At 29.2% G+C, this 72,089-nt stretch overlaps 2 protein-coding genes across 3 annotated transcripts; one reads left to right on the top strand and one right to left on the bottom strand.

The window, feature by feature from the left end:
- The first annotated feature begins 26,683 nt into the window (after nucleotides 1-26,683).
- Nucleotides 26,684-35,641, top strand: LOC129309168 (mannose/glucose-specific lectin-like). Its single transcript, XM_054950610.1, is given in 14 exon segments — nucleotides 26,684-26,864; nucleotides 27,316-27,425; nucleotides 27,543-27,672; nucleotides 28,281-28,344; nucleotides 32,230-32,358; nucleotides 32,487-32,541; nucleotides 32,788-32,994; nucleotides 33,077-33,153; nucleotides 33,155-33,311; nucleotides 33,851-33,952; nucleotides 33,954-34,053; nucleotides 34,174-34,409; nucleotides 34,571-34,777; nucleotides 35,393-35,641. Coding segments are annotated over 14 exon segments (2,004 nt in total).
- A 1,299-nt stretch (nucleotides 35,642-36,940) lies between these two features.
- LOC129295741 (amino acid transporter AVT6A-like) lies at nucleotides 36,941-41,673 on the bottom strand. Of its 2 annotated transcripts, none has more exons than XM_054934299.1 (6): nucleotides 41,600-41,673; nucleotides 40,443-40,917; nucleotides 40,150-40,302; nucleotides 39,369-39,572; nucleotides 38,335-38,800; nucleotides 36,941-37,537 (listed from the first exon to the last, which is right to left on the bottom strand). In XM_054934299.1, the coding sequence occupies exons 2-6, from the start codon at nucleotides 40,870-40,872 to the stop codon at nucleotides 37,399-37,401; spliced, it is 1,392 nt and encodes a 463-aa protein (XP_054790274.1). In that variant the 5' UTR covers nucleotides 40,873-40,917; nucleotides 41,600-41,673; the 3' UTR covers nucleotides 36,941-37,398. The 2 variants fall into 2 exon arrangements, with proteins under 2 accessions (XP_054790274.1, XP_054790281.1); XM_054934306.1 differs by having other exon boundaries at nucleotides 41,569-41,619.
- Nucleotides 41,674-72,089: the final 30,416 nt, after the last annotated feature.

The following is a 72,089-nucleotide window of genomic DNA, read 5'->3' as shown; positions in this document are numbered from 1 at the left end:
GTAAAAATCTCATATTTCGGAGCAACTAACAACATCTAAGAGTTGGAATATATCAAATTCTAAGTTTCAATTTTCAGGTGCAAGTAGGTTGATCACAAAAGTAGCTTAAAGTTTGATGATGTATATGGGTTCATACAGGTAACTCTTAATAAAGAGGGATCTAAAAATGAGCCTTTCATTTTGGCATCATAGGCTCAACAAGTATTCTATATCCCTAATCTTGCCAAAACAGGTTGGTCTATTATTTTATTGATAAATAACAAAATTAGGAAGATGAATGATGCTACAGATACCATTGTCGAGAGTAATCCATTTATAAGAACATCACTTGAAAGTAATTTGATTGAAGATGGCGCTAACTATATAAGACATAATCACAATAAAAGTATTTGGATTTTAAAGAGGAGAAAAGAATTTGAGAAAAGATTGAGAGAGTCACTACCAAGGTGAAAAAGATAAAGAAAAGAAAAGGATCAACTTATAAATGTGTGCTTTTTCATTTACTTAATTTGTAATCATGACTTATGCTTTTTTATTTACTTAATTTGTAGTTGTAACTTGTATGTTTTTTTATTTACTTAATTTGTAGTTGTGACTTTTGTGTCTTTTAATTTACTTAATTATTTTGTAATTGTGACTTATGCATTTTTTTAATATCTATTATGTAGTTGTAAATTGTGTGTTCTTGTATATAACAGGTGAATGGCTCCAAAAATAAAAATGTAAAAGCGTGACTAATGCCCATGTTGTGGTCAATGCCACTACTGTACTCAATGAGCCTAACCCTACTGTTGACTTCTTTGTTGATCCCCCTTCTCTTACTAGTGTTGATCATATCATACCCAAAGCTCTTATAAGTGAAGGTGCCCAACAAGTTGAGGCTAGAGCAATCAAAAAAGGATTAGTACTTATGGAGAAGGTGACAAGAAAGAGGTTGGTGAAAAGAAATGTGAGCTTTAATGGAATGTTAAAGGGAAATCGATTAAACCCAATAAAAATAAGTTCACAATCTATATTGGTGACATGGCTAGAGCGAATATAGAATTATCAATTAGTATTTGGCTCGATGCAAATAAAGCGTCAAAGAATTTTATTTGGAAACAAGTAAAGGTAATATATATGTATATGTATATTTGGTTATTAATGAATTATATTATAATTCATATCAATGATAAGTTGATTGTATTGTTGTGCAAGCAACATTTGAGATTGACAGCAAGCATTTTGTCATGAATGGAGCTATGAGGGCATTACAATCTTTTCAGTATTTCGTAGGAATAAAATACACACGAAAGGCTAAGGGGAACATTAACTATGTGGTCCCAAATTTAATAAGACCATTGGTTAAACAACAACACTAGGATGATTTTGTTGCCACATGACTTCAAAAAGAATTTTAAACAAGAATTACTCTTATTTAATAACTTTATTATTTAATAAGTTTATTGATATGAATTATATGTTTTTTTTTAAGGATTTAAGCTAAAAGAATAAAGAATTGAGGTCGAAAAATCCCTACCCCTTCTTGAAAGGGCGATTAGGATATTCTACCATTGAGAAACAAACAGTATGGATTAAAATTATTTAAATTTTTTATTTAATAAGTTTATTAATATGTGTTTTGCTACTTATGCCTATATATAGCTAAAGCAAGAAGGCACAGGAGAAAGTACTAAACCCCATCATAGACTTTTTGTATTAGGTCGGACTAAGAAATCTAGAAATATTGTTCATGAATCGATTTGAGAACTTGCCAAAAAAGCTATAAGTGTTTCAATAATTAAATTATCAAATAATTTTATTCATATGCATATACTTCGTTATATAACGTTATTGCTGCTTAAGTTGCAATTTCAGAAGAAGTCTATAGAGGTGAGATTCTAGAGACTTAAGATATAGTGGAAAGGGCATTAGGTAACAAAGATCACCTTGGTCATGTTTAAGACGTTGGTCGTGGCGTCACTAGAAAATAAATACTAGGGTTACTACCAAAGAAAAAGGTCATGGCTAATATAGAAGAGGTCGATGAACTGAGACAAGAGGTAAGAAGACAAGCAAAATTGATTAAGAAATTCAAGGAATTTTTTAATTCCCAAGGAGCTAGGAAGCCTTCTCCTGCCAGCAAGTAAGACAATTTGCATTATGACCCAGCTTTCTCATCCTCTTAAAAATATCCCTGAGGTAGTATTCTATCTTTTAATTAACTTTATTCATAATATTTTTTGATTTGATGCTTTTATGTATATAAGGCGAGTCTAACTATATTTTTCCTTAGCAAACAACTTAGATTTACTCAACGTCGCAACAAAGAAAGTACATGATGTCCCAAAAAAGACTATTATACCTAGTGTGCCAATGCCTACAGATTATTTGGGAGAGTTGATTAATAAACCTCTTGATGCCAACTATCCATTACTTATGCCTACAATTGAGGTAGTGACCGCAGGAGAAGTGGTAAACTCCTCTATTACATGGTCCAAGAATCTCAGCTCTCGTTTGGTTTAAAGAATCAAAGGGAATGTAATGGATTGTAATAACATGTAATGTAGTGATGATTAGAAGGCATCTATTTAGTATGATATTAAGCATTAATGGTGAGATAAAATTCATTTTTGACAATTAGTTAAATATAATTAAAACAAAAAAGACCAAAATATCCTTTTGAATAAGGAAACCGCCTCTTCCTTCTCTACCATTGTCTATCATCCTTCTTTCATCAACAATGATAAAAATTGTTCATCTAATCAAATAATTTGTCGAGTTTGGTACGTACTTTTTAAGCTAAGAAGAGATAAAAACACAAATCAAATCTTTCCATCTCTTGTTTACAAATTATGAGGTTAATTTTCACAGACACAATAAAGAAGGGGATGACCATAATCAATTAGTAGCAGGGAATAAAAATGGAGTTTGAGCTTAGATCTGGTGGCGAAGTAACAAATAAGAGGAAGGTCATGAGTAGTGAGCTAGGGTCGAACAAGGAAAGGGGAGCTGAGTTGAATAGATCTAACAATGAGTATAGTTTTGCGACTTAAAGGTTGCTGTCGGTGAGATTGAGAATGAAGAACACAACAAAGGTGAACAAGATTAAGGACAAGGATAGTGCATGGCTACCGATAATAAGGAAAAGGTTGCTTGTTGGCTTTGAGGATGGTGGCGGGTTGAAGGTAGCTGTCGATAAAGAATGAAGGAGGTTAAAGATTAGGGTAGACATGTCAAAAGGAGGTAGGAATGAGGATTACATAGTTTTTATAATTTAATTCTCATTCATGCGTTTAAGGGAATTAGGACTACAAAGCAAATCCCCATTACATTACAGGGGTCCAACCAAACACCATGAATCATTACAATGCATCATGATTACCTGTAATGCTTATGCATGAAATTGAACCAAACGTGCTATCATACTACTAGTAGACGAAGAATAAAAGATAGAAAGGTATCATAGTTGGCATTGTTTCATATAAAGTATATACATAATTTTGTTTCATCCATAACTGACACTATTGGTTTATAGTTCAAGGGACAGGACCACCCTAAAAACTCGACACATGAATCCAAGGTTGCTAGACTATCCTTAATGAGTGTGTCTCAACTATCAACAAGATGGCGAGATGCACTGAAAGCATATGCTCTTGTGTTTAAGACTACAAATCTTATAACATGGGTCCCATTTGATCACGGCATGTACAACAAAGATCAAGGAAACATGCTCAGGATTGAAGTGATTGATGAAGTTCTCAAGCATGAGGAGATTAGCTAAACCATTATTCACTTTCATATGAGGTATATATTTTTCACATGATTAATTTCTATTCCATAACAAATATATTTACATATTTGATTTCTTTATTTAGGTACCTTTATAAAAATTTCATCGTCCTTGTTAGCCTTGCTTTGAAATTCATTCTTGTTAGCCTTGCCTTGAAATTGATTTTCATATGTCCTTATGACATCATTGTCCATTGCGACCAATTTGTCGAGAGTCATGAAGTTCAATCAATTACTTTGTCTAAGTACTTTGACAAGGAATAATAATCTTTCAAAGGAACTATTATATTGGCACCTTACGTGTAAGGGTGAAAGTTAATTATTTGAACTTGTCAAATTAATTTTGCTTCAAGAATTTTATTTTATAACATTTTTAAATTCTCTTAGAAACCATTGGATGTTAATTGCCATCCAGCTAGTTGGTACAGGCCTAAGTTTCACTACTTGGATTCTACTAACAGTCTACCAAGTAATTGACAAGATATGATGAAGATGTTTAATAAGTAAGCTTTTAAATTAACTTATATATTTTTAGTTGTTTCAAATTTCTAAACATCAATATTTTTGTTTGTTTATTAGGACTGTGGTGTTGTATCACACCCAAATACAACTCAATATTCCAAGAGCCAAGAAATATGATTGGGCTTACAGTTGGAACATAATTAAGGTATAATCTTTGAATATTGTCTTTATTATATGTTTATTAGCTTTAATTCATTAATATCCTTTTATTGGTTTTTTTAAAGTGCCCTTGATTAAAGGATAATAGCCTAAACTGTGGATATTGCCTTATGAGATATCTTAAAGATATCATCACTTACCAGCAAACTATCATTCCTCCGACGATATGTGTCTGTCATTCAAGTTCAATTATTTTACAATATTAAAAAACTACCAATTAACTTTTCTTCAGTTATTTATAATACAGTACTATCTAGACAAGTATTGTGAAACATTCGAGAATGTTAGCATCAAAGAAGTTATCGAGAAGTGGTGTCAAGATTCATTACAGTGTCTAGCTCAATATGCAACAAATTTATGGGGTAACTTCAATTTATATTATGGAGGGATTCAATAATATTATATATGAAAATAATTGTTGTAAATATTTTTGATCGATTAGTTTTAATTTATGTATGAGAAGTATTCTGAACTGGAATAATATTTGAATTTATTTTACATGTTTGTATGTTCTAGTTTATAATGCAGGGGGTTGTGAGATATGCAACCGCCCAATTTAAAAAAGAAGAAGAAAAAGAAGAAGAAGGACATATTTGATGGTTATAGTATATAACCATCAAATATGAATTATCTTATTTGATAGTTATGGCCATAGCCATCAAATAAGAACATGCATATTTGATGGTTATGGAACCATCAAATATACCCTCATAACTAATATTAGTGGCCAAATATGAGCACCATATATGACAATCGGTAACAACTGTCAAATATTAATGCCTAATATTTGACAATTCCGTAACTGTCAAATAGCCACCTCCAATATATGATAGGAGCTTACTTTATGATTGTTGATTGTCAAATATGAGCAACAATAATCATCAAATATAACCAATTCTGTAATAGTGTATAATCAACTCCACCCCTTTCTCATTCCTCTTGAAGATCAAAACCTGAAAGCACTAGGTAGTTTTTCCTTGCCTGTGTTCTTTTTTATTGTATTTTGTCTGATGATTGTATGATATACCAGCTTCACCATTTGATTTTCAATTAATATATTCCTTTTCATTTCTAATTTCTTAGTTATGTTTTCAATTAGATTGAACTTATACATGTATTGATTTCAATATTGTTACTGTATTGTTGTATTCAGGGGTGAAACCAAGAGTGATAGTGTGGGGGGCAAAATTTCAACCTTGTAATTTATGTCATAATTTTTTAATATTTAAAATAAAAACTTTATTAAATACTTTTATAATATAAAAATCATAAGATAAGAATAATTTAGAATTGTATAATATTTTAAGAAATTATAAAACATCTAAAGTTAATTCATACTCCATCCTTTTAGTATTATAAGGCATTTTTTTTAAACATGTTTAAAAACATAAGGCACTTTGAGTCCTAATTAATATGATTTTTTGACAAATGTCCTTAATTATGGATATAATTAGTAAGGTTTTCTTATTAAGACAAACTATTAAATAAGGATAAACATGAACATGTAATTTAAAATGCCAATAACTCACTTAGTTGTGATATAAATTAGTTAAAGGTATCTTACAATATTAAATGGAGAAAGTATATTTTTTACATATAATATAAACTCTAAAAAAACAAATACTAATAAAAAGTTAATATTCTTATCATGCATCAATAGTATACAAATAAAAAATTAAAACTCTGTGGGTTGGGTGGGGGAGGGGATGAGGGGAGAGAGTAGATTGTTTTTTTTTTTCAAAAAAAAAAAAGTGGGGAACAAGTCAACCACATTGGTATCCAAATTTATGTGGAGGTAGTAGTGGGGTTGGGGTTTGGGGGCCATGGCTCCTCTCACCGTACACGTAGGTTCGCCCTTAGCATTGTAGTTTTATAAGTTCTTTAGCATATTGTGTATTTTAGTTGGTGAATCAGTATATATATCAATTTCAATAATCATAAATCTTACATGAGACTTTTTAAAGCATATTATATAAACGTAATTAAAAAGCATATTTTTAAAGAAGATTTAAATAAACTTTTAAATTAAGTCAGATTTTAAAGAAGCACAAGTTTAAAATCATGACAAAAGCTTTGTATAAATTTTAAGTTAGACTCAAACTTTTGACAAGATCAAATTTATTTGATCTAAATCTAACTTAACTCAGCCTATGCTCATCCTTATTAGAGCCTAAAAACCCAGGGCCAAGTTCTGCAAATAGGGTTTTAAAGGGTAAACAAACTTTTTAAGTTTGAGCCTATCAAGGACTATATTGTATTTTCAGCTCTCAAACACCTTCAAAAATCAAAATCTTATTATTTGGCACAGGAATAGTATTATTTAAATGTTTTCAAAAACTTGACTTTCAATCTTAAACTTTATTTGATTTAAGGAAAGGGAAAAGGATGGAAGGAAAGGAATGTGAGAAAAAGGAGAATCCTCCTAAATTTAAGCAGAGAGGTTTTGGAAGGGAGGGACACCTTACCAAACAAGGAGAAAGAAATTTGGCAAGGCATGGCCCTTCCTCTCTCCTCAACCAAACACAAGTTTTAAATCAAACAAAGCATTCAGATATTATAATCAAATCAAATTAAACGTTTTTCCATGACAGCAGAATCTCAAATCAAATGAAAAATCACTAAATACGATAAGGGACAAAAAACAATTTAAAATATCAACCCAATATGCTCTAAAAAGGCATGATTAATATCCCATCTCAAACCACACAGTAAATTCGAAGTTAGGAATAGGAACAAAGACTCAAAGAGACTCACAGTCACAGTACGCGAGCTTGAACCTTGAAGTCACGTATCTGGAGTATGGACTTGGAGAAATAAATGGAAGATGGGAATGGAGCTTGAAATCAGATCCTCACTATGTGGAGTCCAGATGCCCGTGATTCACAGAAGACGGAGTCGGAGACGAGGCAAGCTTCGAAGCTTGGAGGGGAGGACGTCGGCCGGAAGCAGCACAGGGAGAGGATCTCGGCGACGTCTCGGACGCAGCCTGTGTCACAGCTCACGGACCGAACTGACGAAGAAGAAGAAGAAGAAGAAGAAGAAGAAGAAGAAGATATAATGCGAGACTGGGAGTAACACGCCGACTAAATTTTAGGATTTAGAAAAAAGGAAAATTTCATTCGAGATTCCCAAAATGATAAAGAAAGCTATCTAGAATATAAAATCTCACTGTAAATCATGAGTAATTAAAATAAATTTAAAATACAAACAAAATTTATTTTATTATTTTTAGTAATTTAAGCAACAAAAGACACATAAAAAGTTTTTATATTAAAATTATTTATTTCTTATATTAAAGTAGTTAATTTTTTTATTAAAGTTATTTGTACATATAAATTCACTTGATTTTATTATTAGTAGTATTATTATGATAAAAAGAGTTACAAATTCATCATATTATAATTGCTCATTGGCCATATTAAAATTGTTATTTTTTTTACTTGAGTTATTTGTGCACATAGTTTCACTTGATTTTATAATTAGTGTTATGATCATGATAAAAATCATTACAAATTCTTCATATTAAAGTTGTTCATTTTCCCAAACTGAAGTAATTAATTTTCTTAAAAAAATTGTTACTATGCATACCTTTACTTATTTTTATTCAAGTTGTTGTTATCATAAAAAATAAAAATTTTAAGTTTTTTATATTAAAATTGTTCACTTTTATATTAAAATGTTTAATTTTTTTTATCAAAATTTTTTGTACACATAGTTAATTTTCACTATAGATAATAAAATAATTTTAGTTTGCGTTTTAACTTTACTTCTTTTTGTAAAAAGGTCTTGAAATTTCATCCTTTAAAAAAGGCTGAGTTAAAGTAAAGTGTCTAAAGCGGCCAAACTGTCCCGCACATATGTAGTTTTCTTTTCTTAATTAAAAGGAGACGGTAGGGGATCCTTTTCAAAACAAGTTCATAATTCTTAAATCATTAAATGAATTAATGTTATGTTTAGATGCATATAAATTTCATTTTGGATTTAATTTTAAGCTAAATTTATTATTTAGATAATAAAAATGTGTGAATTTAAATTTGACCCAAATCTAAATCAAAATCCTATCTCAATCTCTTTGTAATTTTAAATCCTTTTCAAACCTATATTATTTCAAACTTCAAAGAAAACTCCTCTCTTCCTTCGCATTTGTTCATCAACTTTGTTACTTTCTCGAGACCGGATTGCCTACATCGATAGGGACTGGATTGCAAGTGACAACCAAGATCAAAATGCTAGTGCCACCCAGTGATCAGATAGCCAACGCTGATCGAGTCTTAACATTTGGCGCTAACAAGGATCAAACTATAAATATAATTTTTGGGTATTTATTACCCTATAACTATCAAAAATCATAAAGCTATAAATGTTAGATTTAAACAACCTAAATAACTTTCATTAACTTTATTTAAGTCAGTAGGTTTAGATCATAGCCTCATAAGGTCAAAATCAACTTTCCTCTTCAAACCCTAACTCAAAATCTAGAGAAAAGCAGAAGATAAAGGAATACTAACGCTAGGTAAGCTTACCTTTAGGTTTAGAAGCTTTAATTTACTCCCAATATTTCAAAATCTCAAGCCCTAGCAAAGCTCTCTTTGTTCTCTTATCCTTCTCGTTCAAACTTTTCTATTTTCTTTCCTCTTTTGTGTCAAACTCGTGTCTAATAAATCCAGTTTTCTAGCTATGCATCATGACACATGACACACACACAACAGCATGTAATATAGAGAGGCATATTTCACATTTTAATGACTCATGCGCCGTGGCATCTCATGCACGATGTAAAGTCTCCCTTATTAATCATCAACCAACACTAAAATTCAAAGTAATCAAAGAATTAACCTCAAAGTATGATTACCAAGTTGGTAGAATTATAATTTTAGAATCCCAAGTTTTCAATATGTAAAACTCACCAAAATATCTTTGTAAGTAAGAAATTAAAGTTTAACTAGTATGCGGAAGCATGAGATTTCAAAAGAAACCAAAACATTTGCATAAAAGTTAAAAACAATAAATCAATACAGAATAGAGGCGTGTGCTGCGATTTGTCAAACTGTGCTATGGCTCATAAGCTTCTGTGCAGCCATACGCCACAGCATATTGCACATTTTTTATAGCAATGTTGCAGTCATTTGACAGCAACAGAGGTGAACTTCTAATAAGCCCCATTTCTCTGTCTGATATTTGATTGAGGTGATTTAGGTGTCTACAGAGATCTTTCTCCTAACTCTAACTAATGGTACTACTTTCACAATCATAACATTTCCCAATTAAAATTTGGACACCCATTTTAAAAACTCAATCCTTTTCAATCTTACTACACAACTTAGATGCACAATTCACATATCAAGCGCCAAAAGTCAAACTCACACTATAGACCACACTCAAAAGACCAAAATGAACCTATGTAATATATCATATTCCATAAATAGCAATTTTAACACATTTTCAATGCTCAACCCTTAATTTCAAAAACAAAAGAGGGAGCCACAATCTCATAAATCATTATACCATAGCAAAATAAATGGCATGCTTAATTAGTTCTGACTTGTACTAGTATTTTGGCTCTTCTCTAAAATTCACAACAAATACATATATAATCCTAAGGCCCAAAATACTTAATATAGTACCACAATCTCATAGTACAAGTATGCTAAAAAAATATAGATTTCCCTAGTTAGTAATATCATACAAGATTATACACATTTATAATCAAAAAGAAGATAAAGCCTACAGATAAGATAGAAATCCTATGCCTCAATTGTTTTCCTCTGTCTTGTCCCATTAAGCTAACTCTTGTAATGTTGAAGATAATGAAATGAGTATAACCATTTAGTAACTAAAGTCTATCTAACTCATATAATGCACATTACTTAATTTATATCCAAGTGGCAATTATTGTCATTCATAAAACATGTTCAAGCACATATTTGTATTTTACAACATAAACATATAATCACAAAATGACAATGCACTATCTTATTTTCATATAGTTATAACACTAATCACTTGTGTTCTTCATAAGAGTCACAATATAGACAACTATCTACCCTTTTTATTATGAGATGCATGTTCATACCTTCCTTATATCCTTCTTATATCTCTGACATGAAACTATAGGCTATACAGAATAGGATCATCTATGAACTGAGACTACCCTAGCCATTCATGTATAGGGGGTCACCTAGCTAAGGTTTTTTATCTCAATTGTGGTTTATAGTTTCCCTCGTCTCATGCACTATGGGGTGTCATTCTTTTTAGATTAGCTTCCTTATTGAACAAGTAAAAAACTAGCTAGGTTCAAGTCTCTTATTAAACAAGTAGGATAGTCTCTCATTGAACAAGTAAGACAATTTGAATACTAAATTTAGATTAATCATCGAGCTCTAGTAGTAGCCTTATCGTGTGAATTTTAATTCTCTACCCTTCTTTTTAAGTGAACTCCCACCTCTCATGATCATGCAGTGCATCAAAAATGCGATTTCTCATAGCATGCAAAATTTTCACTATACAGGCATGCATAACATCATCATTATGCTCAAGTCATCATTAGAAATCATATAATAAATATTTCATTGCACTCCAATTCACTCCACAATCATTCACATCGTTAAACTACACAAACAATCACATCATTAAAATCCACATATCATATCATTGAATTCCAAACAATCACATATACTCATTGAACTTCATTAACACATGCTTATTGTACTCCACATGACACAAAATCATTGAAATCTATTAATAAATCACCTTATTGAACTTTAAAGGAAAACATGTCATCAAACTTTACAAGACCATTAAATGGATTTTCAAGTAAATCATGTCACACTTGCATTTTATTCAATTTCACACATTTCAATTTCCAAGTATAACTCAATAAATAAATTAATATACAAAAGCATAAGAAAGAATTCATCCAGTTACCTTAAACCTTTAAGAGGTCAAAGGTTTACTTAAATTCACACTTTCAAAGCTTCATAAAGCTTGAATGGTGCCCAAAGTGATCTTTCTACATTTAACCACAATATTAACCATCAATATCCCTTTTTAGATAGTTTTCACTATCTAACTTAACACTTCTTCACTCTTAAAATTTAAATCCTTCACATATAAAGGTATCAATATAGTTTCTTAACTTCCTCTAACTCCCATTAACTTCATTGAATTCCTAAATCACCATTAATGAAGCCACATTTCTCCAACCACTTCATTAATGATGGATTTTCAGTTATTATGGCTTCCAACAACCAAAAACACATTGAGTCATAAATGTTAGGCTTACATGACTCAATCAATTACCGTTAACTCTATTTAAGTCAATAGATCCAGACCTATAGTCTCTGTGGATCGGAAATCATCTTCCTCAACTAACCCTTAACTCTTAACATCAAGAAAATGGAAGAGAAAGAGAAATTCATGCTTAAGGAACTTACATCTATTGTTTAGAAGTTCTAAAACACTCCCAGTGCTTTAATTCTTCAAACCCCAGTGTTTAGAAGCCGACAACCCATTTTCTTAAAAAAAATTTAAACCCCATAACCTAGACCCAAAGGAAATCGGTGCAGATGCAAAGATTGAAAGAGGGACAAACAAATCAAAGAGGAAATAGAGATTAGAGGAGGGAACTCACCGGCGGACAAGGAGCTGAAAAAGGAACAACAATGAGAAGGATGAAGAGACTCACCATTGAAGCCTTAGACAAGACCAATAATATGGTGGACAGGGTAGGTGGTCAAGCAACTGAAGGGACTCAGCCTTAAAGCCGTGGAAAGAGCCGACGGTTAGGGAGCTAAAGTGAGATCCACCGGTCACTTCAAGTTTATCGTTCATATGAACTTGAAGCCTCTTACTGATGTTGAAAATTCTTCCTAAATCATACTTCTCACTTGAAGTTGGCAGCGAAGGGGCAGAGAGGAGGAGACGATGAGATCAGTGCATAAAGGAAAGAGATGGGGTGTGATGAATCAAATGCTAAGGCAGAGAGAGAGAGAGAGAGAGAGAGAGAGAGAGAGAGAGAGAGGTGGTGATCGAGATGATGAGATGGAAGCACGATGTCGCCAACTCCACGAATTTTTAGGCCTCACTTGCTCACTTAACATTGGTTAGCATAAACTTAATGGTAGGATACTAGATGATTTATTTTTAAAAGTTAAGGGTTGATTGGACAGGAGAAGGATATAGGATACTGAATGATTTTACACATATAATTTAAGGGTAAAATTAGACTGTAGCCCTCATATAAATTGTTGTTGCTTTTATTTTCTAAACACTAAAGATATGCACAGGGAATAAAATTAAAGTTATTCCAAAATCAAATAGAGTAGCGAGACAATTTAGGACACTGGATGTGGGCTATTGATCAACATTAACCATATGACTTTTCTTCTTTTTTGAAAATATTTATACTTAATTTTTTTTAAAATTCTTTTATACTTTTTTTTCCAAAGTTTATATGGTAAAAGAGAAATAAAGGGGCATAATAAAAAGGTAGGTGTTGGACCTACAATATTGAAAAGAGTGTGCGTGAAACCTGTAAAAAACTATAAATTAAATTAAATTAATGTGTACTCCCTCCTATCCTTATTAAGTGGTACTTATTCCTTAATATAAGGCACATTATAACATATTAATTACATTTTATCAATATTATTTTCATTTAAACTAATTAATTATGAGAAAGAATGTAATACAAATTTAATTTTTTTAAATAGGGGTAAAATTAATATTTTCTTTTCTTTTCAGATAAAATTAATAATTTAACTAATTCTCTTTTGTCCAGGTGAGGTATTTGAAGGTATCTTATAATAAAAATTGAAGATAATATTTGAATAAAATTTTTTAAAATAAAACAAGTAGTTGTTTATATTTTTACATGCATATACGATATAAAAAATTATTTTTTATCATTTTAATATGCACTTGCAACAGATTTTGAAATAATTGTATCAGAATAAAATAATTATTTTTAAAAATAAATGATGATAACAAATTCTAAAATAAAATAAATTTTTGTTTATTGGGAAAATATATCTATATGTCCTCATAGTTTATCTCAATTTTGAATTAGGCTTCTAAAATTTATTTTATTTTAATCTAACCTTGTAATTTGATTCATTAAATTTTCTAATCCCTGAAAGTTAAAATCTTTCAATTTTTCTTTTAAAAGATAAAATTAAAAACTTTTATATTTTCATTAAGAGATTATATAGTTTTAGAATTAGTTACTTAATTTCGATAACTCAAACTTTATATAATGGGGTTGTCTTCTAAATATTTTTATACACACAAAATTTTCATAAAAAGTAAATAAAAATGTAAATATTATATTAAATTAACTTTTATTTTTTATTTTTGACCAAAAATATTAGATCAAATTTTCTAAAAACTCCAAAAAGGTTTTTTTGTCTTAGGAAAGTTAATAATTCATTATTAATTTTAAATATTAGGGATTATTATATTTAATAGGACAAACTATAAGAATCTGATTAAAATAAAATAAATTTTATGAACCTAATTTAAAATTGAAGGAAACAATAGCGACTTGAAAATTAAACTTTTCTTTTTTTTTTCATTTTTTAAACACTATGCGTATGGAATAAAATTATAGTTATTCTTTTTTGGTACAAAAATTATAGTCATTCTAAAGTCACGAGTAAAGTAGCAAGACAACAACTGGAGGATCTATCTATAGATCTCAATTAATTGCTATCGGATGATTATTACTTTTCCAGTCTTCTTTTCTTTTCTTTAATTTTTATACTTTACTTTTTCAGTTTTTATATTTTTTTCAAAATTTTATATGATAAAAGAAAAATAAAGGGCCATAATAAAATGATAAGTATAGGACCAACAATAAAAAATGAATAATAAATAAGAAACCTATAACAAAAAAGGCATGTGTGAAACCTGACAAGAAATTAGAAGTTGAATTAAATTAATTAATATGTATAGGAATACTATATTTTTTTTTTACATGCATACATTATTGGAATATTTATATATATTATGAATTTATATTAATTAGATATTGAGCCTAGAATAGATTGGTTTTTATAATTTTGTGTGGGTCATAATAAATAAACCATACAAGTGAACTCAATGGACAAAGGCCAAACCTATAACCTTATAACTGTCAGTTGTTTCCTATCTCTTAATCAACTAAGTCTAAGATAATATGAGATTAATTAATTAGTTAATTAATGAAGGCAATTATTGATATGATCCATATAAGGAGATCAGTCGATAACCAAAAGATACAATATTTTTCATTCTCTCCATTATCTTTGCATTCATTGAAAAAACTATGAAGTCTGATGGGTTATGAGTTTACCTACATTTGAGGTAATCGAGGAGTCATAACTTGTAATGAGTTCTTTAGATATATATATTACTTGACTTAGTGGTATGAACTGACATACTAAAATTAACACGTGACATCAAAGCTAGATCACAGGTAATAAATTTAAAGTATCTCAATTATATATATATATATATATATATATGTATTTCACGCGTTCGATGAAAAACTGATAACTGCAATTTTTAGTATGATGAGCGTTAATTGTGTAGTCACAGACATGTTCCTTGATGTTTTGAATTTGATGATCTAGACTTCTATTTACATTTTCTTGAATTTTCATATCTTTATGGTTTATATTAATGTGATTATGAACACTGTATTTTATCTAGGCATGTTTTATATTTAATAAAAATAATAATAAATTCAACCAAAAAATATAAAAATATAAAAATAAAATTTAATTCTTTTTAGGATTATATTTTTAAAATTAAAAAATTCTTAATTAATAGGTTTAATTTTATTTTGACCTAGATGATTTTTTTTTGGTTAGGATCTTATTGCTTTTAATTCATTAAAAAAATCACCAAAAGAATATAAAAAATATAAAAATAAAATTTAATCCTTTTTAGGATTATATTTTCAAAAAAAATTCTTGCTTGAATCTTTGAAAAATTTCTTTCAATTATTCCAATCATTCAAAATATTGAGAGTTAACTTTTGAAAGTTAACTTTTTTCTCCTTAAATTTTATTTTTTATTAAAATATGTGTGTGTGTTAATCTAATTTTTTAAAAAAATATTAATTAAAAAAAACAAACAAATATATTTAGGCTGGACGAAACATTGATAGAATCAACGTTTCATCACAGCCTTAAGAGGCAGAGAAGCACCGAAACACACAAAAAGAGAGCAGCTTTGGGAGGTGACTCAGCTAGGCGCAAAAGAAGCACACGCGAGTAGAAGAGCAGAGCAAAAAGCTTTTGCTCAGCACAGCAGGAGGAAAGAAGAAAATGAGAGAGAGAGTAGACTCGTTGGGAGAGCAGAGCACAGCAGACACAAAACAAAAAGAAGAGACGCATGAACACGTCAAATGCGCGCAGACGACAAAGATGAAGGCGCAACGGAAAGGAAGGAAAAAGCAAAAGATAGAGACGGCGATCCAAGGCTGAAAAGAAAAAATCGATGAGTAATTGTTCTTCCTTCCTACTCTCCATATAAAGTTTGAAACCGAAGACGGGAGGGAGGAAAAAATTTTTCTAAAAAAAAGAGAGAGAGGATTTCTGGTGGGAGGAAGAACAGAGGAGACCGAAATCAGAGGGCTTAGACCGAGAGTTCAAGAAGGGAAGAGAAAAGGAAATCTAGGTTCGAGAGAAAGAGGGAACTGAGATAACGGAGAGCTTGAAAAAGTCTGAAAGGGTTGGAAGGAAATCTAGAGGTTGGAGATAATTTGAGTTCATCGAGTGTGATCCAGGCAGGAACAGAGAGGCAAGCTAAGGATATCAAGAGAAGGAAGAGGCACTACTCAAGTTCCCCAATCTGCTTGCTTTTGAATTTGGAATGTTTTACATTTAGTTTTGATTTGTCATTTCCAAACAAATTTTATGTTTAAATATCCATAAACTTTGATCATGGGGACCATGAAAAATTTCTAAACAAAGAGGTTGACATATTCCTCTTTGATCATTTAGATGTTTGCATTTCGTTAGAATTCTTGAATATGGAATTTGGCTTTGTTTGGTGTTTCTGAAAGCATTCTTGCATATGAACACTGCAAAAATTTTACATATATTCTTGTATGGCTTAATGGATGCGATCATGTTTCTTTAAGCCATTCAAAAATTGTTGTAGTTTCTATTCTGATGTGGTGCAATCTCCTTATCCTTCTTCTTTTACTCTTTGATGTAGATGGATAAGCTTGCCTATCCCTTATTTTTTGGTTCTTAAATGAAAATTAACGTGATTGTTGTTTTTTTTAAAAGAATAAAAAAAGAGAGTGTGAAGAAGAAGGATAAGGAGATTGCAAGTAAAAATTTTTGCTTGCTATCGTAACTAGCCTAATTTGATTTTAGACATAATCTCATTATAATTTTATTTCAAATAATGAAAGAATTAGTGCGATTGTTAGACAGAATTTTTGAATATGTTTTTAGCCTAAAAGGATATGTGGATAGGTGGTGGCTTGACCTTGATCCTTATACTAATAGAGCCCCTTTATCTATTTGTAATGTTTCAACATGATTCTCTTCCCTCTTTATTTATTTGCATACGCATTATGTCATCACCAGAAGGGAGTTTCCATTTTTGATGAATTTTGAATTTTGTAACTAATATTTAATAAAAATAAGAGAGTATATATTTGTTTGTTATTTATTTGCCGTGTGAGACTTTGAAAATTTCTACAGACATCTAAAATGATCTCATACATTGTAAATTAATAAGATTTTACAGGTATGAAGATTCAACTGGTACATATTAATATGAATTTCAAAGGCCCATTATTAAAATTAACTCTCTTTTTATAATTTAAATCAATAAAATATTTAAGTCTTATGTGAGATTTCAAAAATTTTCATAAAGACTTAAATGAATCACATCATCGTGTGGGATAATAAGTCCTCTCAGATGTTGTCATTATTAATTTGTACCTATTAAATAAATAAATGATTTTTTAAATAAAATAATAAATATTTTTTATATAAAATTAAATTAATATATTTAAATTATAATCACATTTACTAATGAAATTTTTAAGTCATGTGAGATTTTTGAATCTCCGTAAACTCCTAAAATAATCGCATTATCACGTGAGTTAATAAAGCTCCATAGGTATAACGATCAAGATTTCATATAAAAATATACATTGCAGGCATAATAAATCTAGTAAATAAATAAAAATATATTAAATAAATTTAATTTTTTTATCACGTGAGATTTTGAAATCTTCACAGATATTTAGAATAATTATATTATCACATGAGTCAACAAGGTTTTGCAGGTATGATAATTAAGATTTTTAAAAAAGTTTATATGCATATATGCTTAAAATATATATATATATATATATATTAAGTTGCTAAATTCTTTTATCGTGTAAAATTTCAAAATTTTCGCAAATGTTTAGAACAATTACATTATGACATGAGCTAATAAGATTTTGCATATATAGTGATTAAATTTTCAATCATAAAATATAAAAAATAATAATTATAAAGTCTTTTCTTTTCTTATTTTAGAATTTCAAATTTTTAAAAAATAATTAAAATTAAATTATTATTTTTTGCAATTTAAAACACTCATATTAAATTTTAAAAAATTGTTTTACCTTTAAAATGGTGAATTATTTTTAATTAATTTTTCTTCAAAAAATATTTTCACCCACAACTTTTAAGCCTGAACTATATGGACTTTAATCTCTATCATAGGTTACGTAGGCCTCAAAGTCTAATTTTGAGTAAAGTCCTCTTTTGTAAATAAATAAGTCTTTTTCACTTAATTCTTATCATTTTTATAACAAACACATGAATACAAAAAGGATAATTAAAATAACTTTAAAATTATATTAATATAGCACAACAAACTTCAGGTAATCGTTCTTCTGAATTGGTGTTGTGAGGTGTCTAATACCTTTCTCACACGACTCTCTAACCTATTTTCTAATTTCGCAGACCATCTTTATTCTCTTTTAATTAATTTTTAAAGATTTTTTTAAAATTTTAGTAACAATTCTCATTTAAACCGTTTTTTGTCCCGAAGATCAGAACCTCTTGAGTGCTATTTGTGTCGTATTTTCTGGGTGCGACAACGACTATGTCTTTGATGCCAATAATATTTTGTCCCCCATCGTCATGTTTCTAATCGCAGCCATGTGTTAAAAAAAAAAAAAAAAGTCTAAGAGTATCTTTTTATTTTCATGATTTGAAGCTACATTTTTGTGAATCATGACTAACTGAAAGAATATTATAATCATAAGATGGTGACGTCATCTAAGTATTTAGTTGCCAATATCGTCGGAAAATACATTCAATTATCAGAATTGCCAATTAGAACCTTGATTCATAGCATCACAACCGTTGTCGCTGTTCCTTGTCGAGAATGCCAAAGAAGGGTGCAGATTCGCCTGATACGGCTGTTGTTGTTGTGTCGTCAAATAGAGTTTTCTGCTGAGACTGCTGGTGTTGAGTCGATGGAGACGGCCTCTGGTGTGTTCTTTAGAAGCTGCTATCGTTGCCACAGCTGTTAGTCGCCAGAAATCGTCCCTGTTCACATTGCCTTCGTCTCTGTTTTTGCGGCCGCTTGAAGACCCACCAAGTCAAGTCAAGAAGCTAGTTGGGTTAGGTCCTAGGGATCCGACTAGTGTGTATCAGTGATGTGGGCCAACGTTTTAGGCCATGGTCTTAGCTTCTACAAATTGCAGAGAACACCCCATGTTTTATTCACTGTTAATTTCCAAAAAAATTTTAAATTACGTTGTGCCCAGGAAAGTGTTACAAATTACATGTTCATCCCTAAAATTCCACAATTGCTTTTTCAACCCAAACCTCTTCCAGATTTACTATATGGCCCCAAAATACTTCAAAATTTTTTATTAAGTCCCAAATATGTCCCTAATCCCTGGAGACCCTAACACTATCTTTGAGAGATTTTTTTAGGGAGGAATAGAATATAATGAGATAGTTAAAAGACATAAACCATTGCTTGAGAGTTTTTTTTTTTTCTTTAAAGAAGGATGGAATGGCAAGGTATGGCCTTTAAAGCCTTTTTTTATCATCCATAGCTCAGTATGTTTTGTTCGCCTAAATTGAGAGGTCAAGGATGAAGTGATATAATATAATTATTTTATTTATAAAATTATCCCCAACCTCCTATCCTAATAAAAAAAAATCTCATCTGTTATTTTCATTTACCGACCATCTCTCTCACTTTCTGCTAGGGTTGTGCATAAATAGCGCCAAGCATCACCCCAACTCGATGCCCAACCCAATATACACTTAGGCACCAGACTAACTCGATTGACCTGAAAATATTTTTACAAGTATATTTTAAAAGATATATTAAAAAAAGTTTTCCTTAAAAATTATTATTATTATTATTATTTAAAATATATTCTTCATAAAACTAATATTAGAATCAAAAGTAATTTTTTAAATTTTAAATGAACAACAATTGCCAATTATTTTTACATGATAATAAGTTAAAAAAATTTAAAATATTGAAACAGTTTAAAAATTATAATAATAAAATATGTCTAAAATATCATAACAATAATATAATTCATGATAACTTCCAATAAGAAATAATGCCATAAGATAAATATTATTCACATAAAAATTTTAAAAATAAAAAAACTTAAATATGTTCAAGCAATGCAAGGTTTGACTCCTATCAATGCCTGGCCTCATATGCCCAAATGCTTTAGGCAAGGCCAAGCTAACCGGGCATTTAGACATAGTATATAACCATAACTCCTACCATATCTCTCTCACTCTTGCCATTTCTCTTTATCACGCCTTTCAACGCTACAATTCTATTGTGTTTTCCTCTTGTACAATAGGATTATTTACATAAATAGCTTTGTTACTTATTTACTCTTTTTATTCTTAATTCTTGAATATCTTATTTAATCTTTAATTTTAATTATTATTATTATTATTATTATTATTATTATTATTATTTGTTGCATAAATATTATAATTATTTAATGGGCATTATTATTTTCTTTAAATTTAGCCATAAGGGTAATATTGAAAGAAAAAAATTTAAACCATTCCATTCCATTCATTTTATAATAACTCCCAAATAATAGAAAATTTTGCTTTATTCCACTCTACTCCATTTCATTAATGATCATTCATTTCCATTTAACTATAAACTCTCAAACACATTCTAAGGACTTTTAAAATTATTTTGTCTTTTCCTAATGTCATAAAAGTTATGATTTTGTGAATTGTTGATGACACTTAAGATCTCATAGCATTGGTAATGAACATACCCATAGGTGTGACATTATCAATGTTATGTTAATGGCTAGCTTTGAGGATAGGCAAATAGCACTTTTGATGTATTAGATATTTGTTATACTTATAGGCATGAAAATATTTAATACATTTTTGAGTACAAACTTTTGTGTGAGCCAAATCTATGTGGTATGAGAGCCTCCTTGGTATGATAATAGTTGTATAACTAAAATTTGCTTATTGGGAAACTCTGTACTATAATTATGTTGTACACACATAATTATTATTTTTTATATTTTGTTTTGCAATTCCAGTTTCTATGTTTTAAGCAACTATATTTTGTTAAGGCTCTTTATGGGACTTCTTGGTGCATGATAATAATTGCATAATTGAAATTCACTTGTTGAGAATTTTATACTATAATAATGTTATGCATGCCTAATTATTATTTCTCGTTTTCTATTTTATGATTTTTTTTGAGTAACTATCTTTTGTTAAGGCTCTTTATGGGACTAGTTATGATTATTTGTGAGAGTCCCTAAGTATATAATGTAACTTACCATTTTGAAAATTATTTGACTTTGAGAGAACCCAAACTAATAGTTCTCTCTTTCTAGACTACGATCCAATTCTTTTGACAAGCCCTATCATAAATATTGGTATAAGCCCAACCATATATCTTTGGTGGTGATTGAAATCACCGTTGATGAAAGGAATTAGGAACAACACTTTTGAAGATATATATTATTTAATACTTGATAGCACTTAGTTATAATGAGACTTTTGGTTTTAAGGGGGGCTATTTTGAATTTGTATAGGGTTGATCTAGGAGTATTTCCTAGTCTATAAAATTACCACAACCTAAGTATGAATTCTCAACGTCATCTTACTTCACGTAAGAAAGGGGAGATATTTATGGACCATATAATATTAATAGTAACCCTTAATAACCTCTAATCCATAAGAACTTTATTTTGAGGGATGAAGCGTTTCAAGTTTGAAATAATTTTGAAAGCTTAGGCTCATTTAAGTGGGAGTTGTTAAACTAAAAAAAAATTACCTTTTATAATCTCATTTGGTCTCTTAGTTTCCATTTGTTTGTTTGATAAAATACAAATATTTAGATCTTCTAGCTCCATTCATAAGCTAAGTGCATTTACAAATAAGTTAGTTATAAATTTTTGTGTGATATTACAAGAGTCATTTACACTTAATAATTGTATACTCACTTATAGTGAGTCAAATCATAACAGTGTATTATTTAAAATTATATTTCAAATATTATGTTGACAATGAATTTTACCCATAGGTATGTCAGTGTTAATATAATTTGTGTTTAAAATTTTGAAATTATTTATAAATATCATATTGAGAAAGGACACTTTTTGTAAATTAGATATTACTATTGTTAATAGTTTGGCATTTATTTTGGCAAGTTTGCAAATAAAAGTTTTAATGTTTTGATATTTCTTATTCCTTATAGGTATGGTAACATTAAATATATTTTGTTATAACCCTTTTGATAAAGTCCTTAATCTATTTTTGAATTTGATGGCCAATAATCTAGTGTCTGAAATAATGTAAGATAAATTATTTGTATTGGACTAGAAATTATAAGTGATACCTTTAGTTGAAGAAGCTTAATCTTAAAATTTATTAAGGGACTTATAGTTTACTATTGCATAAAATCAAGGTTCTAATTTTGTTACCCACTATTAAGTTAATCAAACTTGAATATTACTTTCAAATAAATAGTGAGAGTTATAGGTTTAGATTATTGGCCTACTTGTTAAGAGCACCACCTTTACCTAAGCATGTTTGTTGATAAGTTTCATTTGATAAGGATGACGTTGCTAGGAATTCACTCGTTAAAATAAACAATTTATGATATATATTGAGGAGTTGATTTTATTAAGATGATCTCATAGAGTTGGTATGCCTGTAATACCTTATTAGAAGTACTCATTTATGATTAACCATATGAATAATGGTGAAAGTTATAAGGTATAGACCTTTCTTATTTTACATGGTGAGGACATTATCATACTACTTATGAATGTTATAATAATTTGACATTAAATTATCTCACACAAATGGAGACTTGAAGGAAGGAATTGGCATACCTTAATAAGTTGGTTTTGTCACATTTAGTTAAAAACATTTAATGTGTAAATATCTAAAACCATCTATGGGAATAAGCAAGTCTTTAGGTAGTGATATTTAAAGTTTGATAAAGCCATTAACTTCCTTTAATTTTACTTGAAATACTTCAAATTTGTATATATTTGTTAAAAGCTGAGAAGAGCAGTCTTTTGCCTTTTATGCTTCATGTTAGTAACTAGTTATTAGCTAATAATTAAGTAAATGAGATAAAGTACTTGTGGTCCTGCCACATTGATATTAAAATATTATGTTAAAAATATTTTGTTGAAGGATTATTATCCATTTTAATAAGTCTATTAACATCCTTGCTTTGTCTCAGGTAATTTATTTTCAATTGAGTGTTCAAAATCTAATGCACACTCCTAGTTTGATACCTGTGTTAAAAGGTATAAGGTTACTTAAGTTTCAATGTCCTCAGAATAAATATTAAGGAGGATCATTTTTTACATATAAAGAATTTTGTATGCTTTCACTACGAATGACTCTGAGGATGTTAAAATATGTGCTAGCCTTTGATTTAGATTTTGCATCACGTATCCCTTGGTAAATACTTGCAAAATCCTCACAAGAAATTACTGAATAATCATTTTTGAAAATTCTAGTTTACCAAAAGGCACATAGCACCTTAATGGTGGGGTTCTAGAAATTTGATAATATCCTGTGTTAAAATTATGGTTATGAGGATATAGAAGTTGCATCTCGTGTGTTTCATGGTAACTAGAAAAGAAGTTTACCTTGGAAAAGAAGTATATCACAGACACTTATAACTACATTAATTTATTATGTGAAATATATATATATATATATATATAAAACACTCATTGTAAAGCCTTTCATTAGGTTATATAATTGAAGAAAATATTGTTGGACATACATTTTGTTATTTCCTCTATCTATTAATATGATATTTTTTCTACTTTGAGCTTCTCTCAAAGATTTGTTGGAGAACATTATAGATACTCAGACTTATTTGATTTACTTCTGTGGTGAATACATGCTTATATGTCTGTGAGACCAAAGGTTTACTCATGAGGGTTTAACTGATATATTGAGATAGCCTTGTTTCAGTGGGAATCTAAGTTATATTTTTAAAAGGACATTTAATGGTTTAAGATCATTTTGCTAGAAATAATGAGATGCTTTATATCATTTGTTTTCCTATAGAATTCAATGATTCATGTTTATATGTATCTTGTATCACTTGTTTCCAATACGTGCTTATATATCTATATGATTAAAGGTCTACCCATGAGGGTTTAATTGATCTTTGAAATAACCTTAGTTCAATGAAAGTCTGAGTTATATCCTTTTAAGGACATTTGATGGTTTAAGGTGATTTTGCTAGAAACAATGAGATGCTTTATATTATTTGTTTTCCCATAAGATTCAATAATTCCTATTCATATGCATCTTATATCACTTGTTTCCTCTTGGGATTTAGTGATATTGTGTTTTTTTATTGAGTTTCATTTTGGTTTAGAAATATTATGGTGCTTTATATTATTTGTTTTCCTATAAGATTCAATAATTTGTGTTAATGCACCTAATGCCACTAGTTTTCTTATAGGATTTAGTGACTTTGTGTTTTCTCTCTACTGAGTTGTGGTAAGAAGACCCATTATATGTTTAGTTTAATTAGATGCATTATATCATTTGTTTTTCCATGGGATTCAATGATTTTGTTATAGTATGCTCTATACATGTCACTTGTTTCCCAATAGAAATAAGTGATCTTATGTTGTTATCCTGTTAAACTATGTTTGGAATAAAATTTTATATCCTATTTTGTTCAGATTATAAAACATTACTTTTCTGTCTAATTATCATTTGCTTCTCTATAGGATTTAGTGATTTGTAAAGTTTCATTTTTTAAATTTTGTCGATGGCTCGATGTTGTTTAATTAATGTAATACAAGTAGAAAATTGTGAGAATATGTATATCTTACTCTCTTCGTGTTTATTTGTAGGAGAAACCATCACTTTTTATTTATTTTTTTATATAAGCAAAATCACCTATTTTAACAAACATTTATTACACATTTTCTAAATCACCGCTCATAATTTACATTAATAAGAAATAATTAATGCATGCTTATGTTGATTAACATAGGGTATTTTAATCTTGTTTTTTATCTTTAGACATAATTATTATAGTTAAACAACTTTCTTAAAATGTGTGATACAGTTTTTTCTCTTATATATAGAAAAGAAGGGAGTATGGATTTGCCTTAATTAGACATTGAACCTAAAACAAATTGATCTTTATGATATTGTGTAGATTATAAGCATAGGCCCAACCTACAATAGGCTCAACCTACAACCTTATAGCCATTAATTATTCGTATCTCTTAACTGACTGACTCAAGGATAATGTAAAATTAATTAATTAATTTATAAAGGTAATTATTGATTTGGCCCATATAAGGTGATCAGTCAATAACCAAAATATACAACACTTTTTCATTCTCTCTATTATCTCTGCACTCACTGAAAAAATTATAAGAGTCTAGCGGGTTATGAGTTTGCCTATATTCGAAGTAATCAAGGAGTCATAACTTGCTATGGATTCTTCAGGTACACATATTATTTGACTTAGTGATATGAATTGAGATATTAAAGTTAACATATATATTTTGACCAAATTTTCACATGCATATAGGATAATAAATTTTAAAACACATTTTGAAATAACAAATTATTTTTTATCATTTTAATATACATATGCTACAAATTTTAAAATAATTCATGTTTGAATAAAATAATTTTTTATCACCATTGCTTATAAACAGTGCAAGTTTATAGACACATTTAGATATACACATAGATTTCAAATTAAGGATACAGATCATGTGCTGTGGGAAACCATGCAGTGGCTGGAATAGTAGAAAATCCTAATCATAATTTTTTATATAATAGCTAGCAAGCAATAGGTGTATAAAAATTTCTTCATTTGCAAACATACAATCACATTTTATCTAAAATAAAAATTTATAAAAATATAATATTTTTAATAGGTCTGACTAATTTGGATAATACAAATTTTATCTGGATGGTCCATTTTGATATGAATTTTTTTATTTTTATTCTAAACAATTTATATTTGATTTTGGTTCATATTTAAAATTTTTATCTTGTAATTTTTTGAAAAAAATATTTTTTGGAAAGTTCTAGAAATATTATCTTTATTTTTAATATTGTATTTATTAAAATAAAAAATTATAAGAATTATAAACAAATTTAATATTAACTATAAACAGTTAGAGTAAATCTAAATAATCAATCTATAAAAAATTAAAAAAATTAATATTAAACTGGACCATCTAGATAAAATCTTTATTGTCCAAATTAATTATTAACAGATTTATTAAAAATATTATATTTTTTTATAAATTTTTATTTTGAATAAAACAAGATTGTGTATTTATAAATGAGTAACTTTTTTATATACCTATTTTTTACTAGTGAGTATACAAAAATTCACGGCCAGAAATTTCTACTTTCCATCCACTACACGATTTTTCACTGCATATCATCCGTATCCTCACATTAGTCACAAGTTAAACCGTACTAATGTATTCAATGTTCTGGCAAGTGGGTAATCTGACTGTTTAAACTGTCACTCAGTGAAGAAAGCCTTCGGTTCAACTAGTTAACACATTCTAATTGTTGGCCCGAGGCAGATCGCTTTGAAATGGGCAGTTTTTGTAAACCCGGCAAAAACCCGGAACTAGGGGGACTTCAATGGGGTAAAATCGGCATTCAAAAGATTATAGACCCCTCAACCTCAGTCACTCGCTCAAAAGTCAAAACACTTGATGCGCGGCTGCTCTTGTCATTTTCTGTTCTGTGATCTGTCGATCTTCATTGATTCGTCGGCGGATGTTCTTCGTCTTCGTCTTCACTCTTCAGCACATCAGAGCGTAGTTCCAGTCTTCCTCTTCCACACTCCATCTTCGCCTTCTTCAGCTCAGTGGCCCCGGCGGCAGACTTCAACTAGTTTGTTTAGCTTTATCATAACTGTTGCTTTCCCTTCTTCAGTTCTTTGTTATGCTTTCTTCTTCTTCTCTGCTATTTGAAGAACTACTAAAAAATCTGGTGTAAAGGATGACATTATAACTCATTTAAAGGATATTCCAAGCATCTGCAGTTGCCTTGGCACTGATTCAGTTTTATATTGTGCATCCCTGTTGACTTTCATTCTGGTAAATAAAGTTGAAAAAGTTTCTTAAAAATTTCCTCCCCTGCAAAATTTGGAACTGATTGATAACAGTACCTGAAGGAGTTATAATCATCCACCACATACATTCAGAGCTGCATATGATATCAACATTCAACACAATATTCTTCTGTACGTAGTCAAAGCGAATGGTACTATGACACGAATTCTAAGGTATTAATTTTTTCACATTAACATGCTCATGTAATATTGATATTGGTTTGTGTTCAGGGATCTTGGAGGGAATGATTTCCTTAGGTCCATGGGGAGGTCCAGGTGGTGACCATTGGAGTTTCAAGGCGAACAATGGTGGAATAACTGAGATAGTCATCCCTGACCAAGTCAATATTTTCTTTCAAAGAGAGACTCATCACTTATGCACGCTAGATGCAGTCATGCAGACAGACCACATGCTCCATAGCTAAGCTCTCAGCCTCTTGGCTCTCACCCCTCACTAGTCCCAGTCAACAGTAGCCAGTCTCCTCCTTCTCTCTTCTCGGCGCACGACAGTTGATAGTCCACTTGAGCTCTCGGCCTCTCGCCCCTCGGCTCTCCAGTCTCCTCCTTCTCCTCCTCTCTTCTCGACTGGTGACGTCTGCAAAGTGTAGACTCGCCTCTCATCTCTCCTCCTTCCCTCGCCTCTCATCTCTCCTTCCCTCTCATCACAGATCTTAAGTAGTGTTATTATTTCCCCTCCCCTCCCTTCCAACCAAACACTACTTAAGGTTATATGATTCAGGTTGCTATATCACCTATTATATTTACCAAATATTAAAGCTCACTTTCTCTTTGATTCAAGTCTGTTTTTGTTGTTCAAATTTGATCCATTGATTCAATCATGGCATGTTTTGTTTAAATTTGATCCATTGTTGTGTTTTAAATTTAATTCAAGTCTCCTTGTTGCTGCAATCATGACTTGTGTTGTTTAAATTTGTTCCAGTGTTTTGTTTAAATTTGATTCAAGTCCCTTGTTGTTGCGGGTAGGATTAATTTTATTTTTTATTTTGAATTTTTAAAATATTTTTAATTAATTCATAATGTTTTATTTTATTTTAATTTTTTTGAAACAAAGCTTGTGGGCATAATCTGAGCTAGTCAAATAAAGGTCAAACTTAAAAAAATAAAAATTAAAAAATTAAACTTAAGGGCTCAAGCTTATAATGACTGAGCCCGCTAATTTTCTAACTTTGTTGAAGTGTTCTGTGTTCACAAGTCAAGCCACAAAGCCGGCACCCCTCAATCTCATGCACCCACAAAAAGGTATGTGTGAAACTTGAAAAGAAATTATAAACTATATATATATATATATATATAATTTTAAAATATAACGGGCTACAGATTTTGAAATAATTTGTTAGAATAAAATAATTTTTTTATAAAATAAAATATTTGAGTATAAATTTTTTTTACCAGAAAAAATTTTAGTATAAATGATGATAACCAATTCTAAAATCATATAAATTGTTGTTTCTTTTATTTTCTAAACACTAAAGATTTGCATAGGAAATAAAATTATAGTTATTGCAAAATCAAATAAAGTAGCGGACCATAGCCGGAAGATCTATCTGTAGATCTTAAGTAATTGTTGTAAGATGTGGATATTGATCAACATTAACCATATGACTTTTCTTCTTCTTCTTCTTATTTTTTTTAAAATTTCTATGCTTTATTTTTTTAATTCTTTTCAGCTTTCTTTTTTACAAAATTTTATATGATAAAAGAAAAATAAAGGGATGACATGGGGCCATAATAAAAAGGTTGGTGTTGGACCTACAGCATTGAAAAGGGGACGCGTGAAACACTGAAATCTGAAAAAAAATATTATGAATTAAATTAAATTAATATGCACTCCCTTGTGTCCTTATTAAATGACACTTTCTGAAAGTATTTCTTAGTTTTTAAATATAAGGCACATTATAGGATAGTAATTATATTTTTTTAATATTATTTTTATTTAAACTCATTAATTATGATAGAGAATGTAATGCCAAATAAAAAAATTCATTTAAGTAGTGATAAAATTAAAATTTTGTTTTATTCTCAGACAAAATTAATAACTTAACTTCTTTTCCTTCATCCCAATGAAATAATTGGAGGTATTTTATAATAGGTACCAAAGGAAGTATATTAATAAAAAAATTTAAAATAAAAGAAGTAGTTGTTTATATTTTACAGGCACAGACGATAATAAATTTTAGAATCATTTTCAAATAACAGATTATTTTTTATCGTTTTAATATACACACGCTACAGGTTGGTCAAAAAAAAAAAACACACGCTACAGATTTTGAAATAATTTGTATCAGAATAAAATAATTTTTTTAAAAAAATAAATGATGATAACAAATTCTAAAATTAAATAAATGTTGTTTCTTGAGAAAATATATATACTGGCCCTCATAATTTTTTTTTAATTTTAAATTAGGTCCCTATAATTTATTTTATTTTAATTAAATTTTATAATTTGATTCATTAAATTTTCTAATCCGTTAAAATATTTAAATTTTTCCTTTAAAAAATAAAATTAAATTTTTTTATTTTTATTAAAAATTATATAATTTTAGAATTAATTATATAATTTTTATAACTCAAAATTTATATAATGAGGTTGTGTTTTAAATATCTTTCAGCACATAAAATTTCATAAAAAGTTAATAAAAATGTAAATATTGTATTAAATTAAATTTTATTTTTTTATTTTTGAGAAAATATTAAATTAAATTTTCTATAAACTCTTAAAGAGTTTTTGTTTTTGAAAAATTTAATAATTCATTATTAATTTTAACTTTTAAGGATTAATATATTTAATGGATCAATCTATATAAGGATTTACTTAAAATAAAATAAATTATAGGAATCTATAAGGACGTTCAGATTAATTTTTTTCTTTTTTTTTTATTTTCTAAATGAATAAAATTGTAGTTATTCTAAAACCAAATAAAGTAGCAAGACAACAGCCGGAGGATCTATCTGTCTATAAATCTTAAGTAATTGCTGCCGGATGATTATCACTTTTCTAGTCTTTTTTTTCTTTTCTTTAATTTTTATACTTTATTTTTTTTAGTGTTTTATATTTTCTTCAAAATTTTATATGATAAAGAAAAATAAAGGTATAACATTGGGCCATAATAAAAAGGTAGGTATACGACCTACGACAAAACAGTAATAAATAAAAAAAGCATATTCATTTAAACATTTAAACATTTAAAATATTTTAATTAAATTTCATCATAAAGTAATTTATTTAATAAAGGTATTTAAAAAAAAGAGAGATAATAATTACACATTAAAAGGTTACATTAATTAATACCTTCAAAATGTCTTTTAAATATCTAACCCCTCAAAAAATATCTTATATTTTTAAATGAAAAGAGTATGTGTGAAACCTGAAAAGAAATTATAAATTAAATTAATTAATATGTACTCCTTCCATTCAAATATGTAAGGTATTTTTAATCGAATCTCACCCCCTAATAAAGTAATTACTTACTTTTCAACTAATCGTATCTTTTCATATTTACTTCTATAAAACACCTTATAATAAATATAAAGTCATTATCAATAGGAGCATTTTTGAAAAAAAAACAATGATTACACATCAAAAAATTAAAAATGCCTTATATTTTGAACATCTAACTCTTCAAAAAATATCTTATATTTTTAAACGAAAGGAGTATATTTTTTGACCAAGTTTAATTAACATGTATATCAATAATTTTTTTAATAAAACGAGTTGTTGTGTATATTTTTACATGCACACACACATGTGTGTGTGTATAGGATGACAAATCCTTAAACCTTTATTTTTACATGCATATAGGATAATAAATTTAAAACACGCTTTGAAATAACTTTTTTTTTTTACATTTTAATATGCACGTGCTACATATTTTGAAATGTGTTGGAATAAAATAATTTTTTATCACCATGGCATATCAATAGTGCAAGTTTATATACTCACATTCTAATAATTGACCTGAGTTAACCCGTTTTAAAATGGGTGGTTTTTTGCAAAACTGGCAGAACCCATAACTCGAAGCAGGAGTGTATGGCTCGGGCAGGTCTTTAAAGGGATAAAATTGGCGTTCAAAAGATTATCAACCCTTCAACTCCGCGTTCGCATTCGATGAGCACTGAACGCTCATTAGGACGTGGCAAATCGTGGCATTTCATTTATATTAAAATGATCTTTATCATTCATTTTAAATTAATATTTAAATATTTAAATATTATATTTATTAATATAAAAATTATAAAAAAAATTTTGATATTAAATTTGAATTGTTTTCTGCCAAAAATAAGAACCATGATACTCATAATCTTTGATGAAATTAGGACCATTTAAATTTAAAATATTTTGTTTTTAATTACATTTATTAAGATAAAAAATTTAAAAAAATATAAATATTTTTATTGATTTATTAATTATCAATCTAATCAATACAGATTTAATTTAAATCTAATTTAATATTAAATTTTTTTTAATTTTTATAATTTGACTATTTAAATATATTTTAAACAGTTTAGATATAGCTTAAATGAGTCAATTTAATATTAAATTTTTTTATAATTTCTATTTATTATTTACATGTACTTTAGATAGTCTAAATTTAATATCATAATTTTTTATAATTTTTATATTGATAAATACTCCCTTCATCTCAAATTATAGGGCACTTTAAAAGAGTTTTTTTTTTGTTTTAAAATATAAAACACTTTGAATAGATTAAGGTTTCATTAAATGCGTCAATTTCAATATTACATTTTCTTTCTTTATAATTAATTTTCATCATTTCTCTTTTTAATATATTAAATAATGAGTATTTTGAAAAGTTTATATTTTTATTTTAAAAAAATAAGGTTATCAAGTATATTTAATGAGATTTATTAATATGTGAGATTTTATTTAAAAGTATCTTATAATTTGAGATGGAGAGAATATATTTAAAATATTTAAAAAAACTTAAAATGAACAGCACATCATTTCAGAGTAAATAAAAAGTCATGATTTGGCCACGTGTGACTGAATGCATGCGAACGCTTCAACTTCAATCACTGGCTCAAAAGTCAATACTGTTGACCTCGATGCTCAGCTGCTCGTCTTTTTATTGTTCTGTGATCTGTCGGTCTTCAATGATTCGTCAGCTCAAGTCCTTCGTCTTCTTCACTCTTCACTCTTCAGCACATGAGAGCCGACGGTAATTCCAGTCTTCCTCTTCCGCACTCCATCTTCGTCTTCTTTTGCTCAGTAGACCCGGCGGCAGACTCCAGCTGGTTAGTTTGGCATTATCCTAACTGTTGCTTTCCCTTCTTCAGTTCTTTGCTATGCTTTCTTCTTTTTCTCTGCTATTTGAAAAACTGTTAAATCTGGTTCATTTAAAGGAAATTTCAAGCATCTGCAGTTGCCTTGGCACCGATTCAATTTTATATTGTGCATCCCAGTTGGCTTCCATTCTGGTAATAAAGTTGAAAAAGTTTCTTAGAAATTTCCTCCCCTGCAAAATTATGGAACTGATTGATAACAGTACCTGAAGGAGTTATAATCATTCACCACATACATCCAAAGCTGCATATAATATCAACATTCAACACAACATTCATCTCTAAGTAGTCAAAGCGAATGGTACTATGACACGAATCTCTAAGGTATTAATTTTTTCACATTAACATGCTCATGTAATATTCATGTTGGTTTGTGTTCAGGAATCCTTGGAAGGAATGATTTCTTTAGGTCCATGGGGAGGTCCAGGTGGTGAGCATTGGAGTTTCAAGGCAAACAATGGTGGGATAACTGAGATAGTCATCCATGAGCAAGTCAATATTAAGTCCATTTCTTTCAGAGATGCTCATGGTCATATTTCTGCGACATTTGGAGGCAGGAACACCAATGATAGGGGTGAAGAGAAAAAGGTGATTTAATTTGTTATTAATTAATGATATATTATTATTCATTGTCATACATTAATTGATATCATTATTATATCATTTGTAGATTCCAATTCGTTGGCCTTCAGAGTATTTGAAATCTATAAGTGGAACTTATGGAGATTACGATGGGTTTTTAGTAGTCAAGTTTATCATTCATCACAAATCTCACCACTTATGGACCTTTTGGATCAACTTCTGATGGCAAGCCTTTCTCTATCCCTATAGCAGATAGTGTTGTTGTTGGCTTCCATGGGAGAGCTCGTGATTACCTTGATGCACTTGGTATTTTTGTGAACCCAGTAAGTAATTCATTATTCAAATCTAACAGAATTTATTTATGTTTTAGTAAATCATGTATCCATTACGTTTGATTCTTCTGATTTGTATTCCCTAGTACTGCAACATTGTTTGTCTATGACAACAAATAAAAATTGTTGTTATGGGGTGAAAAAAACTATTACCTTATAACTATATATGCAATGATCAGGCATGGGTTTCTAGACACGGTATATATATGCTAGTGTTATCTAAAATGTAAGAAAATGGACTTTTACAATCTATAGTCACGGAGGACAAAACCGTTGCCTATAGTCTAAGTTTTTGAAATTGGCAACGACTTTTGCTTGTTGTGTATTTAAGGAATAGATAACACTTTTTTGTCAGTTGCAAAGTTAGTGTTGCTAAGCTAGCTTTACAACATTGTAGTGTGGCAGTCACGGTATGAAAATCCGAGTCAACCTAGTTGAACTAGTAAACTATTAAATTAGTATCTTGACCGGTTCGCTTTTCAATTCTTCAGCGATAGCAGATGACTATATGACCATTGGCTTTGGTGCAGGTACATTCACATGGAAGCATTTCATTTGGGCCATGGGGGGGTCCAGGTGGAGATGCTTTTAGTTTTAGGGTGAGAAGTTGGATAAAAGTGATAATTGTTCATGAAAGAACCAAATATCAAGTCCATCGCTTTCAAAGACGCTAACGGGCACTACTATGGAAAATTTGGTGGCAACAATCCAAATGCAATTGGTGACAAAAAAATAGTGAGCTTATTGCCATTTAGTTAAATCATTTCTCTCTTTTAATTCTAGATCTTCCTTATTTAGCCAACCTGGTTTCTCTTGTTTGTGTGAGCTGATTGTGCATACATATTGCAAGTGTATGTTGAACTTGATGGGCATTCAGAGCATCTGATATCCATAAGTGGGACATTTGGAGATTATCATGGACTCAAAGTGATCACATCACTGTCATTCATAACCAATCTTACCACACATGGACCTTTCGGAACTACTTCAGACACTTCTTTCTCCATACCAATTCAAGGTTCTCATGTCATCGGATTTCATGGAAGTTCAGGCTACTACCACGACTCAATCGGCATCTATGTGAAACCAGTAATTTTTTTTTTTTTAATAATGATAATGGGTGTAATGTGAGTTCCATGCTTTGCATGGAGTTCACGATGAGTTATACTATTCATGACTTATATATGAATCATGCAACTATGTATGTATGCATAAGTTTCAATAGCTGAGTCAAATTTGTGATATTGCAGAGGAACATAATAGAAGGAAGTATTTCAATAGGTCCCTGGGGAGGCCGAGGTGGAAGTCCATGGAGTTATACAACAAATGAAGGGATAAAGCAGATAATCATCCACGTAGGGTTAAACATCAAATCCATATCTTTCCGGGACACAAGTGGCATTACTTCAGCAACATTTGGTGGCTGCAATCCCAATGACACTGGTGAAAGGCAAATTGTAAGCACTTGTTATTTACTAAATAAAACAAACTAGGAAAAATCACAATCAAGGACATGAGAAAATAATTAATATGATTGAGTACTACAAAATTTTGAAATTAATTCATTTTTTTATAACAAAAATTTTAAGTGAATAAGGTTTCGAGAATTTATAATTCACTGAAGTTAAAGCATGCTTCTAAATTTAAGAAGCGCTTAGAGATATTTGCAAATCGTCAACTAATAAAGTTTTTATATCGGCATTGAGATTTAGTCATACAACCTTGCAGGTTATTGGTCAAATCATTATTTATTGGACCAACCTTTGTTGGTATTTTTGAAATTAAATTTAAGGACTGTGGTATTTTTTTTTTTTTTTGCAATTTAAAAAAATCATCGTTTGACTGAAAGACCCTTTACACTAGCTAACCAATTATGCATTTTAAAGAAGGGCATTTTTGTCAAAGGATTAATTTTTAAACTATAAAAGTTCATGATCCTTAAATTTAATTTCATAATTTTGTGGTCCTCAATCGTTATTACTAGTTTTCCAAAGTCCTTTTGTAATTTTCTCCAACAAATTAAGCACTTGTACATGATTCATACTTTAAAATTTATTTTGGTTTATTTGTAGGTTCATATTAACTAGCCTTCAGAGCATCTAATATCCGTAAGTGGGACGCATGGAAATTTTGCCAGTTTATTAACGATCACATCTCTATTATTTGCTACAAACATGGCTACGTACGGACCTTTCGGAACCAATTCAGGAACTTCTTTCTCGATCCCTATAAACAATAATACGGTGCTTGGATTCCATGGAAGGGCTGGTCACTACCTCGACGCAATTGGCATCTTCGTTAAACCAGAAACCACAATTTAATTTCTGATATTTGTATGAACGAATGATATAATGATTGTCTTTGACATTTATAAATGCGTGGATGTGGACGTGTTCATCAATTAGTTGTGTCTTTCACTTTATTGTTTGGGTTTTCATAGCTCTGTGTTTTGCTTGATTTCTTGATCGATGATGATTGTATTCTATATCCATATGGCTACTTAATTAGTGTGGTGGAATTAATAAAAAAAAAAAATTCTATCGTAAAATTAAGGTAAAAAAATATTTAGAAACTTTATTTTTAATAAACTTATTTCTATAAACTTTGAATATCTTTAAGTCAATAATTATACATAAATATTCATTCATTTTATAAGAAGAGTCAATCCTTTTAAATTTGTTAAGTTCTATTCTAAAACTTAAAGGTTAATGTTAAGCTATTTTAATAGATTAAGGAAGGTCAGACCATTGTTAATTTAAAAAAAAAATACCTGAAACTCCTAAAAAGAAAATTCAAGTATTTTTATACCTTAATCAGCTACGTTATGGCATTTGTAGCGTTATATTTATCTTATTTAGCTTTAATTTGAGGACAGCCCTTGTTGTCCTAACCTAGATTCCTAACAACATGAGAGTCTATGTGAAAGTACTTGAGATTTTAATTAATTAATTGACATTAAAAATAGACCAGAAAATTAATGGACAATTAATGTTAACACACTCACTCCGGTCCTTAATATACAAGACAAGTTTAATTAACTTCGCACTTATTAAGAAATGATAATTATATCATTAAAATGGTTGGAAAAAATATGTAACTTTCTAATTTTATTCTTCTTTGCAATTAATAACCATATCAAATTATCATCTAGGAATTCAAATCATAACAAATATACAAAGTAATAAATTTTCACCAAAAAAGAATAACCATGTTAAAATGTTGCCTAGGAATTCAAATCATAACAAATAAATAAAGAGTAAAACTGAAAAAAAATTATTTTATACTCCTTCGCCTTAAATTATAAGACATTTTTAAACAAAATCTCACATACTAATAAATCTCACTAAATACACTTAACAACCTTATCTTTCCAAAACAAAAATATAAACTTTCCAAAATACCCATCATTTAATATATTGAAAAGAGAAATGATAAAAATTAATCATAAAGAGATAAAAGGTAATATTGAAATTGGTGCATTTAATTAAACCTTAATCTACTCAAAATGTCTTATATTTTGGGACGGAAGAACTCCTTTAAAAGTGTCCTATAATTTGAGATGGAGGGAGTACTAAGAACTAAAAAGCCTTTCAAATTTTGTCTTATCATAAATCTATGAATCAAGCAGGCCAAGCAAAGGTTTCTATTTTTCACGAAGCAATTAATACATATACAAATGCTTTATCCAAAAAAAAATGAATACAAATGCCAATCATTACATTTGTTTACAAATTAAGTGGGTTAAAAACATTGATTGCATTTGTAAAGAAAAATCCAACAAAGCAACCTTCTCAACCTGCCCAGTAAAACATTATAAAGGAGCCTGCCAAGCACGCCTCCAATTTTGAAGCAGATTTATCCACTCAAGAACCCATCAGAGCTTCAGTAAAACCATCATTTTCTAACTCTACGACTCAGGTACAATACAAGAAGTCGATATATTTTACAGATTATCCGAAAATCTACATGTAAACACTTACTTGAGCTTACCCGAATCTTGTGTTTTTCTAATCCCAGCATGATGGCCATCCTTCAAGTCTTCAACAGTGGCCTTATTTTGCAGAATTCACCCGAGAGATCATTTATGTGCAGGTTGGTTCTTCTTTATCAAGGCATAGGCATCACTATAAATGGCCACTAGATTTGAGAAGACTGCCAGAACAATCATAATGACAGATAGAATCTTGTCTGTTTTAGTTGCTATGTTGTATTGATCCCTGCATGGAAAGGAATTCTTGCTTAGCAGCAAAAACATCTAGTCAAGGGAAATCAGTTTTACAGTAAGAGTGAAGGATGATAACCATCATAACACGCTTAGATTATAGTATTTGCCTTGATACTATTACCTGCTTTTCAATTAAGCTTTTTAATTATACTTCCCTAAAAATTTATCCAAAGACCATATAAAGTTTATTTTATAAATTATGGTTTTTCATTCATAATTGATTTTGGCATGTAAAGAGGTGTTTGGATATTTTTAAGAAAACCATAATTTTAAATTTATAATTGATTTTGACATAAGTGCTTGAATATTTTTCACGAAATCATGGTTTTGCATTTATAATTGATTTTCTCATATAATAGGGATTTTTGAATATATTTTCATGAAATCATGGCTTTGGCCTTTAAAAATTGATTAAATTTGGTATCCAAACATGCAAAGACTACCCAATTTCCATTAATTTCTTCCACAAAGAGATGTGCTCATTGAAGTAGGTAAGACATTAAAAGCAAGGACCAACAATTTTTTAAGCGTGTTATAGGGAAGAAGACAAACAGTTCAAACTTCAAAGTTCACAAAATGTTTATTAATCTCTGTCTTCCCTGGCTCATTATATTCTTTCTGGTGCCACATTGGACCCGCTAGAGACACAGATAATATACAGATACAGAAAAATAGAGATATTCATGTGGAAAAGTTTAGTGTAATGATTCAAATCCAAAAACTACATTCATGAACCGTCTTCATCTTTGAACTACATAGCAAGATTCGTTGACTAAAGTCAGAACTGACCTGAGAGTGATGGCAGCTGGAAATATAAATCCTAGACATACCGCAGCTGTTGCTCCAGTGAACTGGAATGCATCCCAAATGCTAGGTATGAAATTTGCTCCCAGGAAGATAAGACCTATGAGGCCAGTGGTCAATGATGCAAATCTGAAGTTATCCAGAACCAACGGCCTTGATGAAGCAAAGAGAAGACCATCTACATTGACCCGTAGTGGATAAAAGACAACAGGAAATACAAGCATGAGGTGTGCTACATAGCTAAAACGTACAGCATCATTGAGCACAGAACCAAAAGGAATTCCAAGATCAGTATCAAAGTTAGCAAGCACATCATCAAGAGTCTCATCACCAAAAAGAAGGAACCCAAAGAAGCTTGTGAGTAAGTAGACTGAAGAGCATAAAACAAGGGAAGAACGCACAACCCCTTGCATCTGACTGGAGTCTTCAAGTTCATTATTTATGTTGTGAACTGCAAATAAAGCATCTACACAGATCAATTATTGACAAGTTGATAAAATGCAGATATTGGTTTGCAAATAGACAGTGTGCAGACAGGTAAAACCTGAAAGCTGACAGTAACAAATGTCATGCTCCAAGGTAATTAAAACATTAGGCAACAAGAACCATTTTTTAGTGATACTTGTGGCGTTGGTTTAGAATTGCCACACCTACTTCAAACAACCAAGGATAAGAGGAAAGGACAATACTTGCATTAATCATGTTACTAACAGAATAAAGCATATGACAAACTTGGATGACAAGTGTCAAGTGTTCTATCTGACTCAGGGTGAATAGGAGGAATGTATGAATCAAATTAATAACCTGAACACCAATTTATCCTGCCAAGATTTGACACTTATGATCAGTTTTAACACAGTTTACATGATTCACTTCATATTCACTGGGCAGGAACAGGTCCGAAGGGTAAGAGACAAATTGTTTGATTGACTTCTCTGCACTCATACAAAATAATAGCCAACCTAGACCTAAATAAACTAGTTGTCCGTATCTGAGGTATGAAAAAGTAACTTGCATACCGTTGTAATGGCAGATATAAGCACTCACAAGCACAGGAACCACGGTGAACAGTTTGAGAAATGACATGAAATCAGTAATGACAGGAAAGAGTTTGGGCATCCCTATGCCTCCACTTATAATCTTGACAATTGAAATTCCCACAGCAATGACCAGAAAAACAACTGCCAGTGCAACTGATAGAGCAGATGTAAATCTCAATGAATCTGCAACCGTTAGAGCAAGAGTCAATGATTTCATCATCCAATATGACACAAATATATTTGAATAAGATCTCTTTTCACCACATAACATACAGATAATAAAAAGCTTTAATACACGGCAAGTGACATGAATGAACCAGTATGGAGGTTTCAAAGCAATAGAATGCTCCTAAAACCATAATGCATATCTACATATCTTGTGAGATGTGATTCAAAATATACAACAGAACAAGTTACGAATTTTCCTTTTACCTGTTTTCTCTAATAACCTACCCCTTTCAGAATATAACTGAAAGCAACTACTAGGAGTACTCAACTCATCTCAAGCCTAAATGCTAAGTTTCCGTCAAAACTCAACACTTCCAACAGAGACTTCATGATTAATTTGGCGAAAACTCCACAAAAAATCCTTCTTGTTAGCACTTGTGAAATGGAGGGTGGTCAGATCTCATGCTCCCCATTCAATGGTAGGTAATTTTTTTCATAGATGTTGTTCATGCAAAAAGAGTTTCACTTACATGTAATTTAATAAATGAGAGTAAGTGTTTGTAATTTAATTTTAGGAAAGGAACTCACTCACCAATTCTCTTAAAGCTTACTAGTGGTGCAAATATAGCCAGAGTTGTAAAAAGAATAACAAATGTACGCCCGGTCCACCAATGGACACCAAACCATCCTTCAAAGATTCCCGGATGATGATCTCCGTTTGATGATGTTCCAGAAAGCACATCACCTTTATTGTTAAAAATAAATAAATAACTTCAATAATAAAACAAAGCAATGATTCCAGGCTGAGTAATATCTAAACATATGCAAAAATGAGCAGATATACAGCCAAGTATATTTAAGCCAAAGACTCAAATATGATCTTACCAATTATAATCATGTAAACAATGAGTATACCAATGTTGTTGATTACCACAGAGATTTGCACCAGAGCTTTTCCATAATTCCCGTAGGAATCCCCCATTAGACCTCCATAAGAAACAGAGTTTCCTGCGCGGGTAAACCTGACCAAGAACTCAATAGACTTCTCTGTCAAGAAAGCCATGAAGATGATAACAAGAATCCCCGGCAACATTCCCAACTCTTTAAAGGTTGCAGGCAAAGCCATGATCCCAGCACCAATAATTGTGGTGGACAAGTTAAAAACAGCTCCAGAAAATGAAGCTCCATTAAGATCGTCAAACCCAGCATCAACGTCCTGAGTTTTAGGCAACAATGGCTCATTTTCATTAAGCTCTGCTTTGCCCTTTCGCGAATGTTTCTTTTTTGTCCCAACTTTAAGATTTCCGATGGTCATTCTCAGATATCAATTAATTCTCCAATCAACTTCTGCGGGGTAACACTGTAAAAGAAACATGGTTAAAAAGGAGGTTAAAGGAGGTTAATCTGATAAATCCTTTAGGGGAAAAAAAAGAAAGAAATTATAAGAAGGTAGAACAATGCAATTCAGTCAAGCAAACCTGATAAATCAACGATCGTTTAAAAGGAGGTTAATCTCTTGAACAAAACAAAGAGAAATAATGTGCCCAAAAAAAAAAAACCAATGCAAAATGACCGAAGTTTATTTGAAAAAACTGAGACGGGAATCAAGGTCAACTATACAAGACATGCATCCAAAAACAAGGTTCTACAAGACCCAGTTCTGCAAAACGTAATGCATCGAAACCTTCGTTGAAAGAAAAGCAAGTAGTCAAGCAATCTCCGAGATATTTTGGTCTGTATTTAAGAAATACCAAAAACCCAGAGAGAGAGAGAGAAATACGGAATCCGAGATTGAAGCAAAAAAATATCAGAAGGAAGAAATAGAGAGAGAGAGAGCGATGGAAGAGGACAGGGGACTAACGCATTTAATGTGAGAGGCCTCTAAGATTCCATCATAGACTAATGAACGGAGTATAAAATAACCACAATTTGCATGCATCTTGGACAATTATGAAACGTACGAATTCACGAAATGAAGAATATGAGGTTGAGAATATGAATTATTAATTACAAATACTAAGATTTTCTGTTTCTTCTTGGACCTTTGGCTGTGATGAGAAAGATCGAGCAACAGAACGAGCCGACAGCGGAGAGGCTATTCCCAGTGCCAATGTTGTCCACGAATAAATGATGTACTTTGGAGTTTTTGTTCATGAAGCAGTCCTTAATGGCAACGCTTCGGATATTTAAAAATAAAAATCTGCCAAAACGTCACGTGTGAAAACAAAAATCTGCCAAACGTGGGTTCGCTCCTTTAATAGATAAAATTTATATTTATTTTATTCATATAAATAATTAACGAATAATAAATTAATAATAATTTATCTTTTATTTATAATTTGTATCAATTTAATTTTTCTTTCCACCAATGTATCAATTTAATTTAATTATACACTATAACTAAAATTAGACACTGTTCAAAAATATATAACATTTTTGTGGAGTAAGATATCAAAAAATATAGGAAATTTTGGATCTTCAAAGGTACAATTAATGAGTTAGTAAAAAAAACAATTAATGAAGTTTTTAACAAATATCATTAATTAAGGGTGTAATTAATAAAATTTTATAATCAAAATACTCCATTAAATAAGGATAAATATAAAAAATATATAATTTTAAAGATAATTAACTAACTCATTAGAAAGTGTAATTTAATTAAAAGTGTCTTATAATATTGACCAAAAAGAATATAGATTACTCCCTCCAACCAAAATGCATGACATCTTTTTATACGGCTCGCTTGATTTAAAATATAGAGCATTGGATAATTTTATAATTATTTTTAATTATACCTGTACTTTATTTATTATTCTTTTTTTAAAAAAAAATATATTAAAATTTTAATTGTCATTATTTACTCCGTCAATCCTTAATTTAAATGAAATTTTGAAAACTTTTTAATTATTAATATAAGGCAAAATTAGAATAATTAAGTAAACTTTTTTTCCTTAATATGTAAGATATTTAACGAATATTTAATTTTTTAGAATCATAAAATAATTATCATTAATATATATACAAATCTTGTAATTTTAATTTGATTAGTAAAAAAAATTGACTCTCATTGATTGATAGATTTTAGGTTAATGTTAATATAAAATTTTTTTGATTCATTAATAAAATTTAATTTATTTTCTATTTTTCATATATTTTCAGTCAATTTTCATAAGAGCATTTAATGAGATTTAATTTATTTTTTTTTTTTATGCATTTTCAGTTTATTTTTACTGGAGCATTGATTCAAGAGTAGTCTCATTTAAAAAAAATTGACTCTTATTAGTTAATAGAATAATATATTTTAGGCTAATGTTAATATGAAAATTTCTTTTGATTCATTAATGAGATTTAATTTATTTTTTAATTTTTCATGTATTTCAATCAACTTTCAAGAGAGTATTTAATGAGATTTAATTTATTTTCTTATTTTTTCATATATTTTTAGTTTACTTTTATAAGAGCATGGATTCAAGAATAGTTTCATTTTCAAAAAAAAAATGAATTGGTTAGTATATTTTATGCTAATGTCCATATGAAATTTTTTTCTTGATTCATTAATATCATTTAATTTATTTTCCTATTTTTTATTTATTTTAGTCTACTTTCATAGGAGTATTTAATGAGATTTAATTTATTTTCTTATTTTTCATGTATTTTCAATTTAGAGAATTGATTTAAGAGTAGTTCCATCTTCAAAAAACAAAAATTGACTCTTATTGATTAATAGATTTTAGGTTAATGTTAATATAGAAATTTCTCTTGATTCATTAATGGCATTTAATTCATTTTTATTTTTCATGTATTTTCAATCTACTTTCACAAGAGCATTTAATGATATTTAATTTATTTTTTATTTTTTATGTATTTTTAATTTACTTTCACGGGAGCATTGATTCAAAAACAGTCTCATTTTTAGAAAAAAAAATTGACTCTAATTGGTTAATAGATTTTAAGGTAATGTTAATATGAAAATTTCTCTTGATTCATTAATGAGATTTAATTTATTTTTTTATTTTCATGTATTTTTAGTCTACTTTCACAGGAGCATTGATTTAAAAGCAATCCCAATTTTAAATTTTTTTTTATTGTTAACATTAATTCCATCTGACTATCTTTCTCCATTCGATGTATTTTCACATGCCTTTTCAAATTTTTTTGATTAATGAGATTTAATTATTTTTTTATTTTTCATGTATTTCCAGTCTATTTTCACGAAAGCATTGATTTAAGAGCAGTCCCATTTTTAAATTTCCTTGATTGTTAGTATTAACTCATTTAACTATCCTTCTGCATTCATTGTATTTTCCCATGCCTTTTCAATTATCCTAATCAATTAGATTTAATTTTCTTTTCCTATTTTTCATGTATTTTCCTGATTCGTTATACTTAATATCAATTAACTCTCATCAACTATCATCCATAAATATTATTTGTAAAAAAGAAAAAAAAGAAATACAAAGAAGTTTAAGTTTGATTTGAATCATCAATCTTTATTTTATGGATATTTTACCATACATTCCGTATTAATAAGATAACACGATGACTACTTAAGTATTTTAAACAAGCAAAACTTGAATGATAAAGGCATCTTTTTGTAGCCTTTTTGTTTGGCACATAAAAAAAAAACAAGAAGAAGAATATGAACCAAAAAATATTAAAAGAACAAAATACAATTAAAAACAAAAGAGAGGGATTCCTATGGATTCTTTCTTATATCCATATTTATAGAAATACAATTTATGTCATAATTTATAAATTAGTGTCGAATTTTTTTATATAATCCAAAATGAGGGGTTATTGAGAATTCTAAAGAAGTATTTTTTTAGGTCAAATTAATTTAAGTACTCTAAGAACAGGTATTTTTTAAACAATTTTTCATTATAGGATCGAGAAATAAAAATAAGATATGTATAAATAAAGTATCTACGAAGAAAAATAATTGCATAGAAATTTTTTAAAAATTTAGCCATCTTAGATGTATTGATATCAATGATATCGATGATATTTGTTTCAAATTCCTTAATTTTATTTTGTGTAATGCATGAGAAACTGTCTAGTTGACTTATTATATTACGCTTTGGATAGAGTATTTATTTTTTAAATTTTTTAAAAGGTATGGAGGACTTTTCCAAGATTAAAAGAATTTCATTACTTTCATGAAAAGTTGCCTTTTCATAAGTATTAACTTTCAAAGAAATATAAATTTCATAAGGAAAGTTAATATATAAGTTATTTGGTAAGGGGCTTCACCTATAGCCTTGGTAATATCTCTATTAGCGTAGCCTAAGTCAAAAGTATTCAGATTGGAATGGAAATGCAAGAGTATGGACTATGAGAAAGCTCACATTTTCTCAAAATTCACTTGATGCTATCAATTTCATCTATAGAAGAGCTCCAAGTTTCATCCCTTCTATGACAAGGTGAGAGCTGTTCAAGATTTGATTGTCACCTAGCAAGATTATTTGATCTTCTATGCCACTCATGAAGCTACACTTTGTGTTGACTTTCTTGCCAAGCGAGCTCATCACCATTCTTGCAGCTTAATCCAACTATTTACGCCCCAAAAGAATGTTAAGCCTATCTTTTAGCTGACAAGAGTGGGATTATGCCTACAGCTTGTAATCTTATCTAATCTTTAACACTAGCCTAACCAATAAAAAAAAAGTTACTTGGTTGTCCATTTTTAATTTAAATTAATTTTTCAAAAATATACTTTTTATTTGAAAGGAAGTATAATTTACCCAATATTGCTTCTCTAATTTACTTTGACAGTTGCGAAGAAAATGGAAAATACCAATCAAGGACCCTTAAAAAAATTACTCTCATAAAATAAGGATAAATGAATAAATTACTTTTTGAGTTTTAAATCTAATAATACTACATACTCTAAATTTATTTACTATACAATTGTTCCATCACCTTTTGAAAACAATACAATCTAGCTTTTGTTATTAACAAAAGTTAACTTTGATTATTAATTGACTAAAAAAATAAAAAAAAGACCTTAAAAATTACAAAAAAATATCCAACAAATTATTTTGGCCCTTTTATGTAATTCTTTTGTCCTTGCTTCTAATTTTTTGATCCTTTATTGTAATTTTTAATGTCTTTTTTCATTATTTCATAATTAACTAACTGTTAAAGTTAATTTTTGTTAATAGCATAAGCCAGATTATATCATTAGATCTAAAGTTTATGGAATAGCTTACCTATTTATCCTAAAAAACAGTGAATAAATCTAATGCTTGTTGGCAAAATATACTGTATTTATTAAAATAATAACTTCACTTATCAATTCCTTAATTTACTTAGAGATTCTTTTAAGAAATTAAATTTCTTTATTGATTTCTCCCAAAAAGAAAACGTGAGTCTTAATTTTCTCAACTTCCTCAAAAATGAAATTTTTAGCGAGCCTTCAAATAATATAGATTTCCTTTTACCCAAAAAAAAATAAAATAATATAGATTTCCATACTTTTTTGAGACGTTTAACTTTTCTTTTCTACTTACCAACAACCAAGCAATCCCTTAACTTTGAAATAAAAAATTAACTTGCATATTTGTAACCATGTTAATAGTTATATCATACCCTGAACTTCTTTATAAAAAACAATTAAGAGTTTTTTTTATGATAAATATGATAGTAAACAACTAACTATTGTCACACACACACACACACATTATTTCTTTATTCTCAATGAAGGAAAATAACTACCATCATTTATGAAATACAAAGCCACCGTACGGAACAATCAACCGAGCAATTTTAAGGGAAAAATTAAATATCAAGGATATTCATCAATTTTATACGCTTCATTAATTTTAGGTTTAGAGTTTAGGATTTAAATATAATTTCGATCATATAACTTTATATAAAGTTTTAATTTAATCTCTTATTTTATAAAGTATCTTTTCAGTCCTCCAATCTTAATACTATTAGTTTTAAATAATTATTTTTTATACCAATCGTTGTTATTTAAAAAAAATCAACTTAATATATCAATATTTAATAATATTTTATCAATATTTAAAAGTTCAATGTAGAATTTTTTTGGTGATAAAAATAAAAATTTTAGACTTAAAGGATTGAAAAGATTCTTTATAAAATTAAGGGACCAAAATAAAATTTTATGTAAAGTTAAAGAATTAAAGGCATACTCTAGCCTTAATTTTAATTGTACTACTATTTCTTAATCTCTATGATTTAGTTATTCATTTATGAGATAATGAAACTTTTAGTTCTCAAATTTGCTTCAATGTGATCCCTTAAGTTTGTCTCAGCCATCAAATTTGTTCTTATTGTTTAAATAATAGGTACAATGCTAAAACTGGCAAACATAGATAATGAAATATTGATGACAGCCATGTAAATTAACAAAACAAATGTAATTATTTAGGTAGAAAATAATAGACTCAAAAAATTTTAAAAACAAAAGAACGAAATGCATCATAAGGGACTATGTTAATAAAAAAAATAAACTAATTTGAAAGCTAATTTGTCTTATTTAATTACAGATGGATGAAATACTTTACATATTATATTAACTTGAGAGAAAATTTATTTTTTAAAACCTAAAAGATTAATATAATAATTTTAAAAGAACACACACGATCAAATTGAAAACTAAGACAAATTTGATAGACTAAAAATTTTATTTTTCCTTCATTTATGATAAAAAGTTCCTAATTAAGCCACGAAAACTTGTAAGTTGTTAGTTAGTATGCTGTACACTCAACCTGCAAATTGTAAGTTTGAATTGCCAGACAAAATATAAAAAAAGGTTCCTAATGGAGCATAACACATATTATCATTTACCTAGCTATTGCCCAACATAAAATATTTTTTAAAATTATTAGGTGGTAGCTTCTTATCGGAGGGTTTGAATGAGAAAGAGGCAGGAGGGACTATGCTAAGGATATGGATGGATGGTTTGAACATTGGGAGCAGTGGGTGATTATGAAAGTAGATTGGACAACATATTAAAGACTTACAACTTGACCTACTTTAAATTTGAGCTTGCCTATTTAATAAATAAATCAGGCCTAGCCTATTAGCCTTATCAACTAACTTATTTACATATATATTATTATATATGTAATATATATAAATATATAATATGCCATATATGTAATATATAATATTTAATTGAGGAATTATGAAATAATTGATTGTATCCCATTAATATTTCTTCTTATTCTTCATCCAAATTAAAACTAGAAAGCACTAGATATGTTCTTTCTTTCTCAATTTTTTTTTAGTTTTTGTATGATGATTCAATGATATCTCGATTTTACCATTTAATTTTTAATCGATTAATTCTTTTTTATTTCTTGTTTATTGGTTATGTTTTCAATCATATTAGACTTATGAATTGATTTTAATGTTGCATGTTATTGTATTATTAGATTGTATTGTAGTTGATAAGTCATCTTTATTATCATATATTATAGTTGATAAATTAAAATATGCATATATAGGCTTTAATAATCTTAAAGCCTTTTGTTTTTTGGACACATTTCTATTATGTATAAGCTTTTAAATAGGCTTCAATTCAAGCTCAAACTTTTGACCTATCACCTAAGTTTAACCGTGCCTGTTTGATCAAAGCTTAATTTGAGCTAGATTATTTCCACTTCTAATGGTTGGGTTGATGGGAATGGCTAAAGAAGGGTAAGGGGAAGAAGCACAAGAAGAAGTAGCCTCTGAATGAGTTTCTTCTTCTTAAGGGAATGGCTAAGGAGCCTCTGAATGAGCTTGTAGATTTCTATTATGTACAAGCTTTTAAATAGGTTTCAATTCAAACCCAAACTTTTGACCTATCACCTAAGTTTAATTGTGCATATTTGATCAAAGCTTAATTTGAGCCAGATTATTTCCACCTCAAGTGACTGGGTTGATGGAAATGGCTAAAGAAGGGTAAGAGGAAGAAACACAAGAAGAAGTGGCCTCTGAATGAGTTTCTTCTTCTCAAGGGGCTAAAATGAGAAGCCGAGCCAATGGCGGTGGTGGGGATCATCACCACCTTCCATAATTGCATGAGGGGAAGATTAAAGTTATTGGTAAGGGAGTATGTGGTGGGCCTGTCATTATGAGTAGTGGGTATGGGCCTATGGGAGTGTTAAGAGATTGAGTTATTGATGAATTAAAAATTAAGGAATTATTAATTAGATGTGGCACAGATGAAGTAGTTTGGCCTTTTAAGCATCATTTTAGGATTTAATTCTTAAAAGTGCGTATAGAAAAACATTAATTGAAAGAGGATAACACCTTAAATGGCGCTCAAATTCTTCGGATGATTAATTTCACGGCTACTGATTGTGGGAATACTTTGGGCAACCAAAAAAAAAAGTTGAAGGATTGAGATATACTAAATCATAGTTAAGGGATGGATTTTAAATGAATTCAAATTTTAAGGACTCAAGATTTAGTTGCTCATTTTAAATCATCTTAGTAGCCTTTTATGGTATGTTTGATGGAAGGAGAGAAGGTTGTTCTAGGCATTTCTTTCCCGCACATTTTCTTTCTCTGTTTTTTTTTTTAATAAAAAGATCAAATGATAAAATTAATAATAAAAAATTCTACACATGGAAGTAAAGCAGAGAATGGCAAAAAAAAAACAAAAAGAAAAAGAGAAGTTCAACAAGCAACTGAGTGAACTTGTGCTTAGATAAAGAAACAAAAATAAATCATTTGAATATTTGGAGAATATCAAGTGAGATACTGTTGATAATTCCGGTCTCAACAAAAGCACATGGATGATGAAATATTTAAAGATCCCCCATGCTGACAACCTTATTGTTTAGAAATCGCGTCTTTTCTTTTTTAATTTACTTGTTTCTTTCTATGTGGTTCAATTAATTTGTTTTCTTTAGAAATTTGGACCCTTTGGGGCCTACTTAAAAAAAGGCAAGTGAAAAACATTTCAAAATTTGGCAGGCTAGCTAGGTTGGGAAAATCTCAACTCGTTAGGAAGCGGGCCTTTTTAACTTATACCCACCAATTCATCACCCACTTTTCGCAAACTTAGGGGTTGACCTGTTTTCACAACTTTTTAAAAATTTATGTAATATCCTTTAATCATAATATAAAATATTAATAACTACTTTATAATTATTAAAAAATTTAATTAAAAATTTAATATTTTATTTAATAATAATAATTGAAATTTTAATATGCATAATTTTTTAAAAATTAATAAATAAAGTAGTAATATAGTTAAAAAAATAATTATAAAAATTACTTAATATCTTATATTTTAGATCAAATAAAACTTTAAAAAATACTATATATTATACTTCAGATGAGTACATTCTTAAAAAAAAAATAGTATAATTTAAACTTGTTGAAATAGTACAAGAGTAATAACTTCCCTAATAGTATACAATAATAGTTAATTAAAACTTTTTGAAAGAAATGATAATAAAGTCTTAAAAAATTGAATTAATAATAGTTATATCTTCATAATTTTTTTTAATAATAGTGGTAAACATGGATTTGTACGCCTGTAAACATGAATTTCAAATACAAACTGAATTTAGAACTTAAATATTTTTTTCAAATAACAATTTAAATTTGTAATTTAAATTGATATCTATAATTTATTTTTTTAAAAAAAATTGATCAGTTAAATAAAAATTCTCTTTTCTTACAAATTACATTGTGAGGTAACGGTTACATTCCAACTAGCCTCCTCATCTGAGTTTCGTCACGGAAGTTACAGTTTGCCGTTCTTTTCTTCCAACCCAACCCAACAGTTCACACTCTTCCATGGCGGTCTCGCTATTCCTTGTGCTTTCCTTCTGGCTCTGCGATTTGGCTTCTTCTATCTCTGCTTATCATTACTCCTCTAGAGGTCTGTACTATCTCTCTACCTCCACACATTGCGCCATAATGATTGCATTTCCCAACCTCGAAACTTCTTATTAACTCGAGCATTGTTTATTTCAGGCCCTTCACTTCGGCTCTCGAAACCTCTTGGTGGAGATGATGGAAGGGTTTATGCTTGTTCCGAGAATTATTTCTTCGCTTTTGAAAGTAATGGTACTATCGCTTGGTCTGTTCATTTAGACTTCAAATGTAATGTTGCTATGGCTCCTGTTCGTGGAGGTCCCGAGAAAGTAAACAATCCTGTCCATTTGTTTCGCTTACGTAGTCATACTTTCTAACTTTTTCATATGGCTTCATGGTTGCTCGGCAAGTTTTGTTGGGGGAAGACAATTGCGAACACCTTACTATGTAAACTGCTCGAAGATATTTTTGTCTTTTCCACACGATTATATTACCTTCAACTTCATGTGTCCTTTTCTTCTTGTGTTTCTTTGCGTTTTGGACATTCTATCCTTTCTCTGTATGGTGATGACAAATAAACATAAGCATTTTATTCAGAATTTAAGAAACATGGGAACTCTATATTACGAGCTTATCAGATGAAATTGCAATTTCCAAGGGTTTCTAATTCCTGTCAAGCACTTGCAGATATACTTGGTTGCGGAGAACAGAGTGCTGGAGATTAATTTTGGAAAAGTTGGGATTTCTGAGGTTGAAGCACAAGTTTTCTTTGGCCCAGAGACAAATCAAATGAAGCAGTTGAAATCGTAGGGATCTCTGCTAGCACTTTAAGTGCTACAGTATTCATCAATCTCAGGAATCGCGGACTCTTCGCATACCAGTCCCGAGACGCTTACGTTGGAGTGTAGGACCTGTGCTTTACCAATCTGGCTACCGTCAAGGATGCCGAAAAATCTCACAGATTGTTTTTTCACGTCGGAACCAGTGCTTGATCAATGTGAGAATACTATATATGTAAGGCTTTTCCATCCTTAGGTTACTGCACTTCGTACTTACTAAAGGAAAATACTCCCCTATCACAATATATAATTAACTAATTTACAATTTATAAATAATGTTAGCTAAAATCTTAAATTTTTACAAATGTTTACATCTTTTTATTTATACCTTCCTCAAATACTTTATATAAAAGCCTTAATAATAGCAATAAAATTACAATACATGATTTTTTTTCAAAATAAAAAAATAAAAAAATAGAAATATAGATAAAAAAAACAAGTACAAAAGTTATCCTATATTTTGGATCAGATAAGATTTTAAAAAAATGTCTTATAGTATGATCTAGAAGGAATATAGTTTTTATTCCCTGAACATGGGTCAAATTTTTTGGGAAAAAAGGGGAGGGGAGAGATGATATTTAAGCTCAAGTGAACTTATCACAATAAAAATTTATCAGTTTTGTATTGAGATTGTAAAAACACGTAGATATTATTGTTAAAAGTTAAATTTTATGTTATATTTTTTGTTAGGACTTCCTTAGAAATTTAATAAGTTAAAGTTTAAATTTTAACAATAATATGCACATGTTTTTATAAGTATAATATTTGATATAAAATTGATAGGCTTTTATTACCATAAATTAGGGTCTTAAATGTCATTCTCCAAAAAAAACAAAAAAAGAATGGGTCAACTTTGTCAAAATCCCTCCCTATCGCTGATGCGGGAAGACGTATCACTGATGTTGCCATAATGTTTAGTAAGAGCAGAGATTTTGAATAAAGTTGACCGTTTCAGGGATTATTCTTTAATGAAAAAGTTATAGAGACATTGGCCCAAGTTGATCGCAACTATCAGGACCAAAAATTATACTCTCTACTTAAACTACGGCTGTAGGAGCAGCAACATATGTATTGAATGGAGGATTTGGATGATTTTCCAGCTTGCCAAGTACTAGTAGGATGAGTAAAGTAAGTGAGACATAGATGAGGGGAATAAAATGAAAAATGACAAAAATCAGTCCCATGTCCATTCTTATTCTCATCCTAGAGTCATTTTAACTTGAAAGAAGTCAAATCGATGGATGATCTTTCAAGAAATATGTTTTGGTGGACAAGAACCTTTTGTCGAAGCAATATATCTTGTTGGGCTAAACTAGCTAGAAGCCTACGTAGAGAAGCGATGATAAAGTCATTCAGGGTTATCAAACTTTACCTGTAAAATTTTTTTTTTTTTGATAGATTTAGCTCTAGTTCCTTCTCCCACAATTGCGTCAAAGTCCTTTTCCCTTTGTTTTGGATAGATTTTTGTGATGGACATCTTTAAACCAAACAGCTTTTCCTAAGGTGGCCTTTTGGGTGTTGTATTCAAATTAGTGTTATGAAAATTGTAAACCAGCCCATTATGACTGGATGCATAAATATGCAGGGAAAAATTACGCCTATACGCACTCCTAACAGACTTATTTGTCTACTAATGATGTAAAACAGATATACCAAGAAATTTCTCCTACTTGATACTGCTGACTGTGTTCTAAAAAGGTTGCAAGCGAATTTTGTTTCTGTGCAGCCTCATAGTGACTAACTGAATGTGTGATTCTGGATATTTTTTTACTGATATGCTTTGCATTTCAGATCTCAAAACACAGAAGGAGAACTATATTGTTTGTCAGTTCGCAGCCGTCAATTTATATGGATACGGATTTTAGTTCATTGGATAAAATTTTACAATCACCCCAGGAAACAATGGTCATCTGTATATAACTGTTCCAGTGAAGGCTCTTGTGTTGGCCCTTGATGTCTTTTCAGGCAATATCTTGTGGCAGAGGAGCATCGGACCGCTGAGCAAAGCAGACAGTGCACCTGTAGTTGATTCTAATGGTTAGTCTTTCTCTTTTCCCCCATTTTAAGAACCTGAAAAGTATCAATGAGTCTTAGCTGTTGCTGTCATTTTACACTTCAAAATGACTTGTAATGTCAATCATATGACTCATTAACTATATTAAGTGAGACCAAAAACCAACATTAACAAGGTCTGTATAGTATTTTGATGAGAAATAAAAGGATGTTCTGAGATCATGCAGTAAGTGCATTTGAAACCATCATTTGCTAAACACTAAATTGTTTTCATCCTACATGGGTCGCTTAAACAAACATCTGCTGGAGAATTTACAGAGAAATTGGATTTTCTCCCCATGAAGTAATTAGATTTACTTTTGCAGTCATCTGAAGTTTTTCCGGAGTTAATGGTCTATATATTTTGTCATAGGATGGGTATCTATTGGTTCACTGGATGGATTCTTGTACTCATTTTCACAGCTGGTTCTCTTAAGAAATTCTCAAGAATAAATTCAGAGAATATTGTCATTCAAATTAGTCCTCTGCTTGATTGCTCTGGTTATGCAGTCTATGTATCCCAGACACAGATGGATGGAAAAATCAGCTACGTTATTGACAAATACACCCATGTTTCAGCAGTTCAACCTAAAGCCGCATTCTTCACTTTATTGGTTCCTGCAACTGGATCTATTTATTGGGCTGAAAGCTATCCATGTATGCATGTTATCTTTCCTTGCCTGTTTCTCGTAACTTGTTTTGTAACAAAAGTTTCTATATCTTGGAGCCTATCACTATTCTTCAATGTTGACTGAACCAGGCCAGTTTTCATCTTTATTACAAAAGAGTGATCTAGGTCAATTTATAATCAATGAGGAGATTCTTCTTGCTTTTTTTGCTGCCTCAAGTAAGAGCCTATTCCTTTAAATATCGTAATTGCTTTTGAGATAGAACACAATATGAGAATCACTTGATAACCTTCATTAAAACATAGTAATCTTACAGATCAGTAATTTGCTTGAATGCACTGATGTGTTTATTCTGATAATGCAGAGACTGGCAACCCACTGCAATGCCGTACAACAGGTAAACATTTTACTACTACAAGAAAATCAGAAATATAGCTGTGGCATCATATAATTCATCTTTGATTTCTAAATTCCAGCGAAGTTTTCTCCTTGGCTTGTGTGCTTTTATCATGATTCTTACGTCATGCATTCTATCATGCTGGACAGTACTATTAGCATGTCAATTGATTGGCTAAATTAACTAGCTTCTTTTTGGAAATTGAAGTACAGTTTCAATAGATAATGCACATGTGAAAATACCATCTGAGGAAAGGTCTATAGGCAGATAAATATATGCATAACATTAAAGTTTTTGCGTGAACATCTCACTTGAGTGATTGTCTCAACCTTCTAAAGGCCAAGTATTGGAACCTTGATTGGTGTGTTTCGATCGTAATGTCACAATCCCAGATTTAACTTAAAAAATACCTTCTAATTTAGACTAAATCCCCTCGATTGGGGGGCATAAGAACTATGAGAAACAGAAGTCAAGAAATCAAGAGATAGGGAGAGAGATAAATGCCAGAATTCAATTATATCTCAGGTTTTTCAAATAAAACATGATTGCCACAAGTCCAGATCTTTTTGGCGGTCCACAGAAGAAAATTTTGTGGTGCAAGACATTTTTTTCATTGAAATTAGACAATATATCTTATGGAAGCCAAATGTCATAAAAGTTGCTTTCTAGTAGGAGTTGGCTACACTCTTTAAACAAGTTGATTTGCATCTGTCACGTCTTCAAATTTGTTTCTGCAGAATTTATGCCAACCTAAGGCAAATTGGGAATCATCTTTAAACTCATTTGATTGTTTGTACGTAATATATCTCAGTACCATAGACCCAGTAAATACATGACTTGGCTAATAGTTAATGCATATAAACAGGCTGTTGTTAGAATTTTTATGATGTGCTCCCTAAGATCCGTATTATATGACACATCTAACTCCCTCACCGAAATCAAGGAAAAGTTGTTAAATTATTAACTTTGTCTAAAAATATAATAAACTTTTAATTTACTCCTATTTAAATAAAAATTTCCCATTTATATTACAATCTCTCTCATAGTTAATAAGTTTAAATAAGAGTAATATTAAAAAAAATATAATTAATACTCCATCAAGTACCTTATATTAAAGACTAAAAATCATTCTAGAAGACATCATATAATAGGGACCAGAGGGATTATCAGTTTATTGAATAACATTGATATTTAATACCAATTTCCTCTAGCATATGCTGATATAATTTCAGCTCATGTAATTTTTTCAACTATCTTTATTTTTTCGTCATCCCTTTACAGGTCAGAAACTTATTTCTAGCTGCTCTCAAGCAAGGGCAACGCCTGTGAACATCTATACAGGTTAAGTTTAATCATGTAGATCAAACAGAGAAAACTTTAGTTGTACAATTCTCAAATGAAGAAGATTCTTTTGCAGGCAGTGAAAGGGCAATAGTCTTGTTTCTTTTCTTTGAGACGGCCCTTTTGGCAGTACTGGCTGGACTTGTGAGATTCTGCTGTATATTCTGGGCAAAAAAGAAGATTCAAAATCAAGGTCTTGGTAGCTTTCTGGAAAAGCGAGTAATCTCAACATCCTTCTCATTCTTCTTTTCTTTTATAATACCAGTTCTTCTCTTTTCACCTAGGGTGTCTCTTTAAATCAATATCTGCAAAATTGGACTTTTCAGCGCTCTCTTCAGCTCCAGAAGAAAGCATTTGACAGGAAGATTACTGAACTTGAGGAAAAATCCTTAAAGGAAGAAACAGGCAATGAAGTTTATGAAAAGATGGATGATTTGGTAAGAGAAAGGGAATGCATTGAAAGGAAACTCTCAACCACCTACAGTTTGGGAAGAGACAGGACTGACTCTGAATCACAATCAAAAACTCTTCTTCCTTTATACACGGAAAAGCTAAATTCGCCTCATTTCAGGGTAGATTCCACTCACTCAGTGATACAACTTCTGGAGAAAGCAGCACCGATGTAGATACCGACATGCTTGAAGGCATGGACTCATCTAATATGGCAAAGGGAAAGACACTTATGGAGGATGATGACACTTCAAGTGATGAAGAGTTTATAGGTAGAGGATATGGAAGTGTATCTGAGGCAAAAGCAAGCCCTAAGTTATTCATTTCATCTCCTGAAGAACAAGAGAGATCAATGTTGATATCACTTGACGAAGGGGAGAGAGAGATCGTTCAGAGAAGTGGTAGCAGAACTTGGTTAAAGAGAAGAAAAACCTTATCCTCAACTAATTAGAGACCTAGTTTAAGCTATATCCTTCAGTAGTATAAACTGTTGTGATTTATGTATATGCACAAAAACCTGATGCCAATCTCAAAAACTCATATTGAAAGATAATTGTTCAGTACAAAAGGTCATTGGTCAAAAGTCAAAACGTTTTAATGATGTTTTTTGCACCATATATATGGACACACCGGACATTGTTGAGATTCTGTTATTGTAACCGCACAAAGCATTTTGATTTTATGCCTTAAAATCTCAATCCGATAGAAACTCAACTAGGGAAAAAAACATGGCCATAATTCACAAACTTAGTTGTGACATTGCATCTATCTCATTGTTGGATAAAACTCACAGCTAAAAGTCAAAGGAAGATGTGGAAGCAACAAAATATAAGAATAATCATAACTCTTCCAACAATTTAACAATCATAAATAATGTTTTCTTGTATTCAAAAAAAAAGTACCATAACAATTTCATTTGACAATAATGAATCAAATGCAAAACCTCTTACAAAAGTTAAGTGTTTGACTTTCAACTATAACATAGATATTTTTTCATGTTTGCACCCTATATTATAATGTGGCTTTGCTAGTGCTTAAAAATTATCTTAAAATTTTTACAAAGCCTTCTATTTTGATTCTTTATTAAGAAAAAAAATAGTCAATTTGCAACCTTAAATAAAGCTTCACTCTTCTATGTGATTAAATGCTTCTCCCGTTTCTTAAAGTAAGTATAGACAATTTTAAAATTATATGTCAATGAAAAGTCAAGAATAGACTTGCCTTTATTAAGGTCCTTGAAACTAAACCATCACAACCCCCTACCTATTGCCCTACCTCCTTTCCAACATGGTCATTTAGGCCCCACCAATGAAAATCTTTTCCTATTATAGAATTTCTCGCACCAAACTTTGTAAATTAGTATTCGCATTGTTAGATATAAATTTAAATTTTAAATTTTAAATCTCATATTTAAAATTTATATATTTAAAATCACTTGGTTAGATAGTTAAAAAAATTTTAAATGAAGAAAAGATGAGTTGACATTCAAAGTGAAAGTAAAAAATTGAAGATGACGGGCTTATTTTTATTTTTTAATTGATAAAAGATGAAAAATGAGAAATAAAAAAAGTTATAAAAGTCATAGAAGTATCAACAGTGAAAGCATAAAAAATCAAATGTTTAAAGTGATTAGAATTTTAAATAATTAGGATGTAGAGGAAATTTAAAATTAAAAAAATGTAATAATAAATGAATTTGAAAATCTATGAATTTATATATTTAAATAAAAAATTTAATTTTATTTAAATTTTTATTAATCCAAACCACACGTACTTCAACTCTCACTTGAGGGCATAGGAACTTATGATGATAATAAATAAAAGATGAATGAAACAGAAAAGACGACGGCGGGGAAGAAATGAAAAATGACGGCGGCCGACGCAGAGAAAGTAATCCCATGCCTCTCATTTATTTAAGAAAAAGTCTAAACTACTCATGTAACCCTTAAAAGAATTCATCCAAAAAAGAAAACCTAAAAGAAAACTTAATACTAATACCCAAATAAAAATAACTAACATGAAATATAAATCTTCATCAAATAGTCCCAAATAAGCGCAATATCTTTGCCTATTTTCCATCTTTCATTTTCTATTAGTATGCTGCCTGTGCCGGCGTTTTAAGCACTAGACTCAGTGGCGGGCGCAAGACCTTGAGCCAATGAGGGCATAAAAATAACATTTTAATAATTTATAAAATAAATATTTAGTTTTGTAAAATAATATTAGAAAGAAAAAATTAAAATGATATTTTCATAAAAATAATCTAAATTTAAATATAATGTATTCAAAATTTAAAACATTTTGAAATTGAGTGAAATATAAAAGATCTAAAAAATTTTGAACTCAAATATATTTTAGTTTGGGTTTAGTGGGTTTAAAACTATTAGAATAATAGAGGTAAATTTTTAAAATTTACACCTCTTTCTTATAAATTTTCTCAAGTTGAGTGGGGGTACTTACCCACCCTCAGCTTTGCGGTCCACTACTGATATCAATATCTTCTGTTCTTTTAAAACAAAAAAAAAAAAGAATCTTCTCTCAAAAAGAAAGAAACAAAGAGAAAAGGGGAAATTAATATTATGATGGACAAACAAAAGAGGCGCCATTTTAAATATAAATTGATATCAACATCTTTTGTTCTTTTAAAACAAAAAAAGATTCTTCTCCCAAAAAGAAACAAACAAAGAGAGAAGTGGAAATTAATATTACGATGGATGAATAAAAGAGGCGCCATTCCAAATATAAACTGATATCAACATCTTCTGTTCTTTTAAAACAAAACAAGATTCTTCTCCCAAAAAAAAAAGAAACAAAGAGAGAAGTGGAAATTAATATTATGATGGATGAATAAAAGAGGCATCATTCCAAATATAATTAGTACCTTTACTTTTCCTCTTACTACCCCTTCCTTCGATCCTTCCTTCCAATTAATTCCGTTCCTTTTGTTTTATTTTTTGTTTTGTTTTATTTTTTTTGTTTTGGTACAAGTAGGGGCTAAACGCCCAAACAAAAACAAAGAGAAAAATGCAAAAAGAATAAATCAACCTCTCTCAAAATAAACACCCAAACAATCTGCTAAATAAGCTAACCGCATCTCCTCAACAACATTATCCCAAACCATCAACTCCTCCCCAAGATCAAAAGTAATATTAGTCAAGACATTAGCACAACCATTACCTTCTCTAGGAGAATAGACCACCAATAATTGCCAATCTCTCTCAAACCAACTCTAGATTCTTCTTAGTAAGTGACTACCTTTAGCAAAACGATCTTTGCTTGTTCCCTCTATTCCTTTTGTTTTATTTTTTAATATAATAGTGGTAGGCCAATTATTTCAGTCCTTCCTTCCAATTAATTCCTTTCCTTTGGTCCCTTTTGTCCTCTCCTCCTTTTGTCCTCTAATTAATTCTAATTAATTTCAATATTCATCTTATTAACCTACTTCCTCCATTTCTCTATATAAGAAGAAAAAAAACTGTATCACACAGTTTAAAAAAATTAATTAATTATAATAATTATGTTTGGACTAAAATGTCTTATGTTAATCAATATAAGCATGCATTAATTATTTTTATTAATGTAAATTATGAGGGACGATTTATGAAATGTATAATAAATGCTTATTGAAATATGTAATTTTACTTATATAAAAAAATAAGATAAAAGAAATATTTTTTCTTATAAATAGAAATGGAGTAGTAAATAAGAAGAATATGCTCCTTTTCTCCTTTTTCATATTCCAATTATTTTCATATTCTTCTTTCCAATTACCACCTCCTTTTGTCAGCAAATTAATTCCAATTAATTTCAATATTCTTCTTATTAACCTAAATAAGAAGAATATTCTCCTTTTCTCAATTACCATCTACTTTTGTCTTCTCCTCCTCTATCTTTCCAGCACCTTTTTTAAAATAACATCATCTTCCATCTTATGCTTCTTCACTTTGATTATTATTATTTTTTCTTCTATCACCTAAACTATAGCTTATAAATAAGAATCCAGCGTGTTCAGTTATGAACTATTTTTTATTCCCAAAACTACATATATAATATAAAATTATTTTACATATGCCTTGCAAACTTAATTTGCCAATGTGTTGAACAAATTAATTCTTGCCATATACATGCACTCAAATGCGTTCAACTCTAAACTACTTTCTATATCCTCCAAAATTAAATAAGAAGTCACCTGCGGAACCATCACTAAAAAGAGGTGGGGGGGGCAATTTTTTTTTCATAAAAAATACATGCACATGTGTTGTTAATTTGATTGTTTATATTCTTTATTATTATCATTTAAAATAATTTACATGATCTAAAAAAATAGGAGAGATCTTCAAATTTTATAAGATTATAAACTAATTTACAAACTTTAACATATAATAAGTTTCTGAAAATAATTTAAATAAAAATAATATTTATAATTAAACATATGGGGAAATCACTCTTAGATCTCACATAATTAATCAAAATACATAAAAGTTTTATGAAATCATAAAATTACTTTGAAGTCTCTTTTATTGAAATTATAAATTATTGTTAAATAATTGTCAATTATTGTAATTTATTTTTCACTTAACAACTTACTAACAATTATTCAATAGTAATTGATAATTTTCATATGCCAATATATAATTTTTGATCCTTTTCTTTTTGTTGGCTCTTCATGTCTTTCTGCTATTCAATGGTAATGAATTAAGTCATCACACATTGTTAAATATTAGTATATTATGACTTTTTTTCCTTTTTTTTTGGGTAATGTGTATATAAGCATCATTGTCCAAATCTAACTTGTCATAAAGCTGTATGAACTAGGTCATCATACATTGTAAATAATAGGGTATTACAACTATTTTTTTTTTCCTTCTTCTTTTTTGCCAAGTGAAAGCGTTATACATGTTGATCCATCTCTCATCATTAACTATCATATTGACCCAGTATTGTAAACTTGCATGTTGTAAGGAAAAGTATTCCACACAGCGCTTAGACATTAAAGGACACCCGCAATGGCGAAACCAAGACCTGAGTCAGGGGGTGCAGGACAATACAATTTAAAAATAAATAATTACAAAAAATTATATTCTAATTTTTTAAAATTAATTACATTAGGAAAAAAATATATTAACATAAGTAAAATTATATATATTTTTATTTGGGAAAAATATATTGAGATTTTTTTATCAAAAATATATTGAGAAGATTGATATGGAGTTTAAATTTAGACCCCATATTTTTTTATTAAATCTGGAGAGTTCAAAAAACTAAAATATAGGTTATAAGATTATAAATTTCTCATGCTATATGTGCAATTTTTTCCATGTGAGGGGGTGCATTTTCCCTCCTCACATGTACGTGGCTCCGCCACTAATCAGACTTGATAGTTGAATTAATTGGGTCATCAACTGGACTTGTTAACAACTTGATTTGAAAAAAAAAAATAATTTTATGATTGAGTCTAGTTGGATTGGAGCTATACTACCATTGAACCAGAACTTTTAATGGTTTTTCGTAAAATCGAGCGAGTATATGCCTAATATAAAAAATACTAAAAAATCTTTTGAGAAAATCCAAATGTTGGACCCTTCAAAAAGCCAACCATTTATGGGCCATTTCTATGTATATAATATGATGCGGAATTATTTTTCTAGGGAAATGTTAACAAGTATAATGTACATATACTTTTAAGCCTATTAATTTAATCTAGATCCATATATATTTAATAAAGTATGAAATTATAATTTATCACATTATTGATTTATTGTCATATTGTGTTATTTCATTGATTTACTAGACAAATAATGTATTTATTTTTATATATATCATGCATTTAATATTATTTTTATTTAATTTTTACATTATTAATTTGACCATCATTCTCATTGATTGGACCCTGCGGATCTTTTCAGTTTGTCTGGTCTAATTTTTAAAACATATTCATGAGTCAAAAAAAAATTTTATTAAAACAAATGTATCTCAACAAAATATATATTAACTTTTAGAATCTTATTCTTTACGTTCTTTCATTTAATTTTTTTTATTGATTTCTTGATTTATATTATATCCGTACCAACTTACCTTAATTCATCCTTTTTTTTTTTTCCCTTCATTAACATGATAGAAGAAGAAGATTTACCACTGACCAACTTAAACATTGATTATATTGATGGCATATTATGATATCTATATTATTTGAAAATCAGGATAAATTTAAAATTTTATTGAAACTATTTTTTAAAAAAATCATAATCAAAGACCACTTAACAATATTTATCACCCTGCATGACCAAAAGACTTAAATATAATTAAAATTTATTGTGAAAAGATAAAACTGCCTCCCTCTTTTTCTCACACACACTCACTCACTCACTCTCTCTAACAAGTCTCTTTTTTAAAAAAGCAAGTTTTCATTTCCATTTTAATGACAATTACTTCCCTCATTAAAAATTCCATAAAACTAACTTAATGGTTGAGAGGAACAAGTATCATAATTTGGTGAACAAATCCCTATTGAGAAAAAAAAGTTCCATTTTCATTTTAGCAACAACCAATTTTTTCATTAACAACTCCAAAATATTAACTTGTGGTAGAGAAGTTATTTGATATAGTGAACAAGTCTCCATTTAAGAGGAAAAAAATAATTCTCATTTCCATATTAACAACAATCAATTATCCTATCACAACATATACATATAAAAGAGGTTCATCAATATATATATATGAGGTATTTTCATCTTTTTGTAATAAATTTTAATTATATTTAGATTCCTTAATTCTGTAAAGCAAAATCAGAATTATTTTGTCTAGCAGAGTAATAAATATTGTTTAGTGGTCCTTGGTTGTGATTTTCCCTATTTTTATTTATATTTGACTTCAATTTGAAATTGGAGTAATTTATCACCTGTATATTAATATTAAAATTTTATTAAAATTATGTTTATACTAACACAAAATAAACACACATATATGAATAGTACTAATTAAAATTTTATAATAAATAATAAAAATATCTATTATTTTAAATTTTTATGTCGTATATGAATGCGTTGGTGGTAAAAAAATATCATATATAAATACATTAAGCAAGTGATCTTTTATAAAAATACAAACACAATAATTTTAGGAAAAGAAACTAACAGAAATTTTATATTTTATATTAATATTTATTAGATTGCATCAAATCAAATTAGTATTGAATTTAAATTTATATTAATTTAAATAAAATCAAATAAAATTAAATTTAAAGATAAAAATAAAAAAATTGTGACGCCAATCGTTATACATTTAGAGGATTACTTGTTACACATTAAGAAAACCACTTGTAAAATTCAAAAAAAGATCATATTTTTACATAGATAATAAAAAATCACCCTGAACCATTATTTATACCCCACACACCATTTTAAATACATAATGGGGCATGATCCATATTTATAGTTCTTATAGTGCCCTGTAATGCACACTTCTTTTTTGATGTATAGAGAATAATAGTAGAGATTAGGATTATTAAACCTAAATATTGAATGAATTCTACTTGGATGAAGTCTTATAATGACAATATCATTTAAGTCTGCAGGTTTTGGAAGGTGAGGTTGAGGGCAAAATTTAAATTGAGCCTATACAGTTAGTTGGTTGTCATTGATATTTTGAAAATGCTCACTATATTGTTGTCTCATCCTGATACATTCTTAAAATTTAAGGCCAGCATTATTGAAAGTACATCAAAATTGTCAATTTTTCTTTATCCGTTATCCCCGGCTCCATTTTATACTTTACTGAGCTTAAAGCAAAAAAGTTTTTAAAACAAAAATAAATCTAGTAGATGAATTCAGAGCAAAACTTATACATTTAACTTTATATATTTAATATTATTATTTCCAATTAACTTAAAACATGAAAATCTTTTATTAATTATTTATACTATAATAAATTTTTGTTATTAATTTAATTAACATATTAATATTCACTTGTTATGATTTAATTAGATATAAATATATTAAGTATATAAAACTTGTCCATCGATCAACAATGCATGATCATATTTGTACTTTGAAACACATTAGCTTTTTGTTTTGAGAAAATCAAGCAAAATGGCCCAAATATTTGGACAAAAGATGAATACTCTAATTAAAGTTGTATTTCTTGTGAGTCAGGTATAGAGAAATGAGAAATTTTTGCATAAAATAAATTTTAAACCTAGCCCTTTTAAGTGTAAAATAAATTTTAGACCTGACCCTTTTAAGTGTATGAAAAGGAGATTGGGCTCAAGCTAATCCATTTAGGCTCTATATTTTTCTTTCTATTAAAGCATGGTTAAAATTGTTAACCATTTAGTTAAAATTGTAGATATCGCAAAATAGTATAGTTAAATTTGTTTGATTTATTTTAATTTTTGAATCAATATATGAAAATGATAGAATAAATAAGAGTCGTTATTAGCCCTAGCTGACAAGATTGTGATGGAGGATCTAGGGTAAAAAACTCTTTGATTTTATTGAGATGTTGGGTTTGAGCTGATCTATATACTATATGAGAATCCTAGTGATTATCTATGTAAGAACATGATAAATAATAATTTTATATATTTTTATTTTTTTAATTATATTTTTATATTTTTAATTAATTTTAATTAAATATTATTTAATTTTATTAGTCAATTTTTAACTTTTGAATTTTAACTACCTAAATCTTGAATTTTAAAATATAAATAATATTTTTAATATTTTTGTACATTTATTATTTAATTTTATTTTATTTATGTAAATTTTTTCGATTTAATTAAAAAGATATTGATGAAAATTATTTTGGATAGAAGAATATGAGGATGTTTAAAGATCAAGTCAAAAATCAAATTTTAAAAATTTTATTTATATTTATTTTAAATCTTTTAATATAGTTTTAAATTTGGATCATTAAGGATAGTTTTGTTATTTTTTATTAAAATAATTAGGTTTATTGTGGTGCGACGCACATGGCTGGAGGTGCACGATTTTTTAGGATAAAAAGGGCAGAATAAAAATGATGAAAGAGACACAGAACTTGGAGAAGAACAGAGGAGCAAAGGCGCGATTCACTTGTCGTCTTGTGATTTTCTTCAATTTTCTTGAACGATAGCTACTCATACTCTCATGCCATGCTTTTCTATTTTTAGAATTATAACGAACTAATTTTTTTAATGCGATCAATCATAAAATATGATTAAAAATTTTAATCAGAGTTTTTGATATTAAGAGAAGATTATATTTTGACTTTATTTTAGTTTGTTCTTTTTTTTACATTTAAATTTTATATTTTAATTGCTATTATTAATTAACGTAGCTTTATTACATGATTTCTTAGTTATATATTTTATATATGGTTTTTCTTATTATAATCAATTAATATAATAACATAAGAGTAATTTAGTTTGGCTTGGGTGATTATTCATACTTTATTTCTAAGGTGGTTAACATAAAAATAAATGTTAGGTTATGGGTTAAGGGAGATTTTAGTTAACCCATAACTCAATTTCTTGTTTAATCCTTAAATAATAATTTTAAGAAAATATATAATGAAACCAGAATAATAAAGTTAAAGAATTTTAATTTATTTTGTAGATAAGGAAGATTAAATTTAGATGATTGGGTTATGATTAATTACACTGCCTATGCTTAGTGATTTTTCTTAGTTGAACTTACTTTAATCATTTAATTTTAATTTAGTTTTTTAATTAATTTTGTCAAAAAAAATCTCCCACTATTTGGCTTTTCATAATTCTAGTTCAAATAATTAATTCATTAACTCTTAAAGAGACAACTTAAGTTACGCTTTAGAGCAAAATCTAATTTTTATTAATTTTGCTGCTATTCGACAGTAGTGTTAAAACCCTAGTGATTGATCATACTTTGATTTTTTTTTTTAACTATGCTATTCTACTATTTATAATTTCTATGGTTCCACATAAAATAAAAGATTTGAGAATATACGGATAAGAAAGTTGTCAATGGAATTTTAATATGTCAAAAAGGTACCAAATCTCATGTATGTAATCCGACTATTTTTCCCATCTATGGTAAAATTGAAGAACAAAATATCTCATTTAATTAATTGTTTTCATGTGCTAAATAATTGACACATGGATAAAATTAAGCCAATTAATCCATCAAAAAAAATTAAGCCAATTAATACATCAAAAAAATTAAGCCAATATTAACCACGGCATTCATAGACGGCAGTGAATCCCTCCTTAGTGTTCCAAATACCGTGAGCACTGAAACCGATTTCACTACCACACCCAAAATTACATAATTTCTATCAAATTAATTAATTTGATTAAATAGAAAATGAAGTTAGCAACACAAGAGTTACGGAAAAAAGAAATTTAATTCTAGCACATTTAAATATTAAGAGAATTACTAAAAAAAACGCATTTTATATTGCTTATTAGCATCGGTTTTTTAAAAAACTAACATCATTCCCCATTTAAAAAAAAATTTTAAAACTATCCATCTTCTCTCCCACACCATTTGAAAATTCTCAATCAGGAGAAATCCTCCCCCCAAACCCAACAACCTTCAAAGTTGATCACACCAAGGGAAATGATGAGAAGCTTACTCAATTTGAAAGAAAACTTAAAGAGCTGAAACCTTTTCGAGGAGATGAATGTAGTGGATATTGTAAAGAAGAAGTTCATTCTAGGAGGAGGAAATCTCAAGTCAAACTTAACCTTTCTGACTAAAAGGTTAAATATCCATTATTCAAGTGCAATCCAAATCTAGATGTCTATCTTGATTGGGAACTTAAAATGGAGAAAATGTTTTGATCCAACGATATACCTAGTAAAAGGAGGTAAAAGTAGAGCTGGAAATAAGGATCGGGTCTGGAGGGTCGGGCTTGTAGGCCATGTTTAAATAAGAGTTCAGGCTTTAAAAATTATTTTTTTCAAAGGTATCGGACTTGAGGGCCTGGCTCTGATAAGCTTTGTGAAAAAAGACTTGGACCCGAGCAGCCGCTCAAACCCTGATAAGCCTGGTTATTTTTTATATATATACACACACACACACATACATACATATATTTGATTGATAATGACACAATTGGTTAATATTTATTGTAGGTGATCAAGAAGAAGTTGTAAAGGTAATTAACATTGAATTTCTACCTTCATCTTCAACAAGTACACTTACATCCGAGGAATCTAATGTTTTATTTGTAAATGATGAGGATAAGAAGGATTTGGGTTTTGACTTTTGATTGATGAATGTGTGTTGTTTAGATTTCTAAATATATTGTTTAATTTTTAAAATATTGTGTGAATTTTAATTTTTTTTAATTTCAAAATATTTTAATTAATTTATAATGTTTAATTTTATTTTAATATTTTTATTTTTTGAATAGCGCTTTCGAGCCCGACCCTGAACCCTTTACATAAGAGCCGAGCCTAAAAAAAGAGGCTGAAAATGAATAACCGGCCCACCCGTATTTCCAGCTATAGGTAAAAGTTGCTACTCATCAATTTTTCTGATTATGCACTAATATGGTAAGGAGATTTCTCGATTAAGCATCGATTCCAACACAAAGAGCCTGTAAAGTCTTGAAAAAAACTTAAGAAGTACATGAGAAACAAGTATATGCTTGACTACTACTATAAGGAGTTAAAAAGAAGGCTAGCTATAGTTGTTTAGCCAAGGTTCAATGACCATGAAGGAATATGTACATAAACTTGATCAACTTAAGATGCTAGCTAGATTACATAAAGACAAAATAAATATGTACACCTTTCTAGGTAAGGAGGAGCTTGTGCCCAAAGCCTTTAAAATTGAGAAAAAAGTTTCAAGAAAAATGATTAAAACCTTCAACTTCTAATTGGAGGGACTTAAAATCGACCTCCAAACTGAAGAATTATAAAGCCCATGAAGAAGCTAAGTATACGCCTAAGCCCAAGGAAGAATCCAAGTTCAAATATGATAGTGAAGGCATATCAACCAATGGAGCTTTGGTTACCATTTGTTCTCTATAGGTGTAACTTCAAGTAGATCAAGAGCAAGAACTCAAAAAAAAAAAAAGAAGTACAAAAACTGTCTCCAATTGAAAGGAGATAGAATACATGGCTATTATTGTCCTTGAATCAAAAAAAGGAGAAAGAAACATTTAATGTTGAAAATCATGAAAATAAATGTGTATATGAATCTCTTATTATTCCAAGTACCATACTTGTGGTTGAAGAAAATTCCCTCACAAATGAAGAGAAAAGTGAACATACAAGTGAGAGTGATTTGAATGAAAATATTCAAGAGAATGTATATGAATTAGAGAGAGTCGAACAAGAGAATGAAAAAAAGGGAGAGAAAAATAAAGAAAAAAAGTTGGAAGTTGAAAAAGAACAAGAGGGAGAAGTTGAGAAAATTGTATCCACTAACATGTTTAATTATTCTTTTTCTAGTTGTGTTGATTCTCTATTATAGGGATTCGATGATACATCAATGGAAGTATATTATAAATATACAAGCTCACCATCTGAAGATCTTCAAGAGTTGAGGACAATTCTTCTTTAAGAAGAGGAGAATGATGTGATCCTATGTAACAACCTAGTTGACATCCAATAAGTCATCCCAAGTGACATCTAAAATGGCACCCTACATGGAAATCATGTCTCAGATGGTAGCATGTGTAACAACCATGTCTTAGACAACATTACATGTCATCAAATCACCCAAAACCAAGTCATCCAAGCAGAGAAAAACTCAAGTGAAAAAATTTATACTCAAGAGGCTATAATATGTGTTGGGGGTCTAAATCACCATACTAAAAGCCCAATATACAAATATGCACTTGGAGGAGGCAAATTGGATAATAATCTTACTTTAAGCCTAAATGGATATTCTACGTTTTAGTCTCCTTTTGAGGTGAAGGCTTCAATTGAAGAGAAAAATGAGCATTATGGTAAACAAGCTAACAAAGTGAGCAGAAAAATTGTCTTCGAACCTAGAGATTGGATTTAGGTATATCTTAAGCCTAGGAGATTTTTAAATCTGAGGAAGACAAAGTTGCATCTAAAAGGTGATAGACCTTTTCAAGTGCCAAAACAAATTAATGACAATGCTTACAAGATAGACCTCCCTTGCTCCTATGGGAATGTGTCAACTACATTCAACATTGTAGAGCTTTCTTTATTTGATACATGTGATTTGAGAATGAATCCTCCTCAGGAGAGACGAAATGATAGGAATCAAAAGATGAGTTAGAATCCAACATTTAGTACTTTTGATTTGTTGTAGGGCATTTAAGGACTAATGACTAGATTCAAAGCTAAGATGATGAAAGAAGCCCTAAATTCATTCATTAAGGATATTCTAAATGATCAAGAAGTCCCAAAGGCAAATGGAGTTTTAGAAGACCAAAGAAAGACTCTTAACATATTGGGTCTATCCTAAGATATTTAGGCCCATGAGTCCAATTAGTTTAATTATTATTATTTTCTTAAATTTAAAAAATTAGTTTATTTTATTTTATTTTAAATTTAAGTTTAGTAGAATTAGTTTATTTTGTTTTAAATTTAACAAAAGATAAAATATATCCATTAGGATATGATTTATCCATTTGAAATCCTAGATTAACTAGGATCGTGTCATTTAGATTTTTAAAAGTCAATCTTTTGTATTAAAAAAAGACTTGATTGAATTTATGAATTGTATTTTTTTCAATTGTGAGGCTATTTCAATTAGTGTTGTTCTCCATGACATAACACACTATGAGATTTTGAATTATTATAAGCTATCGTTTGCTTTCCCTTTATCATCAAAGGAAGACATGGAAGCAACAAAGTATAAAAACAATCATAGCTCTTCAACAATTTAACAATCATAGATAGTCTCTCTCTCTTTTTTTTTTTTTTTTGAGCAAACATAAATAGTCTCTCTTGTATACTGGAAAACAAGTATCATGATAATTTTATTTGATAATAATGAATCAAATGCATAGCCTAGCCTTTTACAAAGGTTAAGAGTTGTACATCAAGATGATTTTATTCTAGGTTGTATCATGGGAAGATGTGGTATGAAAGTAGCAAAAAAAAAACAAAGGCTAACAAAACTGAAGTATATGAAAAGCATCACTTCAACAAAACATATAGAATGGAAGAAATACATAAAACAACTTGGTTTGAGTTTTTGCTCCTTTTTTCTCTCTTTCTTTTTCATTTTTCTGCTTTTTTTTTAATATGTGTCTGCACGTATGCATATTCTTTCTTTGTTTTGGCCTTTTCTATAATTTTTCAACTTTTTTTTTTCCAGTTTTGTTTGCAAAACAATCAAAATCTCGTTACAAAACATTCTTTCATTCAAACTAGTATAGTGCAATGCTTTTCAATTCCTAAGATAAGAAAAGGAAAAAAATAATATTTTTATTGGTCAACGTTTCCAAGTGATTAAAGTTTTAAAAGAAAAGGCTGGGGCTCAAATTAGCTAAATAAAGAATAAAATACAAGGGATATTGCAATTTGGCATACAAATTCAAAGAAAAGAATGTTTAAATTATCTTCATGTATACATATGTAATTGTAATCTTAATCAAGAATCAAAACAAGTTCTTGATTGTAAAGGGGAGTATCAAGGATAAGAAATTTTTGATTTTCTTGACATGCTTGGTCCGAGATTATTTGAGGATATTAGTGGTCGATCATACCTTGTGATTTTTTTTTAATAGAAAATTTCCCCTACTTTATTTAATTTATGTGTACTATATATTTATGTGTAGTATTTTTTTTCTAGTTACCAAACAAATTAATCAAGTAATTAGCGAAGTGATTAGTTGATTAATTTATGTGTAGTATATATTTTTTAATTTTGAAAAAGAGATATTCTAGAAGGAGAAACTGAGAGTAATTCGCATTCTCTCTCTATTATCATTTACAATGATCAAAAATTGGAATCTATCCATAACTTCTATGATTCCGCGTGAAATAAAAGATTTGAGAAGATAAGAATCAGGAAAGAATCAATGGATTTTTTCTGTAAAAAGGGTACCAAATCTCATGTAATATTTCTAATTTTTTTCATATTGGGTAAAATTGAAAAACAAAAAATATTATTCAGGGCCCAAACATTTTTATTTTTAAAAATAAAAAAATCGTTTGTATAAGTTTTTGGATTTAAATGTTTTCAACATTGTTTTTTTTTTAAAAAATAGAAACAAGTTAAAATTGTTTTTCTTTTTTATTTGTAAAGCACATTACATTTAATTATTATAAATTATCTTTAATTATAACTAAAAACTATTATATGTCATCTTTATTGACTATGGGTAATTATAATCATTGACCGCTTTTTTAACTCTAAATTTATTTTACAATTTACATAGTGAAACAAAATTTCCTTTTATTTTGTTTTAAAAAATAATTTTTAAAAATTGGTTGGCAAAAGCATAACCAAACAAGTTCTTAATTACGCGTTTTCATGTACTAACACAAGTTGGATAAAATTAAGCTGATTAACCACCGCATTAAATTCAACATAGATTGCCGCGAATCCCTCCTCAGACACACACACACACACACACACAGCACATGTAATTGCTATCAAATTAATTAATTTGTTCATTACACATAAAATGAAGTTGGCAATAGAGAGTTAGGAAAAGTAGAAATTCAATTGAAATTAAATTCTCGCACATTTAAATCCTTCGTAGAAATTCAACAACGGACCATAGATGTGACATTATAATAAATAAGGACCATTAAAATTTTAAATTTTAGTTCAATCCAAAAAAATTTAAATGAAATTAATTTAAATGATGAAAAGATCAAAATAATCTTAATTTAAACATTAAAAAATAGTGGCTAAATTTATATGTAATGTTATGGAATTAACAATTAAAGTTAAGAAATTAACAATCGAGATTACTTTATAAATTTGGATAAACTAATTGAACAAGTTTTCTTATTTTCTCAAGGATTAACGAGTCAAATAAAATAATTTACAAGTAATGTTAAAAAATTAATAAATAAAGTTGTGATATTAACCATCAATGTTATTTCATAAGTCCAGATAAATTAATTAAAAAAA

The sequence above is a fragment of the Prosopis cineraria genome, unplaced genomic scaffold (assembly GCF_029017545.1).
Source record: "Prosopis cineraria cultivar Desert tree isolate PC_DT_omini unplaced genomic scaffold, ASM2901754v1 PC1, whole genome shotgun sequence".
Classification (NCBI taxonomy): domain Eukaryota; kingdom Viridiplantae; phylum Streptophyta; class Magnoliopsida; order Fabales; family Fabaceae; genus Prosopis; species Prosopis cineraria.
The sequence above is the reverse complement of the archived record's forward strand: the minus strand, read 5'-3'. Positions and strand labels throughout refer to the sequence as shown.

Coding starts and splice junctions, on each gene's coding strand:
- LOC129295741 (XM_054934299.1), bottom strand. CDS start 40,872: ATGACCATCGGAAATCTTAAAGTTGGGACAAAAAAGAAACATTCGCGA. Junction 40,303..40,442: donor TGTTTACATGATTATAATTG/GTAAGATCATAT, acceptor TTAACAATAAAG/GTGATGTGCTTTCTGGAACA. Junction 37,538..38,334: donor CCAGCTGCCATCACTCTCAG/GTCAGTTCTGAC, acceptor CTTTCCATGCAG/GGATCAATACAACATAGCAA.